Here is a 63,202-nt window from a genome sequence, read left to right as displayed (position 1 = left end):
AGTACCCCTTTTAATACATTGTGTCACACAATAGTGCCCCTTATAACATTATGCTACACAGTAATGCCCCTTACAACATTATGCCACACAGTAATGCCTCTTACACTTTGTGCCCCCCCAGTAACTCAACTCCCCCTGTGTCCCTCCAGCAGTTTCTCGACTCCCCTGTATGCCATCAGCAGGGGTGGATTTGGTGCCGGTCTGCAAATCGCTCATTTCCAGGCACAGGGTGTCCAGCTTCGGAGGGCAGGCTGCTCTTCAGCGGTGAAAACGCCTTATTCAGCATCCGCATACAGGCTGAGACTGCTTGCTCTTGGAGGAGCAGGGAGGCTGCTGCCGGTCTGGGTGCTGCTGGCTGCCCGCTTCCTACGGCTGCTGCAAGTCTCCACATTACCATGTCTGCCAATGCCTGGACCTGATGCCGTCTGCGCAGGGAGAACTGTACGACTATGCCTTCGACTCCTCGCACCAGTGTTTCACCCAGTACACGGCTGAACAACGTGAAGTCATGACGCAGGCATGTCTTACAGAAACTCCGCTTGCTGAGAGAGGAGAATTAAAAAGTAGGCAAGTATGGGCTACGCCCTTTGTCTTGTCATTGTTGAGCTGCCATAAAAAGAGCCCTAACCAGATATTTTCGCGCTAAGCAAAAAAACTTGTGAATCACATGGACCCTTCACTTTTAAAAATTGGGGTCCTACACCACAGTTTTTGGGTCCCAAAGGAAGCAGGCAGCACGAGAAGTATTCTTAATGGTAAACTTTGTCAGGGAACACAGCCCCTTTTTCCTGGCGAAATGGCCTGTGTCCCCTGAAACATAAAGAAATAAAGTTTACCATTAAGACTCTGGAGGAAGGCAATGGAGCACTCTATATATATATTTATATTATATATATATATATATATATATATATATATATATACACACACTATTTCCATTGCCACTTTTTGTGTTCTTCTAAGCTGATAGCAATCGTGACCAGAGGGCATCGGTGTAAAGAACGTGGCTATGGGAGTGCCGGGCTGACCGTATGGTCCTGACGACGGGGTGGCAGCTCCGCACTGTTGATCTTTCTGCAATACAAGCTTTTTTGACTTTATACCATATGTGTAGATATATATATAAATATATGTATATACAGTATGTGTAAATATATGTGTATATATATAATATATATATACACACACTGTATATATGTGTGTGTGTGTATACAGTGATGGTAAAATCGCAAAATACGCGCTATAGGCATTTGGGGACCCGTTTTTTTAAACAGAGCCCTGCAGGATGCGCTATGTGTGCTGTGTCAGAGGCAGTCAATCACCGCCGATAGCATCTCCGCCAGGCCCGGCCCGACATGGAATATTAGCTGACAGAGGCCAGCGCTTTAATTACGCTGGGCACACTGAGGAGCGGGCCGCCGAGGAGAGGGAATCCCGGGAATATCCCCCTCCCACCCTGTCCTTATTTTTGTGATTGGCTGCCGGATGCTGCTACTCAAACATGGGGAACGCTGGAGCGCACGCATGCAATGTTGTAGTAGGAACTCAAGGTCAGGAAGGAAGCTGCTTGGCTGTGCTGTAGTGGTAAGATACAGTAGCGCGGGTGCGGGGGAGCGGACACTGGATGCCCCTTCTGTTATGTGTAAGTAAAAGACAATTTTAACCTAAGATACACTGGTTCAGCCAATGGTGAGATGATATTGACAATGGGTGATATGTGTGTGTGACAATTAGTGACTGTTGTGTTTGAGGCAATGGGTAACTGCTGTGTGTGTGTGTGTGAGACAATGGATGACTGCTGTGTTTATGTATACACCTGCATAGTAGCCATATCTGTCCTCAGTAAAATTGAATAAAAAAGAAAGGTAGCTGCTTTGAGCAAGTGGTGAATCAATGGCGTGCGCATGCGCGCCACATGTATTCACTGGAGAGAGGTACTGGGGGCATAGCCAGCAGCCCCCGGAGTGCTGGGCATGCATCCAGTGTAACAAAAATAGGGTATGGGTCGTGGGTACAGTTTTTCCCATGAGACCAAGCCCCCTTAACTTTTTCAGGCACGCACCTTCAGCGTGCTCAATACGCCCAGGGCGCCAAATCATATATTCCCTTTCCAAGAAAATTGGGCTAGGCCAGAGCCTGGTCTCCCCAACTAATCACTGCCGGCAGTGATTGGTTTGGGAGACGCTGCCGGCAGCAATTGGTTGAGAGTGCGGGCCTGCAGGACGCACTGTGTGTGCTATGTCTGCAGCAACCAATCAGTGCCGGCAGCATCTCTCAACCAATCACCACTGGCAGCATCTAATCCAATTGCCACCAGAGACCACCTCCTTTCCTCACTGACTGCCAGCATACTGCTCTACGTCCTGACTCAGCAGATTCCATTAGCACAGGCGGATCTTCCTTGCTGTGGTGGTGCCGGGCTTCTCTAGCTGCCTGTGCTCTGTCCCCGATGCCTACATCCCAGTTCTCTGCATACAGGGGGCCAGGGAGGAGGACACTGCACGGGCCCGGAAGGAGCGGGGGGCGGACAACAGTTACCCGGCGAGAGGCTCCCACCAAGAGGAAGGAGGTAACCACTGCCCCAACTGCTATCTATGATTAACCCATTCCTCTATCCCCAGTACTTCCCCAGCTGCTATCCTGACCCCCTCCCTACCCCAGCACTACCCCCATGCCCCCAATATTGCCTGCCCCTAGCTCACTGTGTTGGATGTATAGTTTATGTAATAGTGTTAGAGTAATATAAATTATATATATATATATATATATATAAAAATTACACTAACACTATCACATCTAACTATACACCTACCAGCACAAACATGCACCCTAGCACAGTCAGTACACATGGATAATTTCACACTTACTTTTTGAGGGAGCTGAAGCAGCAGGTTGCAGGTGATGGTGGCGGGCACTTTGCACCATTAGGCCCCGCCCCCTTACGGCATACTGCCGCGATTTGCGGGGATCTGTGAAGAGGCAACAGGGGTGAAGCCTTTTCACGGTTGCATGCAGACAGGCGTATATATCAGGTCGCAGGGGGCTTATTGCTACTGCTCTGGCTGGAGCATGAGTGCTCTATGGCTCCGCCCACAATGGGCGGTTCTAAAGGGGGTTTCCTGGCCAACAGCGCAGCTGGATGGATCATCATCTGACTGATAGCCGGGAATAGCCACTCTGATTGTGTTATAAACACAATGGGAGTGACTAGTGAGGGACGAAAGCACTTTTCCCTGCTGGCTGACACCCAGCACTCCAGATCATCGGGCGGCATATTATCTGCTCAGCTGGTCTTCTCCACAGCCGGACCGGCCCATCTGGTCATCGGCCCTTCTGGCATTTGCCAGAACTCCACGATGGCCAGTCCGGCCCTGTCTGCTGGTGTCACCAGTGCTGGGGCCTGTCCCCCCACTCAGACTATTACCTCTCCCTTTCCCCTCATCATATGTAGGGGAGCCAGCCGGTCTCTCCCTCTCCAGTCAATTACCTCACACCAACGGCCAACTCTCCTTGCCTCAGCGGTATTCATAGCTCCTCTTGGATTGCCATGGAACCTGCAGATCACCCCACAGCTAGCCATATAACGGACACTCCCACATTAACCCCCTCACTGCTGCATAATCCCAGCACATGGGGCTACTGGAAATCTGTAAAAGGCTGACAGCTGCTGTCAGTTACATGTATAGTGCTCCTATTAGTTATTAATACTACATTAACAGGAAAAATAAATATTTACATAAATAAGTATTATTTACAGCACTAAATCCACTCATTTTACATATAACAAAGAGAACCACCAGTAAAAGGATGTTACATTTGGTTGTTCTATTTTTTGAGAATATCCTCCAGTGACACCCCATTTATCTTTTCTTGCATACACATCACACGGAGAGAAACTGGGGTGGTGAATCCTGAGGAGGAACTGTGCATAAAGAAGTGTATGAGGACATAACTTCAACCATTAAAGGAACGTTTCAGTTCACCATACACAGTTTAAGTATATTTTTGTAACTAGCGCCTTTTTGTATCTCCTGTGTTGCCTTTATCATTGTTTATAATCAAAACAAATGATCTCCCATTGCATTGGGAGTCACAAATGGAGGGGTACATTTACTAAAGGTCTATTTTAATCAATTTATCCGATTAAAAATCACACATTTACTAACAGACAATTTTTTTATATACAGTTGTAAGTGTTAGTATATGTGTGATTTAGCCCCTGAAACACAACATCGATGTTGATCGATTTTAGATAGAGTTTTATTCGATTAGAAACAACTTTTAGTAGATTTACTCCTGAGTCTTATGAGTGAGTCTTCTCAAAGTAACACGACATCAGTGACTGGGATGGAATAGGACCTCTGTGCTTGTATCAGATTATGCATCTGTCCTGGAGCCAACACTAGGGGGCAGAGTAACCTGCGAAATTAGAAACAGGATCCTTACTATTTGTCCATCGTTTTTTTGCACAAATCCATGAGGGTTATCAGCCAGAGATTTGCCCTTTATTGGACCTTTATTTTACCTACCATCTTGGAATTGAGACTTTGTACCTCACTCAGAGTTGGTCGCGAGCGCCGATGCGCTCGTAACCGACTCGATGGTTAGGCCTGCACACGCACAGCAGCCACACTGCGCGTGCGCAAGCCCCGGAGCGACAGAGAAACTCTGTCGCTCCGGAGCTCGCTACCAAGGGGGCAGCTGTCGATGTTGATCGACAGCTGCCCCCGTTTGGTAGGCGGGCCAGGGGGGTGGTTTCCAAAACGGAGGCATTCCTTTACAAACGCCTACCGTTTTGTGGGCGGCCGCACTGACATCATCAGTGATGTTAGTGGGGAGCTTCCTGCTCCATCAGAGCAGAAAGCTCCCTGGGGCTTATGAGTGCCCAGACCCAACCTTAGGGTCTGGTCGTAAGCCCCGATGGTCGCGATGGTGATCACCATCGCGACCATCAACCTGGTCGGTCGTTAAGCTGTGGGTGGTAACCCATAGCTTAAAGATCAACAAGGAGGCGGCTGTTCAGGATGCAAGCGGCCGCCCTGATTCAGGGCAACCGCTTGCATCTAACGACCGCATCTGAATGAGGTCCTTTGTTCCATCAAACCGGAGGATTACAAGCAAAGCCTTGCCGGAACCCTACCATTTGGGAGCATTCTATCTACAGCCAAGGATCTGCACAAGCTGCAGATTATTCCAACCCTGCTGGATTTCTATCATTGCACCCTATAGGACTGAGCAGGCACCCAGTAATTATATTTCGAGCCCTCACTGACTATTCACAAACTTTTGCAAAATATGGATAAGTCCTTATCTCTGGTGTTTTAAAATACCCATTTTACAGTGTTTCTTCTGAATACTATGTACATAACCGTATAATTGTGTTTGTTATAACATTTGGCTCATGCATATTAAACTTGCTTTTTACATATTTGCATAGGTCGCTCACACAGTATTTATTTATTTGTTTGTTTATTTATTTATTCATTGATATATTTTTTGGTTATACTTTTCCAGTTAATTTACATTGCATTGCATGCGTCGCATTTTCTTAAAATAGTTTGTAGGTTTGTTTCTTTTAAAAAATATCTGTAGTCAAGTTAAAGAGCCAATCACATGCACAAGCAAAAAAATGGGATGTGGTCTATCTGTCACAAGGCCACGCCCCATTATTGTGCGCACTCCTTTGGTATGACATTCGCAGGAGCATGACCTTGTGTCACACCCCCGTTTTTAGTCACACTGGCGGCAAGCCCAGCACATTAAGAATACACATTTTACATAATCTTCCCAATATCATTTTTCACTGCAACATAGAAAACATTGAAATAGCCACGTTCACATAACATACACAGCAACAAGCCAGATCCACATAAAATACACAGAAACAAGCCAGATCCACATAAAATACACAGAAACAAGCCAGATCCACATAAAATAAATTTAAAATACACATCCACCTAAAATACATTTAAAATACACATCCACATAAAATACATTGAGCAAGTCAGTGCCCATTATACTGTGTCCCCTGTAGTTGTGTCACATATGCAGTGCCCCCCTGTAGTTGTGGCCCTTATGCAATGCCCCCTGTAGCTGTGCCCATTATGCTTTGCCCCCTGTAGTTGTGCCACATATGCAGTGCCCCCCTGTAGTTGTGCCCATTGAGCAATGCCCCCAGTAGTTGTGGCCCTTATGCAATGCCCCCTGTAGTTGTGCCCATTATGTAGTGACCCCAGTAGTTGTGGCCCTTATGCAATGCCTCCTGTAGTTGTGCCCATTAAGCAATGCCCGAGTATTTGTGGCACTTATGCAATGCTTCCTGTAGTTGTGCCCATTAAGCAATGCCCACTGTAGCTGTGCCCATTATACTGTGCCCCCTGTAGTTATGCCCATTGAGCAATGCCCCCAGTAGTTGTGGCCCTTATGCAATGCCCCCTATAGCTGTGCCCCCTGTAGTTATGCCCATTGAGCAATGCCCCCAGTAGTTGTGGCCCTTATGCAATGCCCCCTATAGCTGTGCCCATTATACTGTGCCCCCTGTAGTTATGCCCATTGAGCTATGCCCCCAGTAGTTGTGGCCCTTATGCAATGCCCCCTGTAGCTGTGCTCATTATGCTGTGCCCCAGTTGTTGTGCCCCTTCTGCAATGCTCCCCTGTAGTTGTGCCCATTAAGCAATGGCCCCAGTAGTTGTGGCCCTTATGCAATGCACCCTGTAGCTGTGCCCATTATGCAATAAACTCAGTAGTTGTGCCCCTTCTGCAATGCCCCCTGTAGTTGTGCCCATTAAGCAATGCCCCCCAGCAGTGGTGCCCCTTCTGCAATGCTCCCTGTAGTTGTGCCCCCATTACTATCTCCCCCTCCCCGCCCACACCCCTATGAAGAAACTTACCTGTCGTAATGCTGCCACCTCTTCCGCTGCCTGCTGGATCTAACTGAATCCAGCACGCGCGTGGGCTTCTCATATCGTGGGTGACATCCTGCCCGCACCTCACCGCATGCGCTGCCGCCATAGGTGGATTTAGGGGGCAGCACCAAGACACGTGCCCCCCCCCCCGGGCATTTATTTTTGTAAATTGTAATTGCTGCCGGGCAACTCCTGTTTAAGCTGCTGCTACTGACAGCCGGATATGCAGCAGCAGCAGTATGCTTGGAGGCTAGGCTGAGCCTAAGAAGCTCCGCCTCCTTGAGCTCTGCTCTGTGAGATTCCCGGGCTTGGCTGCTCGTTTTGTCATGTTTATGGGAGGCTGAGTGAGCAGTACACACTACAGAGCCAACTCGGATGGAAGACCAGCAATCACCAGCATCAGGTAAGGGAGTTTAAAGGACTGTAAATGCCCCCATATACTGTGCGATATGCGACTTGCGATCCGACATATCGGGCGGTCCGCACACACGGAGCGATCAGGTGGCCGACCGCCAAGTATGTCGGCACCCTCCTGCCCCACTCGCATAGCACTGCATGGGATCATACATCGCATCCCCAGATCAAGTAAACATGCAGTAAGATCTGGAGGAGCGATGTACGACCACCCACACAGTACAATATAGCAGCTATGTCATACCAATCCCTCGTATCAGCTGCTATATTGCAGCTGTAATCCTGATTTGTTGCCTTGCTGTACCCACATCTACATGTCACATCTTTGTTCCAGGATCAGGCTTCCTCTGAGAAGGTTCTTCACTAAGAACAGTCTCATACATCTAAAATGATTGAGAGTGGGAAGAACAGTTAAGAATATTAATAAAGTTTAGTTTTTAATCCCTAAGCCCCGTCATGCAAAATGCCGTGAATAGTGGGGGGATAAAATGTCCCGAATTGCATAATTTTAGTCCCTTCCTACCGGCTATCCCCTGTATTATCTCCCCATCCTGCCCACTTGGCTAGGGAGTGCGTGGAATGCGGGAGAACCGGCCACTGTTCCGGGGGAGGCTCGCACATCTTGCAGGAGTGTAAGCAAGTATGCCCTATTCACTGCTGCTAGTGAGCAGGTGCTGTACACAGCTGCCATGTCACACGTGTCACAGGGAGAAGGGACGGGAGGTAGTCCAGCTCCAGTACACGCACACTCATCCCTATTCCCCAACTTCAAATGTAGGTAGGTATTGATGGGTTGGGTATGATATCCCGGCTGTCGGGATGCCGCTATTCAGAATACAGACAGCGGCATCCCGACGGCCAGGATCTTGACACCCATAGAACCTAACGGTGAGTACTTTTCTATCCACTAACCCACCCTCCTCGGTGCCTAAACTTAACCCCCCCTTCCTAGTACCTAAACCCAATCTCCCCCTCCCCGCACCCTAACACCCCCTTCCGGTGCCCAAACCTAACCTCCCCGCACCCTAATCCTAACCATCCCTCCCTGGTGCCTAACCCCGCTAGCTAACGCTACCCTCGCCCTGCACCCCGATACTTACTGTCGAAGCTGGATTATTGGCTGAGACAAGATCAGTTTAAAATTGAATCGCAGCGACACCATCTTGCGACTGGCCGCAAGACGCCATTTTGCGAATGGCCGCCTAAGTGCCATTTTAGATAAACTCACACTTTAGTACACGTGGCGATAATACTATTAGCATCATGCGATTGCATCTGTGACCATCGCCATAAGTTACGGCGATTCACCAAAAGCCCATTTCATGACTTCACGTAGTTTGGGTGCTCTGGATAAAGTGTAATTATTATAATTCCCCTAAAGGATATATTGCATTAGCTAAACAGAGCAAATGGCCACGTGACAACTAGCCTGTGTAGACAAGCTTCCTGAATATAACGTCTGCTCTCACTCCAGGTGGCCCTGCTCGAATACACACCTTACATTAGCAGGCTTCCTGCAATAAAATACCTTCAAAGCCAAGAGTGTTATCTTAGGTTTGGGTCTTGTAGCTGGGCTAATTAGCATCTACACAAGAGTCTGGGAGAACAAAGGACTTTACTATTGAGAATGGGAAGGGTGGGGGGCTGCTGAGAGAGGGGGGCGTGTGGAGCTATAAGGCTCAGCATTCCACACTGCTAGGTGTTCATTTGGTTTAAGTGAAATCTAAGTGCACCATTTCTCATACACACATTAATACGCACAATTGCGCTGGTAACTAATCGCATATTAGCGAATGCATAAGATCCTATATGAAAACACTGTTCATTAGCTTTATGCGCATGCATCTGCTCCAAGTTAACTAGCGTCTTTACATCAAACCCCGCGTACTTACACATTACATATTCACATATAAGGTTCCATAAGCTTTAAGGTATAAGATTTAAGTTTGTGCATTTAGTATAAATGCTGTGAAATAAAGATTATTTGGTAACTAAGGTTTTATACATGCTAAGTAAGCCGTGATTGGTTTTGTACTGATGCATACTCTTTCAACAGAATTCCGGTATTATCGGTGGGGAGATCACATCATGCATTCTCAACATATGGACCACAGAGATTTCAAGCAACAAAATGTATATTATATGAACAACTGTTAGAATGTTGCATGGGGCGGGAAACCAGAGACCCTCAGTTGTTGGAGGCTGGGCTGTGTCTATTTGAACAAGCCTGTTAAATGCTCTGTAACAGATGCATCCCCCTTGAGGACCAATGGCATCAGCAACAAACTTCTCTATTGTGTTGTCTATTTCTGGGGGGTATAAATATGTGTGCTCCAACCCTGGGTCTTTGTCTTCGTGCTGATTGACAAAGGGTTTCTTGCTGATGCCTAACATCCGGTCCGGAATGCTGCGTATGTATACTGTACTTGGGTCTGTATAATTCCTTTGTGCCGAATTGTGTATGGATCAATAGCGTGTAACTGACTGTACTTTTACTTGAATAATACTTTGTGCTTCGGAACGACACGTTCCAAGTCTGGAGTCTTTATTTTCTGTATAAACTGTGTACGCAAATTAGCGTCATCCTTAAAAGGTATAGGAAGGAGTGTATAGAGGTTCTAATCCAGTATTGTTATTACCTTCGGGATGTCGACGGTCGGGATTCTGGTGCAGGGATCCCGAGCTGTCAGGATTTTGCCGCCGGTATTAAGACCGTTGACATCCCGCACGAAGGGATGCCGACTACACCCCATATCGACAGCAATAATCTGTGCATTCGTGTTATTATGTAAATCATACCTCCCAACTGTCCCGGTTTTGGCGGGACAGTCCCGCTATTTGAGGACTGTACGTCTGTCCCACCCACGGGCCACAGTGTCCCACGGTGGGGGGAAGTTGGGGAGATCTCTTCTTTGCACGGCATCTCTTCACTGCGATGTAACAATGTAACAGCAGTAACCAGCCCTTCCTCTGTGCTCTTTTGTTTTAAATACACTGAATAAAAATCTGCCATTTGGTTACTCCAGAACATGTGTGAGTATGAATCTCTATCATCGAATCACTATCATCACTTTCTCTAATAATAATAATAACAGTGTACTTAAGTCTTATATAACAATTACTTTTCCAAAAACTATTATGAGAGATTGGGTGCTCCACCTTTAGCACACACAGAAACCACAAATGTGACTTACTGCACACACGTCACATTCCTTCAGTTTGTTTGCTCAGGAAGATGAAAGGTGATTGTGTTGTATGGCAGCATTCCTGCCACTGTACAGGTTGTACTTAAACTGCTGCCAACGTCGTGCTGTCATTGAAAACAGACTGTACGTTCCTGATTTTCCAAGTTCTTTCATCCTGCTAGATTTCATTATGTTTAGACTGCAGCTTTGTGATGTCCTTCCTCTGCGGGACCCACTTCAAATCTTCCTTACTGTATTTACCCTATAGAAAAACTAAGGAAGCACTCTTGTGGCTATATATAACTATGCCTAATCATAAGGTTATTTCAGTGACTTAGTAACTCCACATCTCCAGGGTTACCACCCCTTGTCACTATTATTTACAGATAATTATATATATGTACCAGGCAGTATTTATTTTTTTATTTTTAATAAGGCATTGCTATATTATGCCAGAATTTCTCCAAAAGTGAACGTGCCAACAGTATCTTTTAGAACAGTGGTTCTCAAACTCGGTCCTCAGGACCCCAAACAGTGCATGTTTTCCATGTCTCCTCATGAATCACAAGTTAAATAATTATCTCCACCTGTGGATCTTTTAAAATGTATCCGAGTAATGAGTACACCTGTGCACCTGCTGGGTGACCTGTGTGGGGTCCTGAGGACCAAGTTTGAGAACCACTGTTCTAGAACACAGATTCTCAAACTCTGTCCTCAGGACCCCGAACAGTGCATGTTTTCCAGATCTCCTCACAGATTCACAAGTGAAATAATTAACTCCACCTGTGGATCTTTTAAAATGTGTCAGTGAGTGATGACTACACCTGTGCACCTGCTGGGTGACCTGGAAAACATTAACTGTATGAGGTCCTGAGGACTGAGTTTGAGAACTACTGTTCTAGAAGGATGATCAGGCAGGGTGTTTTTTGACAGATCAACTTTATATTTTTTTTTTTTTTTACACATCTGGATAGGACATTGTCATGCATTCCAGTATCTCCATTACAGACATTCATACATGGATACATCCCAACAGAAGTGTTATTCAGGCCATACATTAGCACCTCGATTCCCCAATGCTGGTCTGATCGGCAATTAAAAACTGTCAATCCACAGATATCGATGATTGGTAATCACTTGACAGACTGGGGAACTACAAGGTGTTAAAAATCCTCGACTCCCTGATCCCAATCATTTTTTTTGGTCGGGATCGACGAATTGAGGATTTCCAACATCTTGGATTTCTCTGATTCCCAACCCTGGCAAAGCGGGGAAATGTAGCAATACATCATAGATGTATGGGCCCTATAACTTCATCCCTTTCACCCAGAGGCACGATAGAGGTATCCTCCACTCCCCCACCAACTTTGTAAAACAAATTTAAACCGGATTTAAGATTATGCCAACAACTAACTCTGCCCAGGCTCTGCGGTGCACAGCTAGTCATATATATATATATATATATCTATCTATCTATCTCGCTCATCAAACCTTCAGGAGAGATAAAGTGGAGAAGTTGCCATTTGCAACCAATCAGCTTCTAACTATCATTTATCTAGCACAGTCTTTGAAATGACGGAAGCTGATTGGTTGCCGCTTTCTCTCTTGAAGGCTTAATACATCTCTCCTGGCCGAGGAGAATTAATGAGAGAGGTGCCGATGATCCTGGCCGCATAACAGCTGCTGATTTAAAGGCAGACTGTAAGGTCATGGGTCCCTTATGTGTGTATCTCATGTGACACTATGTGGCTGATCAATTCGTTGCAAGTAGGACAAAAACTGCTTAACGCTGTGAAAATAAATTAATGCAGCCGTGACTTTATGGTATTAATTTGGAAAAGCCTTGTTAATAATGGTGTCAATGGGAGCTTACGCAGATTTTAGTTTGCAGCCCCTGGGTAGGTAAAATGTAGGGAAAAGTGTCTTTATTTTAAAGGTACAAATGTCAGGACCCACTGGCGTACTCCTCCCAATAATTAATCATGCACGCGGAGGCATTTCATCAGCATAATTTTGCCAATAACAACATGTAATTTTTTTCAGGTGTTTTTCTGTAATAAGCTCAAAAATGGGTTTAATTCCCACCCTCTTCCACTACATCACTTTCCACATTTCATTATCTATTGATGGCACAACTATCTCCTCTAGCCCCAAAGTGCGCGGTCTTGGAGTTATCCTAGACTCCTCCCTCTCGTTTAAACCGCACATTCAGCACCTCTCGCAGTCCTGCCGTTTTCACCTAAAAAATATCTCCAGGATTAGACTCTTCCTCACCCAGGATGTCACTAAAACCCTCATCCACTCACTGGTCATATCCAGATTGGACTACTGTAACCTTCTCCTAGCTGGCCTCCCAGTCTCTCACCTCTCTCCACTACAATCGGTTCTTAATGCTGCTGCTCGGCTCATCTTCCTCTCCAGACGTTCTACATCTGCTTCCCCTCTCCTTCAAGCCCTACACTAACTCCCCTTCCCCTTCAGATGCCAATTCAAGGTTCTTACATTCGCCTAGAAAAGCCCTCATCAAATCCTCTCCCGCATACATTTCTGACCTTCTCTCCCTTCACACTCCCGCCCGCCCACTTCGCTCAACTAATGCATGCCGCCTCTCTTGCCAACTGATTACTTCCTCCCACTCCCGCATCCAAGATTTTGCCCGTGCTGCTCCCTACCTTTGGAATGCTCTCCCTCTCCCCATCAGACTCTCCACCTCTCTACAAATCTTCAAACGGGCTCTCAAGACCCACTACTTCATCAAGGCCTTCCAGCACTCATCCTAACCCACCTCATGCTCTTTCCTTCCCATCTTCCCCTTCTGTGTCACGCCTGTCTGTCTGCCCCTCCCCTTAGAATGTAAGCTCTCACGAGCAGGGACCTCTTCCCTCATGTGCTTCTCTTTACATTTTCTTCTACTCTCTACTCCCCATTAGGGCACCTAACACGGGACTGCCAATTCCCGGCAGCTTATTGTGAGTTCTTTAATCACTATTTCAGCAATGTATACAAGTTGTGTCCTTGTCCTGTACTGTAATGTACTGTATGTTACTTGTTTCTTGTTCACCTATTAGTTCTATGTAAGGCGCTGCGGAACACTTGTGGCGCCATATAAATAAAGGATAATAATAATAATTACGTAGGAGATTTGAGTGCTGTATGGATTTTTTTTCTCTAATATTGTTTAAACTTACTTAAAAACTATTAAACATGACTGTACAGATTTCCTTTCTATACTCCAAAATAGAACTGCGGCTTTAATTTGGTGAAAAAAACAAAACCCTTGCTTACTATCATTTTCCACAGTAAACAAAAAAAAAAAGCCATTTGACACCTTTAAATATCCTCAAATACTTTACTTATGGTCACAAATCTACTTCTCTACTGTTAGCCAAAGTTATTTGCCACTTTTTTGTTGTTCAGGACGATTTTCCACTTGTTCATGCAGCCCTCCACAAGTCACGCTCTGTAGAATTACTGCGCCAATGCCACTTTAAGCATTTTTTTTTCAATTTAATAGCAAGGGGTGTAGGAGCAAGCATGGAGAGTATAGGTTGTGATATGCCCGATAAGTCAAGTTCAAATCCTCCCCTATAAGCAGCAGCCCAACACCAGATGTTCCTTCCATGCTGGCAGTTGGAGGAAACCATCCAGAGGCAGGGGGGTGGGGGAAAGTACCCAGGCCCAGGTCTGTTGGAAGACGCTGGGTTGGCTGCTGAGGGGGACAAATTTCACCCTTGCAGCACACCCCATTATTTTAAAGTGATTTTTTGAGGCAGCATGGTCACACCTCCCAGGTTTGGCCAAACACCCTTATTGCCCAGGCCCCGAGGATGTCTTAACAGCACTGCAAACACCCACCTTGTCTCAGGGAGCTAAGCCACTGGACCCCATAAAACTTTGACACTAATTTGGACATGGAAAAAAAGTCAACATGACAAAAGTTACAGTACAGAAGCTCAACAAATACACAAGATCGACACTGAAGTGATCAACACAGAAACAGACGCAATTATCTTCCTAACACTCCCCTTGGTGTCTAACCCTAACCGTCCCTCCTAGTGCCGAACTCTAATCCTCCGGTAAGTGCCTAACAAAAAAAAAAAATAAAAGTTGACCATTTCAATGTCAACCTTTTGTACGGAACCCTTTAAACATCATTTCTGTGTGCATCTATAGACACCTTTCACTGTTCCGGGAGTACAGGCAGCATCCCCTCAGGTTATGCACCAACTACATATATGCCTCCATCTTCCAGATGTAGGAAGATGTGATGACCCATGTGTACAGCAGCTCTGTCCATGCATTCTGCAGACTTGTTACATTATACCTCTCATTGCAAACCATAATGCCCCCTTTTTATATTGAACACCTTCAGGGAATTTTTACATCCTCTACCAGTAATGGAAGCTGGGATAGGACAATATACACTTGAAGCGATTGAGCAGGCAAGGTTGTCTTCTGAATCTCTAGAGCACGGGTCTTCAAACTTGGCCCTCCAGCTGCTGTGGAACTACACATCCCAGCATGCACTGCCACCTTTTTGATATAACAGCATGCTAAAACTATGTGCAGTGCATGCTGGGATGTGTAGTTCCACAGCATCTGGAGGGCCAAGTTTGAAGACCCCTGCTCTAGAGGGTGTAAGCGATAAGAGGAGCCACTCTGAATTTTGAAGTGGTCATCCATATAGGAATGATAAAGATTCATGTCGATCCATCCCATACCACCTCATTCCCTGAGACAGCAGCATCCATCAGCTATACCAGGGGTGCTCACTGGTCTGAATGGCCATTTGGACCTGTAGGTTTTAGCCAGAGTCTCTACGGTTGTTAGTGGACTTATGCAATGTCACATTGGTTCGTATTGTGTAACCACAGCACTGGGGTTGTGAGTTGGAGTACAATCAGGGTTTTATCCAGTGGCGGCTCCAGAGGTGGGGCTGCAGCACAGTCCAAAATTCAAGTAAGGGAACCACACCAACTGCCATTTCAAACGCTGCCAAAAATAGATGGCTGGGACTCACTGACAGTGGGTGTGGCTCCCCTATTTGAATTTTGGACTGTACTGCAGCCCCATCCCTGGAGTCGCCACTGGTCTTATCCATTTGGGGTTTGCAGGTTCTCCCCATATTTGCATGGAAGTGCCTAGGAGGTGCTTGGTTCCTTAAAAAAAAAAAAAAAAAACCCACATACATTGGATGCCAATTTGCCTCAAACAAAATTAGCACTTCTGAGTTTACATGGTAGGGAATTAACACTGTAAGCACCAATGGGTCAAGGCCCCCATACATCAGAGATTTATTGCAAATTTCTGCAATCAATCTCTGATTTATGAGGGCCTTTAGACTGTAGTCTTTACATTAGGAGTCAAGTTTCTTTGTCTGCGAGTAGTTTTGTAGGATAATGTTCTGATACATTTAAAGTTTTGGCACTTTAATAAGCACAGCAGGTTCCATACTGTGCAAAATGCATAAGCCTGTGCCATAAAGCCCCCAATGAGTATTATTGTAGATTTGTGCTCACAAGTACCATGGATTGCTTTGTTAAGAAGTGTGAATATCCACATTTAAAATAAAGCAAGAGTCATCAAACCTACCCCGCCTATATATTGGGGATACAGCAACATGTGTGTGTGTCCATGCAAGCTTCAAGTTTTAATTTTTCCTTCCGCTTGTCTACATTCCTTAGAGTTCATTGCATTTTCTAGATCATTTAGTGTATGTATACACCTCTGTTATGTAGAGGCTTCATGACAAGCTGGTTGAGGAGCTGGAGAGAGGGAACCAGTTTGTACCATTTCAGACGAAGACTGAACCAGAGATCAACTCAGTTCACAAATACCTCCATAGTCAGTTAAAATTTCATTTGGCATTAGCTGCTAGGGACTGCGCGGACAAAGTGCCGTATTCTAACACCCAATGTTATCTCAAGGGAAACCATTAAAAAGGGCTTCTATTAAAAACTCTCCAGCTTATGCACATTAGACCACTAGTCCTATGGTAATACTGGACTTAAATAAAATCACTTTAGATGAGATGACCATGTCAGCTTGCTTTTATTACAACTCCCATAAAGTAATAAAAGTGCAAGTCGAGGGGACATCATCCCGCAGGTTGTGTGCCTATATCTCCTCCAACAGTAAAGGTGGGTACACACCTGAAAGCTATATCTGCAGATATCTTTAGATGATGGGCATTCATACATCTATGCAGCAGCCACGGATCCAGTTGGCAGGGAGGCCAGGTCAGGGCAGTGTATGTGGTCTGCAGACCACCCGTACATACTTGCCGATGGACAGATATGTCTTCAGACATATGTCCATCGGCCGTGTAGCACAGCCAATGCAATATGTCTGAATGACGCGATTCACAGACATATCGTCTGTACATACTGGCAGACGGCAAGCAGATATATTGGCCGATCAGATTATCAGCCAATATATTGGCCAGTGTGTACCCAGCATTAGGCAACACAATTGGAAAGATCTTATCAGAAGGGTTAAGTCAAGCCAGAGCCACCATTAGGCAAATCGAGGTGGTCACCAATGTATAGGTGGCACCCATTTTTCCAGACCCTCAACCAGCCTTAGCACTATCCTACATCGGCACCCTTTAGCTTGGCACACTTTGTATCACCAAACACTAAGCTTAACAATTCTCCATGTAATCAAGTTACAGCCACAAATTAAAAAAATAAATAAAAATAAATGGATTTTTTATTAACATGCAAAATTGACTGTTAGACATATACAATATTAACATTACAGAATTTACATTACATCAGTTACTTACAATACTTTATTACATATAGACTGTGCTCACTCTGTCCCCAAAGAACTGGATGAAGATTTCTGGGTGACTTTTATAGAACTGACCCAGCAGCCGCTTCTTCTCCCTTTGGGAAAGTTTAGTGTTCTCATAAATAGTTTTTAGCAAAGTCCATAATTCAGTCTGTGTAGTCTTCTGTGACGCTGTATTGAATTCTCTTTTGTCCACTCTTTGGCAAAAAGTGTAACCTGGGAACACAAAGTTAGGTTAGGAATATATCCATTTTATCTCTTACAAAGTTCTCCAGGCACGGTTTCTCCTTTTGCATCAGAAGCCTAGGTTAAGAGGAATACAGTAGACTTTAAAAAGGTTGACACATTCTGAATGTCGACAGAAGGTCAACATGGTTGTTAAATGATCGACGTTTGCCATTTAACTTGTCAACACAAAAAGGTCGATTTTTTTTTTTTTTTTAAGGTTTGGCTAAAGACACGTCAACATTTGTTTAGACCTTTTAAATGTACCGACAACTTAACCATGCCGTCCTAAATACATATGGGATCTAATGTAATTACCTGTGTCCTTGTCAGGGTCCCTTCCTTGTTGAATGGCCACTAGCTTATCACTGACCATCTTGTGCAAGGTCCCAGGAATCTTTATATAGAAGATTGGGGAAAAAAATAAATAAATAAATACAGGATTTTAGACATACGCGGCAAAACCCCATACAACAAACCAGAACTAGAGTATTCAGCACCAATTTTAGATTATAGCAATAACTTTGTTGTTCCTCTGAAATGCAATTAGACTACCTTTTCAAAAAAAAATGGCAATTTTAATTAGATGCACAGAGATATAAACTTGTGCTTATTGGAATGCCCCCAAATCCACACATTGCACAACAGGTCAGAGCTCACTCACCACGGTTGAGCTTATTTCCCCTTCATTATAAGGGCCTGGAAGCGATGTTAGGCGAGAACGGAAGTGCGGTTCCATCCCCATAAAGGCCACCAAACGAAAAAGTTTGCCCCATCACAGGTTCTCTTCCCTCACCACAGGTTAATATTCCCCCTCTATGTCCACGTGGATAGTAGGAAAGGACGTTGGACAGTAACTGACAACGTCAGAATCCGCTCCATGAAGGGCATCTAGACACTACCCTCTCACCACATCTATTGTCAACATGCATCTTCCTGAAAGTTAAATCCTGCAAATGTTACTGCCTGAATTAATTTCTCCCAGCTATACAAAAGTCAAACCACAACAAGTTTAGCATTTTCAAGAGGACTGGGACATCCATTAAACTATGCAAGTTTGGCTTTAGCACTGAAGCCTTAATGACCCAACTCCAGATAGCACCCAATCCCCCTCCCCAGAAGTGCCGCAATACTGGCCTGTTTACCTTGAATACATCCTTGTGATGGTCCAACAGAAAAAGCACCAAGAGGTCGGACTTTCCCTTGGACAAATTCTTGTGGTTTACGATGGCTCTGGAGAATTTTCTCTTAACAGTCATCCGGTTATCGCTCTAGAACACAGATTACCAATTTTAAAAAGGTTTTTCCATGACTAGTCCCTCTGGTGCTTTGTGCCTGATTATTACAGTCTGGTTTTGACCTTTTGCAAATGATTAAATATTAAAGGTTGAGATAGATCTCTATATTTTTCATTTTTCTTCTTCCTTCAAGCATGCTTTTCATCGTATGTCATTTGTTTGTAACGGTGAGGTTCTCCTTTTGTTTTTAGATAGAGACTATCCTTTTAAAACTGAATGAATGGAGTTATAAAAATTTATATATACACTACAAAGTAGTTTCCCATATCCAAATACTGAATATTCCGGAATTTTTTTATTTTATTTTTTTAGCTTGACTGAGATAGTGAAACCTTTGTGTACATTGAACTATCAAAAAGCAAGCTTTATATTTTTAATAATTTTGTACATTAAAAAGTATAAAGTTACCTTCAGGCTGTGTGTATAAGGTGTAAATGAAACAGTTTGTGTACATACAATATTTTCCAAATATAATTTTGTGGCTCAAATTAATTTTCATGTATAAATGTACCTGCAGGCTGTGTATAAGGTGTATATTCTAAAAAAAAAAAAAAAGTGCTTTTTTTTTTATTTGGGTCCCATTCCAAAGATATTTAATTATGGTTTGCAAATATTCCAAAATACAGAATATTCAGATATCCAAAATACCCCTGGTCCCAAGCATCTTGGAAATGGGAGACTCGGCTTGAACTACAGAGTTGGTTTATAGGTATACTTTATGGCTAGAAATCAAATATGTTCCACAAGCATCGTACATCAGTGCTTACCTCTTCCTGCAGCCTAAACTCAGACGGTTCTGCAGCAACAGCCATGAAATAGAGAAGTCTTCTGAACTCCTCTCGATTTGGGGAATCTAAGAGCTTCAAGCATAACTGTGTGGCCTCCAGGGCTTGTTCAGTCTTCCCATTCACTAGAAAAGGAGGGGGGGGGGGGGGGGGGTTAAGGTTAACCACTCAGCTACTTTACACAAAGTTGTTTTAGGTATTTCAAATATGGAGATAGCTAACTGGCCTGGACAGGAGCTGCCGGTGGCCTAACTGACAAGACATTGATAGAAAACATTTATGAAGTTATGTGAATTACAAAATACAAGTTGTGTCAAGTATTCTCTGATGACTATCCGGCTGTAGTCCAGGCAAATTCTTTCCGGTGTTATGAAGAGCAGTAAGTCAGTAGGATGTGCTGCAGTTTAAAAATAAAATTGATGCACCACAGTATGGTGACTGCGCTAATTGTAAAGGTTTGTCAGTAATGTACAAGTGTCCATATGTTAAGGCAGCTGATTTTTTTTTTTTTTTTTTTTTAAATTGTTTAATTAATGAATCAATAGCACTTGTTGAAAGGAACACAGAAATTAGAGTGCCTTCCTCGAATGCTTTCCATTGGAAAGTACAGGTATATCAGCAGACATCTTATCCTTCTATCAACATGTTCTGGACGTTTATCAATGCCTGAAGGACCTGAATGCAGCGCATGTGATTTTTGATCTCAGGGAGCTCCATAGACGCATGTGTGGCCGTGTGTTACTCAATAGATTATTATGTTATTTTAAACACCTGTAGGTCAAACCACCGAAAGTAGATGCAAAGCTTCCCATGAGAAAGGGAGTAGGTAACGTGCGGCACTCCAGCTGCTGTGGAACTACATTTTCCAGCATTCCCTGACCGAATTGCATTTAGGGCATGCTGGGATATATAGTACCACAGCAGCAGATGTACCATATGTTGCCTAACCCTGCCCTAGGAGGGAATAATTTAAGAGTTTAACAAGATTACTGCTGAAGACTGGACTTTGATAAAAAAGGCAAAAACAGGTAGTTTTACCCTTTAAATAAAATGTTAGATAAAAACTGAAACTCATACCCTATTGCATTAACCAACCTCCCACCACAATTCCTTGTGAATACTGGTGGGTAGGTTATTCCTCAGACAAGTCAGATATAGCAGAGCTGAACATGCTCCATAGAATGTACTTTAGCTGATCTATAGAGACCATAGCACATTACATTATGAGTCACACAGACAGACTCCGTGACGTAGTATCACAGGAAGCCGGAAAGTGAATGGTCGTCATGAGGCGTGTTAAAACAGCCCAACACAAAAAAGGAAAAAAAAAAAAAAAAGTTTGGTACATTTCTAAAGAAAGAATGCCTGATATATTAGTCATCTATATAGACTAGAAATAGCCATTTTGTGGTCTGGACCAATATTATTTAGCCTAAAAAACCCACCTTATTTACCTCAGCAAAATGGCTACATCTTAATAAATGTGCTGTACCAAATTTAACATAGCCCAAACCTTGTGCTAGCTCCAAAAGATAATGGACTGAAGATTAGTTAAACGAGACCTCTCCCAAGCATATATAGATTAATCATGGCAGTCACTTAGCATTGGATGCAGGCAATGACTATTTGATGTGGTCGTAGATAATGTTAATTCACATTAGGGGGTGGGTGGTTCCAGCACAATTTCTAATTTATTGCCAATGTCCTAATCCTTCCAGCACGTTGTGTGTCGAAACATTCAACCAAAACATGGCCATGTGAGAGATCACTACACGTGTTCTAGTTGCTAGAGGCAGCTGAACTAAAACCTTTTGTTATAGTGAAGGTAATGTTGTATATTTGATTTGGGGTTTGGACATGCTCCTCAAAACCTCCTTGTGAAACATGTGCTGTGGGGGAACCCAAACAAACCACACTTACCCAAAAGCTCAGCGATACCAGTATGGATGTCAAAGAATGGGTTGGTAATCAGCGGAACCCTGGTCTGGTTGTAGTGTTTACTGATCGTCTCAAACAGAAGCAGTTTCCACGATCCATCCTTGTCTTGCTGTTCAGGGAGATTCCTGCTCACGTCTACCACCACCTGGTCAGGGAGGAACTCCAAACAGTCCACGGCTGCAGAAACCCACTCATCAGACCTGCAGGCAAGGCAAGAAGCAGATGTAAGATAGGGGACAGCTACTGATACTTTTAGCACCGATGAAAAAGGCAAGCCACACCCCTGACTAGGTCTGGTCCTAGATAAAACCAGTTTCTTTCAGAGTAATAAAGTTGGAATGCTGGCAGTCGGAATCCCGATAGCGGAAGGCAGACCCAGGACTAAAAGGTAGGTGTCGAAATGCTGACGCCCATCTTTAGCCCCATGCTGAATGAGGTAAGCCGGGGACAGATAGGTTGTAGCCGCGGGGGTAGGGTTTAGGGCTGGGTACCCCCCGGAAGGGTTACGTTTAGGGTGCAGGAAGGGGAGGTTTGATTTAGGCACCACTCTGGGGAGTTTTAGGGTTATGTACCACCAAGGGAGGGTTAGGGGTGGGGGGGGGGGGGAATGTCCTCCCTTCAGGCATCGGTATGAGAACTGGCGGCTATTCAGCTGTCAGTATTTCATACAGATTCCCACCATCTGCCTATATATTAGTCCCATAGATTGCTGCCAAAGTTTAAACACACTAAGGCAGGAATATATATATCACACTAAATCCCATATGATCATTGTGTATTTAGTAATGGTGCATTTTGCTATATTTGCAGATTCTAGGGAGGTCATCTTGCTCATCTAAGGCGGTCACCATTTACAGCAGTCATGTTCTGGGTGTCTCACATAAGAGTGTTTCTACCCGAGACGTCCATGATCTACCCTGTGGTAGCTGCTCTGATCTTGGCAGCATAAACACATTCTATCAGGACTGAACAGAAGCTTTGAGGAGAACCAACTCAGTGGTACCATAAGGATTAGTCACCTGAGCACATTACTCATTCTGGCCTATAGTGATCGGTCAGCTCTGTTCATTGAATCCAGATCATGATTGAATAGCCCTGACGTGCGATAGAAAAAGTAAAAGGCCCCTCCCACTACCAGCATTGTTTACAAAATATTTAAATCCCCTAATAGCCATGCCCAACACCAGCAGATTATAAACACATTAATGTTCCAGGAGATGGCCAGGTCACTTACTGAGAGTCACTAAAGGCTTTGAGGATCTCTCGGTCCAGGTAGTGGGTGGTCATGATTAGCTCCCCACTCTTCGCTTTCAGACCTTTAGGCGATACAGGTGCGGTTTCCAGCAGAGAATCCAAAATGGGTAGGTCCACCAGCTGCAGAAGCCGACGAATAGTTTGCTCCTGCCAGACTTCACGGAGGACTAAAAACAGGAATGAGGAAGAGAAGCGAATTAGGATTGCCAGCTGGAAAGACGCTTATACTGAAGTGACTTGGCGAGAAGAACTATACTTAGCCCTCACGGCTTCAATATAAAGCTCACATGTAGGACATGTGCCCAGTATAAAGGGTGGACGGAAGCATTCAGCAATTATTGAATTATTTGGCTTTTAGGTGGCACTGATCTGTTTATCCAACAGGACAAGCAGTCAAGACAAAGTAATGCAGACCTAAAAAAATAATTTCTCAGAGAGTGCGAGTGTCATCTGCTTCGTAGCCCAAAAAAAAAAAAAAAAAAATTGTTACAATAAGGCCTGAAAAAAAACATTATATTCTATTGGCTATTGTGTTGGTTCTCCTTCAGCCCCATTGCTCTGGTAGAGTGGTTGGAAGTGCAGAGGATGGAAAGGGAGTGCGGCCGATGCCATCGCACAGGGGACCACAGGTCAGGGGGCGCTATTTGGGCCTGTCACATTTCTGTTTATTATCATTCTTGCTTTTAGCTTCCTCTTATTTCATCCCCAGCATCTCCTGGCCTCTCCTATCTCTTCCCTGGCCCTATGGCCCTTTTTTGGGTGCATTATGTCTCTTTGAAAAGTGAGGGGGGCGCCAATGCTCTCTTTCTGGCACAGGGCACCAAACAGTCTAGTTACAGCTCTGGTGAGAGAGAGTCTACAGAATGTAGGGGATAGGCAACAGAAGGAGAAAATATTAAAAAAAAAAAAAAAGACAGAAGGGTCAAATAGTAGTTTAGTGGATTATGGGCACATAGCAGATAAGAAAGGGGAAGAAAAGAAAGAAAAAAAAAAAAAAAAAAAGTTATAGCAGGGTGAGAACGATACCAGGGTGCCATACAAGACCAGAATTGCAGATTGGCAGGAAATGGATTAGGCAGGGGCTGAGATAATCAATGGCAGTAACTGACCAGGCTTGTTCTATATTGGTGCAAATATTTTTAGCCTTATCAATATGCTAAGGCAAGATAAATAAAATGAAAAAATATACAGTGTGCATATGTATTTTTTAAAAATTTACAATACACTTAACCATTTATGGAGACATTCATTTTAGAGTAGTACTGCTAGTTGTGGGATTGCCATCCTTCAGGAGATGGGCTTACAGAGTAGAGAATCCCTTCAACTACTAACAGTTGTTTCCTGCTCCTAGTAATTAGACAGGCCGCATTGTCATATGTCTCAGACTACCAGTGTGTTCTTGTGAAAACTCATTCTAATCCAAACAACTCTCAGCAGTAATCAGCCCCAACACCCTGTCTGGTCGCTGAACTGTACAAATAAGAGCAGTGCTAAAAACAGACGCAGAGGGCCCGGCAAAAATACATACAATGGGCAGTTTTGGACATTTTGCATATTTAAGAGTGCAAACACAAAAACACCCCACAAGAGAGATGTGGATTCAGCAGCCGTTTAAACCCAGTTTACAGACTACAATCAAGGTCATTGTAAGACACGAGAGACCTTTAAAGATTTCCTTTTACAATGTTAAAGCCAAGAGTTGTCAGTCACTAATTGAAGATCCATATAACAAACCCATTCATTGGCTTACCGAGATTGTCATTATACTTTATAATTAATGTGACAACGAGAACTGAACAATGCTGTAAACTGTCCCTTGTTCAATAGAAGTGTTTGTTACCAGTCTGGCAGCAGATTTGCCTAAGGGCAAATATTTAAGGATCTTTAAAAATGCCTTTATTAAAAGGGGTACAGTATTAACTCCTAGGCAGCCATCATTTTCATTCTTACAAGCAAACAGAAAGCACAATCTAAAGGCCAAAGCGGTTTATGAGCACCAATCAGAAGTCTCAAATCTACCCCACAGAGTATTAGTGGGGGCCAAGCATGGAGCAGCAGCTGCAATATCACCTTTTTAAAAAGTCATAGCTTTAGAGTTACAAATACTATATTGCACAATTTTCTTACGCTCCAATTGCCAGTTACACATCTCCCAGCACATTTTATTAGAGGTCCATTGTCTGTAAGAAACTAGAACCGGTTCTTTGCAACTGTGGCCGGGACTTTTGCATTTTCCACTTTGGATCAATGTCTCAATTTGGGGACCTGAATATGGGCTGAGCTTTTAAATAAAGTGAGCTTCCACCCCCAAAAATGCACCTGCAATCTCCAAAACACTTGACCCCTTCTTATTGCACCCCCAGAACCTTATTTCACTAGTTTGCAAAGTTATTCCCACTTTGAACTCGGGGGTGAGAGTGCAAACAAGTTTTTTGGGGTGTTCATAAGTTGTTTTTTTTTGGAATTTGACGCAGTTGTCCATTGGGGGGGCTGTTCCAAGGGTTTTGAGTGGTTTTCCCACCTTAGCACCCCAAAACAAAAATTTTGCACCTCTTTTCTCCGGCTATTCAGGGGGAAATCTTTTTCGCCCATTACATTGCATTGAGTTTCCGCATACACAAAAAGAGTGGATGGAATTGAATACGGCTATACTTTCCAGACAGGCGAAAAGTCGCAATCGGCTATACTTTCCCGCGAATCCTGGCTTTGCTTCGAATTGAATACGGGCCCATATGTGAGAAGCTAACAGACATAAGACCTCAATATACATATTTCACCCAAATCAATCAAGTACTTTCAAGTATTAAAAGCACACATCGGTTTTGCAATCAAGCTACAGTCATCCACTCTGCGGCAATGCATGACAACAGATACTGTGGCCAGTAATACAGGCTTGAATATTAAAATGAGCATTGATGACGGTCAACCAGCTAAAATAGTTCTCAGCAGGTCATCTAATCCACCATACAAGTCCTTTAATGCCAAAGTAAGGGAAGGCAGGCCTGACAATAACGCAAGTGCAATAATGCAACCACTTCCACACTACAAGCAATACCTCAGGTAACCCTGTACATAGTGAAAGGGCCAGGTTGAAATAAGCCGGGTCCAGTGATCGGGCATTTCAACCCTGGTCACGAGAAGGGTTGAACGCGTGTTCAACCCTGCTCGTGATGCAGTGTGAACGTGCAACCCGGGTCCTGTTCTCTGCATAGGAAGAACAGATGTCCAAGCGCCGGCTCACCACGTGATGCCGATGACATAATCGACTCGGCATTAGTGTAGTGTTGGACCGCCTGTCTGTAAGGGGTCTCACCCGGAATGAGTACGTGAACATAATCCCGGGTGGGACTCTGAAGCCAAATAGAATAGGAGGTATTAGTTGCTACCTCTGCTTTGCACCCAAACATCCACTGCTTATTGGTTGTAGGATTATTTTGTAGCAAGAAAAACATGAAACTAAACTCACCACCGGCCGGTAGGTCTATTGGCAGATTCATCTGCGTCGGGTCAGCAGGTGTCAAACTGAGGTTATCCCAAAGTTCTTCCAGGTTCTGCGCCTGGGCAGGCATGGATTGGAATTCTGCCTGTTCGTGCCTGCCAGTGACAGATTACAGATTATTCCACTAACAATGCAATGGTTACACGGTTTATACATACAGGATGGGAGGCAGTCTACAGAAAGGGGGAACGTAAGCTGCAGTAGCTCTAGAAAATCGAACAGTCAACAAGGTTTAACTGCTCCAGAAGTTACATAAATTAGTGCACATACCATAAATGCCAAACCACCTGATCAGTAAGCAATTTTACAGCGCACAAATGCCAAAAGAACAATCATTTTGCTGGCTGGCTGCAGAGCTAAACTAGAGGTTATAGTCAATAGATCTACAGTAAAAAAGATAAACACTGTCTACATAGACAGGGACGAGAGGTCTACATTGAAATGGTAGACCCATTTTTTTTTTTTTTTAACGTTAGGGCTTTAGGTGGGGCAGTTAAGGCCTCTACACACTGCACAATATTGCCAACAATTTGTTAGATTCCAACACATCAGAATGACAAATACTCAATATCGTGCACTACACTGTAGTGCGTGCTCCTGTGGGGTCGTCAACCAGTGTCTGATCTTTTGTACATGCAGGAGATCAGGCGATGTGGCTGACGTTCCCATGCAGAGCTGTGCCGTGGCGGCCGGCATATCGGGCGGCTGAACACCTGATCACCCAGTGTGTACGGACCACCCAACAAGTCAGCCCCGGGATTGGGAGTCGCATCGCTGGGTACACAATTGTTTAGTGTGTACCCAGCTTTAGGGTAAAGACTAGGGTTAGAAAGCACACACACACACACACACACACACAAAACCTTGAAAAGTTCAACAACATTTTGACCCAGTCGACCTTTTGTCCCTGTGACTACCTAGACATTGGGTTTGACATAAAAGATTAGCGATAGGCAAACTAGATAGCAAGACAAAGCCTTTGCAAAAAAGTCTAAGGGTTCAACAATGACTCAACATGGCAATGGGGGAAAATCAAGAACCATTGGGTTTTTCACCCAACAAAAAAAAAAAAAAATATATATAAAAAAAAACCACCCACCACACCCCATTAACATGCACAATTTGAGAACAGTAAACTAATAAGTCAAGAAACACACACCAAAATTCCTCCAAAGTTACGCCAGTCCCCACTGTAACAGTAAAACTAGGGAGCAAGGCATACAATTTATGAAAGTCTATAAATAATCCGTCTGGTGATACATTTACCACCTCTGGAGATGCCCAAATTAGTCTAAACCCTCTCCTCGTTTTCCAGTAACAAAAAAACATTGATGTATTCATTGTTTGGTTTACACAGTACAAAAAGCACAACACTAAATACTAGTCTGTCTACACAAGAATCTGAGCTATTGACAATTGTCCAGTTCTGGAACAAGTTGCCATGTAAAGGTTACCTTCTTAGAATTATCTATTCTAGTTTGTAAACACCAAGCACTAAAACCTGTAGAACTGCCTTAACTGGATGTGTGCACACTCAATGAAGGATCAAGATTTGCGATACTGGTGGGGAGAGACGTAGAGAAACCGGTCCAGATATTCCCAATACACATTGTGATTTTTTTTTTGCCTCCAATAAATTTTATTAAGGACATCAAGCAAGGAACAGGGCATAGATACAATTGGCCAGAGAATGTACACCTACGGAGCAAGACTGCAGACCGGAAGAAAAAGCAAAACCACCACACAAAACATGAGAGCAATATACGATCAAAGAGAATGGGGGGGCAGCTTTGGAGAGGGGCCTAATACAGTGCATAGCAGGGGGAACAGAACTGGACCTCAATTGCTCAGACCTATGAGAGCTGGGGCATAGAGAGACTGGGAGGGATAACTGTGGCAAAGTGTCCAGGTATCCCATACATCACAGGTTCTCAAACTCGGTCTTCAGGACCCCAACCAGTTCATGTTTTCCATGTCTCCTCACAGAATCACAAGTGAGGTTATTAGATCTACCTGTGGATCTTTTAAAATGTGTCACACCTGTGCACCTGCTGGGTGACCTGGAAAATATGAACTGTGTGGGGTCCTGAGGACCGAGGTCGAGAACCACTGCCATGCATTATTGAACATTTGTGAGGTTCCACAGAATATATAAGTTATGAGCTTCATTTCATAAATGTAGCAGGTTTTAGGACTAAGAGGCAGATGTACCAAGCTCTGGAATGTGATAAATTGGAGAGTGATAAACTACTAGCCAATCAGCTCCTGTCATTTTTCAAACACAGCTTGTAACATGACAGTTAGGAACTGAGTGGCTGGCAGTTCATCCCTTTCCAGAGCTTCGTATATCTCCCCCTCAGTGAGAGCAATAATAGATTTGGGGAGAAGGAGGGGGGGGGGGGGATAATTCAGCTTAGCTATTTGAAGAAGGGGAAACACACACACACACACACACACTTTTAATACAATTTAAGAAAAAAAAACCTATGAGAGCCATAATTCAACTTGTCAACCTATGTTGAAAACTCAAGAGACTTTTTTTTTTTAAACACTCACAAAAGGGACATTTCATGGAATGGCCCATTAAGGTGTTTGGGAAAGTCAGCTGGCAGTTTTTACCAACAGGAGGAGGTGGGAAAAGAGATAAGGAAGAATAGATTCCGTGCAGTCTGGTAGGCACTAAGTACCAGCTAAATAAAAGCTTATACACTCTTTAATACAAACACAATTTGGCAGCTCCCAACCAAATAGATGTAGATTGTTAAGTCCCCAGCCAGATTGGACTCCCACCGGAAGTGGTATCAAGGGGGAAGGTAGTGTGACGGATGAGTGGTAAAGGGAAGATACAAGAGCCTTGTGCAGAGTTTCGAATCAGAAGGACTGGAAGTAATGTCAAATTTGCAGAAATTAATGAAGTTAAGAGAGAACTCCAAAAATATACTTTTAGGGTTCATTTGTGTTGGGGTCTGTGTGTTATAGATTGTAAGCTCCACAGCAGCAGGGACTGATATGTATGTCTAAATATTCTCTGTAAAGCGATGTGGAATAGGTGTGCGCTATAGAACTAGATAGAGACGACAGCATTTCTGTTGAAGGGAGGAACAGGGTTTAAAAAGCCCCTTTAACTAATAAGTCGCTCAGAAAGCGAACCAGAGTGGCTCCAATGGGAGAAAGCTGAGGGACAGAGACCAGACGGAAATCTCGGATGTGCCCAAGTGGAATTAGTGGGGAAGGGGATGGAGCCAGGTCATTATAGTATGTGACAACGAGACCAGAGCATGGAGGGAAAAGTCAATGTTTGGATGTGAACAGGCTGCAGGGAGACCAAGCCGAACAAGGGGACAAGATAACGGAAATCGAAGTTGAAGAGAGGGAGGCAGACTGAATATGAGCCCATATTAGGGACTCCGGTGCATAGGATACCTTGCGCCAGTTGGGCAGCATAAAATACTTCTTAAAGTCAGGGTTTCCCAGGCCTCCAGACAAGGCGGGACGTTATAGGTGGACAAGTCTAACTCTTGGTTTCCAGCAGGCTTAAATGAATGCCACAAGTTGGTCATGTAGTGCCTTAAAAAGTGTTTTGGAGGGGGGCAAAGACACAGATAGGGAGAGCCTGAAATAAAAAAGGAAACTGGAAAGTATATCAACGGAGGTAAAACTGTCTATTCAATCAGCAATTTGTTCAAACTATGGAGGCCAGATAAGACAGTACAGAGAATGGGAAATATAGTTAGCCCAATATAGGAGAGTCAAGGTTTTTGTAACTATTTGACTATTTTATGGAGATGCCTGAGAAAATCAAAAATTAGCTGCAAGAAGCCGTTTGAGGGTGGAGTAAGTAAGTCAATCAGGATAAAACTGCCACCTGAGATTATTGATTTTAAAGTTGGAGACCCAGTTACAGATGTGCAGCTCTCTAAAAATATTGGGTAAGTAGGAGAAGGGATTAGTGACAGACTATAGTCTGTGTAAAAAGGGCAAGCTTGCGCTCGCTAGAACAGAACTTCACACTGAAAAAGTCTGGATTTTGGCAAAACATGGCAGCTAATGGCTCAATAGTGAGTGAATGAGGGGAGACAGTAGGCAGCGTTGGCGGGTGCCATTGCAGATCTGAAATGGAAGGGTGTAAGGACAGGAGAGGGAGTGTTTGCGGTACAGTTCATAACCCTGGTGAGAAATTCCCCTTCCAGACCAAATGCCTCCAAGGTCATGAAGGGCCAACCAATGCGATCAAAGGTTCTCTCTGCATCCAAAGCCACAAGTAGAGTAAGGAATCTAGTGGAGTTAGTGTGGTGAAGCCAGTCAACAACCCTCCTGATGTTGTCATGAGCCAGATGACCAGGAATGAAACGGTCAGCTATGGGAGGTAAACATTAACTCTAGCTGCAAGAAGCTTGCCAGAAGTCTCAGTCAACATTCAGGAGAGAGATCAGTTGGTAACTGCCACACAGAAGGGTCACTACCCTCCTTGTGAGCAACAGAGGTAGTAGTTGTGGCGACCCAAACATAAAAAGGTTGCTCATTTGTGAATTGCATTAAACAGCTGAGTTAGTTGAGAGCATACCTGCCTACCCACCCGATTTTAGCGGGAGGCTCCCGATTTTTAATGAATCCTCCCGCCCCCCGCAAAGTATACATCAACTCCCGGATTTTTTTATTATTTTTTTTTATCTAAGGACTGCGCTGGTGCGAGTACTGGAATGCCGGGGGCAGGGCCTGCACAGGACCTCATGACTGGCCGGCCACCACGGGGTTGACAGTCATGAGATCGTCGGGAGCTGTAAACAGCGGCGCTCTGGTCAGAGGCACATGTCACGTGTACACAGTTCAGCAGCAGCAGTGGCCTTTTCTCCTCCCACGGTGGCCTGGCTCAACGTAAGTACAAGTGTTGTTAAATAGAAGTGAATAGTGGCTAGCTGTGCCGAGTGTCACAGGCATTAACTGCACTCCAAAAAGGGCACTCACTGACAGCCATCCATTTAATCATGGATGGCTGTTAGTGAGTGCCTGTTTAGAGTGCAGTTAATGCCTGTGACAAGAATATATCTCTCTATACACACACCCCACTATGCAGTCAGCATCCGTACATGTCCTGCACGGTAGAGGGAGAGGGTCCTACCTTACAATGTGAGGAGTGGTTGGAGGTTCAGGGCAGTAGTTGCTGGGAGGATTGGGTTGCTAGCTGTGAGCAGGCTGCCTCACTCTCCCTCCTATATACTCCAATATATATATATATCTCTATCTCTCAGCAGTGCCAGACATCAGGTTGTTATAGTGTGTATTGACACCTATAGTACAGTCCCTGCTTGTAGGTTAGATGTGTTGTTACATTACTGTAGTTTATAAGGACATAAATCATTATATGCTGCTACACTACAACTCCCAGCTGGTGGAGCTGATAAAGGAAAGCTTGTCTATGTGTTACCGGTCGGATCTCTCTGGCCGCTTCCTAATTAGTTTATTTCTACCAGAGATGTGTTCTGTGGCTTAGGAAAGTGTGACATCAGATATCTAGTAATGTGAATGTGTGTATGTGTAGGGCATCTAGTAATGTGAATGTGTGTGTAGGGCATCTAGGTGGAGCTAGACACGCCCTTTGGGCGGAGCGGGCCATGCCCCCTCAACGGCACACCGTGCTGCTTGCAGCGCATTCTACTCCCATCTGCAATCTCCCTGAAAGTGTTTTTCAAAAGTAGGCAACTATGGTCGAGAGGATACTACATTTTTTGTAGTATAATGCCGAAAAGCCATCAGAGCCTGGAGCAAAGGTAGTTTTCATGGACTTCATAACAGATTGATTATTATATCCCAACTATACCCTTAATCCACTTAATGCCCAACTATTCAAGCCACATGAGGTCAATTTCTGTTCCTAGAGAACAGATAATATGAATCTACCATGTAGGAGACTACTGCAACTTAATGCTCTAGAATTGCAGCAGTGAAATTGGAAGGTCTTTGTACTTCGAGCAATCCATGGGTAGCTTAGTTTTCCTCCCAACAACACGCATCAATTTAAACAAATGCCAATTCTCCTTATTTTAGATTTGAGGAAGCTAGAGCAGGCCCATTTCAAGGCACAACATAGAAAAGATACAACGCATAGAATCCTGATAAAAAAGTCAGACCCAGGGTACCAACATTGCTAACCCACATCAACCACTGTGGTTTGGCATTCTTTTGGTTATCCCAGCTAGGAGAATGATGTGCATGGATGACTTACACATACAAACACCTAATTTGCATAAAATATATGAACCCATAATTTGCAGATTCCGTTAAGGACAATGGATGAGAATTAGAGTAAATAAACACAGTCATGTCTGATGCACCCAGGAGTATTATCACTACTCCCAGGCAAAAGAACATTCAGTGATGACTTAACCTTATTAATAAGAGTTTTCATTTGCAAGCCAGTAATGCGCAGATTTATGGCGTTACAATAAGCTATACACTACACCATCAGTGACCAAGCCGTAATACAGCTGTTGTTTTTTTACTCTAGGGACGAGTCATTGAGACTGAGAAAAGCCAATTAAAAGATGGGAGAATGGAGAGAATGTACCAATCAGCTCCTGTCACTTAACATTGTTTTTGAAAAAAAAAAATGACAGTTGGAGCCAAATGGTTCCTACTTTGCCTCTCTCCACGGCTTAGTACATAGGCCTTACAATCACTGCATTCCATTTGGAAAGCAAGGCAACTGCTTGACAGGAATACATGTGTTACACCGCCGGCCACGCATACCGCTTGACAAACCCACTTATGTGTTATGTTGTGACCCAGATTGTCAGAGGCAGCCGCAATGACTAACACGATAATGTGGTTTCTGCATTATATGCTCAGGCTTTCAAAACTTAATCAATAATCCGTGGTTGAAGCAGAAATGCAGAAGTGGCATTAAGGCAGGTGAACAAAATGTGATTTCACAATCAGAGTAGTAGAAGTGGTGATATGGCACAGTCATACCGGCCCACTGACAAATACAACTTTAAAGCCGACTTAATTGGTCTCAAACGGATATTGACAAGGGAAGCTAGTCTGATCTCCATAGAGCAGATCACAACGCTCAAAGCAAGCTGAGTGCACTAAGCTGGCACTGTACTTTAGTAGCCGTTTTTTCCCCATCACCAAGAAGGTGCAACACAAATTTCTTACCTCCCGGTATATCGCTGTGGTGTGCATCGGCCTTTCTCCATCTGTCCAGCAGGATGACTGGGTGCATTGAGAAACCGGTACAGGGTGCAGCTGCTGTCTTCAAACACTACCCGCTTCTTCTCTTTCCCAAACATACAAGTGGTCAGCACAGATTCAAACACTTTACAGTCCATAAGAGCCTGGCACACACGCACAACTTTGGAGCGGGGGATATCGGCATCTCCAAAATACTTGTGTTGCACCAGATGAGCAAATACAATGTCCACGGCATCAGAGCCAATAAAACAATCCGGGTGAGACTTTAAGTGGTGCCTCCTCTTCTTCACCTCTACCTGAGTGTGAAGGGCATGGATGATGCTACTCCAGATGTAGGTGGCTCGGAATGGCTTGTTATTCAAGTTTGGACCTAGGAGGAGAAGACACAAAAAAGTAGTATAAGTTTGAAAAATCAATTAAAATGTGTACGTGAAGATTACAATGGACAAAAGCTGAGCAAGAACAATGCTCAAGAGCTGGAAATTAAGGGTATAGAGAGCACCATTTATTAGGTGGCAAGGGGCTTTGTATTGCCCAACATTGGGGCCAAGGTTTCCACCAGGGGGTCTATCCATATGGCATTAGCATGTTGTCAGGGGTTTCCTTCCAGTTTAGAAAAAAAAAAAAAAAAAAAACTATTCTAGGCCTTCAGATAAAGTTGACCAGAGAGACCATTAAAAAGGTGTTGAGCTAGACAGTTGGACCCTCCCATTGTATAGGCCAACTATTAAGGAAACTAAGCAATCGTCCAGACTGACAAATGGGATTTTGACTTGTTGAAACCACTTTTATCCTATTCTCACATTACAATTTTATATACCCTATAATAAGCTCCTTTTATTTTACAGGCGATTTTCTATTTACATTAATGGAATTAGCACCAGGCGACTGTTTATTTAGTAACAGTGTCAGATAGTAGATCCTGATTTACAGACTTGGCGTGTTTTCTACTATTGGCTTGTGTGCACTCTTCCTCCTTTGTATAACTAACATTCAAAAAAACATACTACGCAGAGAACAGAAAACATGTCTGACCTTGCAGCTTTAAAAGCTCTTTGCTTACAGAAGCAGGGTACTCAGATTATCAGCAAAGTGCATGGGGAAGAGGGGGGGGGGGGGGGGGTCTGGCATTCGACTAACCCGCTTGGATAACATTGTTTTGCATGTGGCACAAGAGGAGGAGATTTTTAACTTACCACCTCCAAGGCTAGAAGTTGGCTAGGCTAATACCTATGGCCAAGTGATCTGATCAACAAGAACCAGTTTGTTTGTTTTTTTAAAGAGATTAGTGTTTCACTAGGTAGAGTTTGAAATGCATTCATATACAGTATATGCCAAGTCCGCACTAGTTGAATAGTATAAAAGATATAAACTATCAAAAAGCAAACAGTCCATCAATAGGTAAATCCTAGATGACACTAGGTTGGTGGTGCACCAAGAAAATTTGTTTCGTACACAAATACAATTTTACATTGAGTGTCCCAAAAAGTTTTTTTGCCTCTAAGAAATTGATCATAAAAGAATAAAATATAAAATGATAATGTAAATTAAAAAAAAAAAAAAAAAAAAAAAAAACACACACCCCTAACTTTTAATAGAAAACCCAATCTTAAAAGGTGCAATGATCAATGCCCTCTGTGGTTCAAAAATTATCAAAGCAAATGTATTAGATTACATAACTGCTTAAATGCAAATATGGCAGCAAAAATGTCATAATCCCTTATCTCAAATATGTTGGTCACTGACCTACAGGGATATAGTTTGACACCCACTTAGTTTGTCTCAGTTACATAAAAATCACACCCAATATTCTTCTAATATATCTGAGACAGAAAAATAAACTTTTGAATAATTTATAGTGGCTGATACTTATACATATCTTAAATAATTATACCGGAGATAACAAAAAAAGGTTATACTATCAAATGTTAGATATTGGGAAAAAAATAAATAAAAGGCTTACAACACCAAAATCTCCTGTTTTTTCCTATGGTTTAGCGAACACCCAGTTTTATTGCATGATAAAAATGCCTCATAAATACACAATATTAAAACAAACATAGGAAAGAATGAGTTTCATTTACATTGTAATATCTCTAGATTATGCCTATACAGTATATGAAGTAACAGCTTTGTGATGTTACAATCCACATTTCCCAAATTCTGCTCCTACCGCTGCTCCCTAGAAAATATTACCACCTTTATTTTTGGACAGCAGAATGGCATATATTTTCCTGGATGACATTTTTACGGGCATAAATAAAATACTGAAGTTCCCTGTTCTTTGGAGAACAGCAGTGAATTCACAGACAGCAGTAAATCTCCAAGCGATTACCCCAGTGTTACTGGGGAGGCAGGATTTGTGGTCTGTAATGAAGAAAAACCAGACTAGGTGAGCAAGAGAACTGCTATATATATTTCTAGGACCACCATGAAAGAGTCTGTGCCAGATCCCATTGCTGCAGCACACACATCCAAGCAGGTTTGTCACATTGAGAATTCAAGTCCAGGCAACAATCCAGAGAGGGACCTTTCAGTAGATTGTTAAAATATGCTAGCCGCCTCAATGAATAGCAGACTTATGCTGGGTACATAGCGGTCGATATATTGTTCAACCGACGAACGACATGTCGCGAGTGCGTCATATCAAGTCTGCCCCACAGCACAGCCGATATATCTGATATTATATATTGGTGCATCTGCATGCGACCAAATCTATGATCCCAGTCTTGGAACGCCAGTCCGCTTGTGATGTCAGCCCAGACATATCAAAGGGCCGAATGGGCAAGAGTGTATAGATGATCAATCAGCTACTCATCGGTCTGCTGACCGATCCATTGTTGTAGGGTGTACCCAGCATTACAAAGGGAGGGATGCATCAACCAATGTCAAGAGTGTAGAAGTGGACAAGTTGCCCACAGCAACCAATCAGCTGCCTAGTCCAAGATTTAAGACGCGCCCTTATCATCACTCTTGGGGGCGTGCCCTGCACTTACGGACATGACGGGCTGCCCCCATGATTTCCCCTCTCTGTGACTAGGAGCGACAGTGAGCGCTGCTCCGCTATTTTTTCCACCCGTGGGACACTGCTGCCCACGGGTGGGGACGGCACCAGGCAGGTTTTAGCTAGCAGCAGCCTAGCTGCCCATGATTTTATTCAATAAATGGTAGATCGAAGCAGATTGGTTGCTATGGGAAACTTCTCCAGAGCTTGATAAAATATCCCACTTAAAATGTAGTCAACACCATGTGAGTGGTCAGTCAGCAGAAAGAGTGTATCTTGTGCAATACACAGAAAGATGCTTACAGCTCTGTATATGGGGGAATATACACCTTTATTTCCATGGCAGCACACACTCCAAACTTCTGGCCCAATCAGCATAAGGGTCGTTATGAGTGGATCCAAAAGTCAGCCTACAAATTAAGCTGCATACACACAACAATATTGTTACGAACGATTTTATGAACGGTCAGATTTTTTTTAAAGTGTAATGAACGATTTTTGGAACTTCCCTTAATGAAAACCATTCAGTTGGTCAGTCACTGTGAACTACAAACGGGAACGCGCATAAGATATAATCGTTCATCGTTATAACTCAGAAACTGAACGATTTTCTCAACAATTAAACGTTACGTGTGTATGCACCTTCAAGCTCCATTAGTGAAAACACCTAGATGATCTTAACCAATGTTAAGATAAAAGCAAAATAGCCTACCAGTATCTATATTAGAGAAACACAAACTCTTATGACAGACCACTTATAACACTCAAGAGCTATTAGCACTTGTGTAGCAGTCTTCTGCCAAACTGCACTCAGCAAGGTCTTTCAATTGGATTACGGGCATGAAGCCTTTGCACGCGCACGTCACCTCTGAAAAAGCATAGTGAAGCTCCATCTAGTCGCCATCTGCAAGGTCCCTCACCATTGAGCTCACACCCTCAGGGGTGTTGGTGTGAAGTAACATCGGTCCCACAAAGGCATTGGTCATTTGATACAGTTTGTATATGATGTAAGCAATTTGTATGCATTTCTACCATTCTATCAAGAATAAAATATTCTGATATTATACTAATAAGAGGCCAACTGGCCATGTTTTTGAGAGGGTTGAATTCCAGGATGCTCCACTCTATGTGATACCTGCAGCCAAAAGCTCATATTTTTGAGAGAGTCAGAGTAGGGACTGACCACAATGTTCTGAAACTTCCACTCAATCACAATTTTAAATGAAAATTAAAATAAAAGAAAATAGGGAAGTCTGTTGTACAGAGCACTCTGGAGCGACTGTTGCTATTTTTACTGCAAACTATGTTGTGGCAAAAACGAAGTGATAAATATGGAGATCCTGGTCATTTTAGTATAATGTATGTATATAAAATTTAAGAGTGTCTTTGGACAGCCCAGGGAAACAAAGCATGAACAGTAAATCAGCACTCTCTATGCAGTTACTAAGTCATAATAAAGCTGACAGAAAACTGAACATTGGACTCAACGCCAAAGAAGGTCACATTCAGATCATGCAATAAATACCTGCACTCCTGTCCCTCTAACCACACAGCTGTAACCGGCAATCACGCAGCAATTACACTGTATTCACACATTCCAGGATTTGTGAATAACCTTCCCTGGTAACTGCACATCTCACACCCTATGTTTGGACAATGTGTACAGACACAGGTATAACCCTGGAGAATGTACAATGGGTTTAACATGCAGATAAAAAGAAAAACTGTAATCTCTTAGCTCTGCGTCATGGGCTCAATCACAACCAGGATCCTATATGTCAGGAGCTGTATGTACAAACACTTGTTGATGGATTGTGAGGCAACCCCCTGAAAACCATATTCCTGTGGGAAGGAGGCAAGCCCTAAATAGACCAGCTATATAATATATAGCCTATATGATCTATATTTCTCCAACATATGGTGCATGGAAAGAAGATTAAAAAGTAAAAATTACAAGCAAAAAGATTGCATACACTACATTTGTGAGGATTTACTCCCAGTCACCCTAGTAGGAGAGTGGCTCACAGGTTATTCAGTATAGGGACATGTGCCAGATGCAGGGATCACAGGAATCTTTAGGGCATCACAAGAGTAACCTATAGTAGTATTAGCATATGAGGAGCACAGAAAATAAAGTTTAAGATTTATTAACCATTATTTGTATAGCACCGACATAATTTAATCATTCCCAGCTATCCCTGCTGTAGTGGAGTTTACCATCTATGTTCCCTATCACACAGATGTAAAGGTTCATTTTGTCAGAAGCACATAAACCTCTTAGAGATTTGGATTATGCACATACAAACTCCACACAGATAGTACCCTAGTTGCTATTGAACCCAGGACACAGAGCTAGGAGATTAAAGTTGTTTATCTTCATTCACATATAGGGTGGTATTCAATTGTTGAGCCCCCGTACGCAACACAGGAGCTATTTAATTGTTTCTCCTGTCGGGCGCGATCAGCTGCCGGCGCACCATTTCAGCTCGCAGCCCCAGGGGGGGGGGTGCGAGCTGAAATCGGCAAAAAGTGACATGTTTGGGCGCCTAAACATCACTTTTCGCAAATGCGCACAGCAATTTGGTTGGGGGTAGCCGTTTTACACGGCTAAACCCGACCACTTTGGGTGCGATCAGCGCAAAAAACAGCAACAATTGAATAGCGCCCCGCAATCTCCTGTCACTTTAGACGGGAGATCGAGCGATCTATAACTACTGAATACCGCCCATAATCTTCATTGTGTAACTTCAACTTATTTTAAGAGTTTTGCCACAAAGTCTCCCACACCACATCCAAGCTTCATTGTGACACAAATGTGTCCTGACACACTGGCCAGGAGTAACCCTAACATAACTAGCATGAGTGTTGCAGGTTTTAGGGAAGGAAGGCAGTAGCACATGTGGGGTGGAAGCTGGCGTCTCTCTGGAAATCTATTTATGTTCTGCTCATTTTGCAAATATACTTGTGCTGCTGGATGCTGATAGTGGGGCAGATGTACCAAGCTCTGGAAAGTGATTAATTGGAGAGTAAAACTACCAACCAATCAGCTCCAATTTTACAAACACAGCAGGTAGTTTATCACTTTCCAGAGCTTAGTACATCTCCCCCAGTATCTTAACATGTGAGCTTAAGAAACATGGCTTCTGCCAGCTCCATTGTTTTTCCTAGATTTGGGTCTTTAGTGGAGCACCCCAACATTTGGCTATGGATGAGATGTGACATATGGAGAAATATATATAAAATAGCACCAATATTCTAGTCATATTGAAACAGTAACCCAAAACATTGCAGTGGTCTGTCATGAAAAGACAGGTGTCCAAAAGACAGTCCTGATTTCTAATCAAGTCCATTGAGACGTCCCAAGTTATTACAGTGCGATTAAGTGAAACTAAAGGCCCCCATACACCAGCAATTGATTGCAGCAATTGTGCAATTTGCAACCGATTGTGTATAAAAATATCTTTCCCTTTCTCAATCGATTGAAAAAAAAAAAAAAAGGGAAAGATTTTTTTTAGACACAATCGGTTGCAAATTGCTGCAATCAATTGCTGATGTACATGGGGACCTTGAGACAATAAAATATGTATAGTCAGATTCACATCTGAACCAAACAGAGAGCACTGGCTCACACCTGCAGCTGCTATTATACACCTATTGGGGCCAGGTGGCTCAACACGAGAGACCGTTCCTGGTGTAGGATGCGTACAGAGACGGATTGCTCCTCTGTAGTGTATAAGAAGCACTCATATAGCAACCGTACAGGAAGGCGCAGGCAGCAGAGGAAATGAGCAGATACAATTTAAAAAAAAAAAAAATAATAATATCAAAAGAACTGTAACTGGCCCAGTGACATTCCCACAGCTGGAGCATCAGCACATACCTGAGCATGTCACTGCTACCATATGTTATTACACGCACATCGCATGTACACAGGAGACACCTATACTCCAGCTAATGCACTGACTAATGGGACAGCCAGCTGCCCTGGGGGCCTCGTATAATGACATGTGCAGTTGTTTATAAATAAAAAGAATAATAATAAAATGATGTACTCTATACAGACACATTCAGTGAATCCCATTACAGCAAAAGCAGTGATAGTTACTGATACCCCACCCAGTAACTGCGGAGAGCTTGGCCCGGGTGATAGTACCTGGGGGTCTGTGCACCGGGCTGTAGGACGTGCAGAGATTCAGAGCCAGCGCCTTCTCCCGCACTGTGGCCATCCCGCGCACCACTCTCCCCGGTGCCAATGTTGGACTGAGCTGCTGGGACACTGAGCGCCGGCTACTGCTCTTCTACTACAGAGTGGGCGGTACATGTGACGTCGCCAGTGTTTCAGGATTCCTCGTTAGTAGTTGCAAATTGCTGTGCTGTGTGTACGGTGTGCAGGCTCTCTCCTCAGCTGTGATACTGCTGTACAGTACATACAGGGGTGCTGTGTGTGCGTGCTGTGATATTGCTGTACAGTACAGGGGTGCTGTGTGTGCTGTGATATTGCTGTACAGTACAGGGGTGTTGTGTGTGTGTGCTGTGATATTGCTGTACAGTACAGGGGTGTTGTGTGTGTGTGCTGTGATATTGCTGTACAGTACAGGGGTACTATGCTTGTGTGCTGTGATATTGCTGTACAGTACAGGGGTACTATGTTTGTGTGCTGTGATATTGCTGTACAGTACAGGGGTACTATGTTTGTGTGCTGTGATATTGCAGTGCAGGGGTACTATTTTTGTGTGCTGTGATATTGCTGTACAGTACAGGGGTGCTGTGTGTGTGTGCTGTGATATTTCTGTACAGTACAGGGGTACTATGCCTGTGTGCTGTGATATTGCTGTACAGTACAGGGGTGCTATGTTTGTGTGCTGTGATATTGCTGTACAGTACAGGGGTGCTATGTTTGTGTGCTGTGATATTGCTGTACAGTACAGGGGTGCTATGTTTGTGTGCTGTAATATTGCTGTGCAGTACAGGAGTACTATGTTTTTGTGCTGTGATATTGCTGTGCAGTACAGGGGTGATATGTTTGTGTGCTGTGATATTGCTGTACAGTACAGGGGTATTATGAGTGTGACAGCTCTGATATTGCTGTACAGTACACAGGTACTATGTGTGTCAGCTCTGATATTGCTGTCCAGTACATGGGTACTATGTGTGACAGCTCTGATATTGCCGTCCAGTACATGGGTACTATGTGTGACAGGTCTGATATTGCCATCCAGTAAATGGGTACTATGTGTGACAACTCTGATATTGCCGTCCAGTACATGGGTACTATGTGTGAGAGCATTGGACGCCTCCTGCATCTCCTCGCTGGTGGTGGATGGAGCCGTTCAGTATAATTATATATGTTTATGATTAGCCATGTGCGACAAGAGAACATGTCACTGTATGAACCCCTGGCTGGTTAGTGTATTTGGGGCTATATCTATATAGTTTCTGCCGATACTGTATCACTTAGGCTTTGTGTTTTTTTTGGTGAATTTATGATGCATCCGGCTTTTTCTATACATGTAGTGTGGAGCTGGCATGTTCTATATATGTAGTGAGGATCAGGCTTATTTTATACATGTACTGTGTATTCAGATTTTCCTGTGCTTGTAGTGTGGATCTGGCTTTTCCTATATATGCAGTGTGGATCCAACTTTTTCTAGGTATTTATTATGGATCCTGCTTTTTGGGGATTGCGTGAATTTTATATGGATCTGGCTTTTACCCTCTTCAGAGAAGGAATAACTTGTGGATTGCCCACTTTGTTGTGGTCTGGAGGGGCAATGCTGAGACTTGCAGTTCCACAACAGCTGAATATCCCCAGCCTGTCCATATAAACATATAATAAAACAGATGTATCTGCTAACATTTATGACTTGTGATCTGTCCATCAACAATTGTGTCTACACTGACATAACAAACAAGCAATAGGAATGCATCTGTTAGTAGAGCAGCATGCATAGATAATTAGGTGTAGACAATATGATTGTGTCTTAAGTATCTTTTCCGAACAAAGATTATAAAGAAAAACTCTAGGAGATCAAAGAATAGCATTATGGCATCTAGGTATTTTTAGGAATATTAATGTTAATCTGCAGCAGAGACAATGGGGATTATTCAAAAACATGAATGTGGTAATGATGTACTGTAACCCGTAGCAACCAAACAGCCTAATTTTAACATTTAAGTGAACTCTATTTCACTGCTATGGGCTCAAACAGTGGTTCTCAACCTCAACCCTTAACATTTCCCAATGGATCATATTTTCAAGATTTTGGTCTGTGGAAGCATGTGGGATCATTACTGAACTAGACTGTTAGGGTGCATTGAGGACCGAGTTTGGGAACCCCCGATACAGGATCTGTGGCTGATTGAAATCAGGTGAAATGGAGACATGGGGGTATATTTACTAAAGTGTGGGTTTGTAGAAATGGAGTTCCCCCCAAATCCGGCAAGGCTTCCGTGCCCTGTGCCACCCACTACTCCAACCTTCCCTGCTCTGGGCCTCCACCCTACTCCAGCCTCCCCTGCCTTGTGCCTCCCCCCTACTCCAGCCTTCCCTGCCCTGTGCCTTTCCCCTACTCTAGCCTTCCCTGCCCTGTGCCTCTCCCCTACTCCAGCCTTCCCTGCCCCCCCAGAGGGTCCCTGCCTATTTTATCAGTATCGGGCCTCACAATTTCTGGTGGCAGTCCTGTGTATATATAAATACACTGTCATTACTAGTATATTTTAAGTAGGGATGTGCAGGCTCGGATAGGTTCGAGTTTGCACGTGGAGTTCGGATTTTTCCCTCCAAAAAAACGGAACTCAGAACGAGGCAAAACGTCATCTTACATGGACGAACATCATCATTCCTGGTCTTTTGTCCAGGAATGATGATGTTCGTCCATGTAAGATGACGTTTTGCCTCGTTCTGAGTTCCGTTTTTTTGGAGGGAAAAATCCGAACTCCACGTGCAAACTCGAACCTATCCGAGCCTGCACATCCCTAATTTTAAGACAACTTCCTGGACTTGTGTCCTTATGTCACCGAGTTAGTCCATTCCAGCTATTTAATAGACAAGGGAAACACTGAGCTTGCCACAGGTCCTGCAGCAGTGTTCATAGAAAAAAATCTATATAAATATTTATTTAACCATTATGTAGCCATTCATGGCCAGTTTATTTGCATTGTTCAATGGAGCTGTGCTCTTCGTGTAATGGTACTGCAGAAATGAATGGGACATAAATGAATGGGCCATTTACTTGTTTTAAGTTGCTGAGTACTGGTCATTGTTTTCTTCCCCACTTCAGTAAAGTTGAAATCATTATAGATGCATGATCAAAGCAATGGTACCCCAGGACTCCCACTTACTGATAACCAATCACATTGCGGCTAGCCTGGTAAATCACTTGTGATTGGCTGGGCAGTGATTTTTCATTCGTATTGCAGTTGGGCAGTGATTGGAACAGTTTGCTTTTCAATTTTATTTTCAATTGAGAGAAAACGTTCCCATTGGTTACAATTATTTAACAATTCCCCCTGGAATACAAATAGATTTTGGCAAACAAAGATTTCGGGGGTTATTATATTTCAAGAAAACTTTCTATATCATATCTGTGTTATTTATATTTTACCACATATTAACCTTTAAACATTGTACAGGTATTACTTATGCTGGGCATACACTGCCAGATAAAATGTCTGTCAGACCGACAGACATTTTATCTGGCTGCCTGCCAGCCGCAGAGGTCGCCGGCATACACTGTGAGAGAAATCTCACAGTGTATAGCCCGACATCCGCGCTCCGCCCCAGGGGGAGGAGACATTTCCCTGTTCCTTCCGTAGGAAGGAACGCAGGAAATGTCTGTCTGTCGGCCGCGCTGGGCATACACTGCCCGATGCGGCCGACAGTTTCCCGGGTAAATATCGCATCGGACGGGCATGCTGGACAATCCAGCATGCCCGACCGAGCAATATTTAACCCTCGGTCGCCCGCATACACGCTGCAATTATTGCGGCGATCCGCCGATATCGGGCGGATCGTCCCGATAATTGCAGAGTGTATGGCCAGCATTAGGTGTGGCAAAATAATTTAGGATTACAAATATTTTTCATGTCATGTACAGTACCCCCTCGCTAATGGCGTTCATTTTGGGTTTGGCCAATTTGGTCTATAATTTCACCACCTGTGTAGTCTAGTCCTGAGCAATACAGTATACGGTATATACTGACTATTTATCAACTGAGGGATGCACGACGCACCGCATTTTGAAAGTGATGCATCCCGCCACTCATTGCAAGCATAACGCCATCTACTAATACCGTATGCTTGAAGAAAATCACAAAGGGCAGCTCTCCCGGAAAGAGCTGTTCTTTGCAATAGAAGGCATTCCGGATTTAGGACCCAGAAGGCCTTCTACTCATGCGTTGAGTGACGCACGCGCCAGGCTGGGTGCTGAGAAGTATCCGATTGGATCCCTATCAGGGGGAAATGCGATCTAAAGATGGCGTTGCCCAACGGATCCAAAATATTGCATTCCGGAGCTTGGTACATATGTGATAAGCGACCATACGCCATTTTCGGAGGTTTGACCGCAAAACAATACTTTGATGCATCCCGCCCAAAATGTATTTGTGGATCGTATAGGTTTATATCATAATCTGTGTACTATGGTGAAATGTATGTGGTGGTTTATGTATACAAAAAATGTATTAACTTCAGATCTCGCAACTGTTCCGATTTTGATGGGACAGACCCACTTTTCGGGCACTGTCCCCTGCTGCTCTGCAAACACGTCCCTCTGCAAGTAGAGGGACTTGGAGCAGCCCAGCAGCTTGGGAAGCACTGGGCATGCTCCCAGCCTGGCAAAAAACGGGGGTGTGACACACAGCTACGCTCTGTACCGTGAGACCATGCCTCCATACCACAAAGCCATGCCCCTTTTTCTTGCGGCACACACGCAATGCCCCACTCCCCTCCTCCCTAATGTTGGGAGGTATGCATACTTTATAACACAGCTGAAGTGGGAGCCAAATGTCCCTTACACCAACCAAACCAAAATGTACCATACATGTACTGGAATCAGTAGGATTTACCGGCGGACCCATGCCCGACGGTTCAAATCCCGACAATGATGAAAATCCCGATCGTCCCCAGGTAAGTATTCACTAACCTATTCTACCCCCTAACCCTCCCTTAGGGGTGCCTAACCCTAACCTTCCCCCCCAGTGCCTAAACCTAACCCCCCCCTTCCCTGCCGCCTAAACCTAAGTCCCACGGGGGGTGCCTGACCCTAACCTTCCTCCACAGTGCCTAAACCTAACCCCCCCCTTCCCTGCTGCCTAAACCTAAGTACCACGGGGGGGTGTCTAACCCCAAGTCCCCCCCTGGGGGTGCCTAACCCTCCCTCCCCTAGCCTAACCCTAACCTCCCAGGGGGCTGCCTAAACCTGTCCCCTCCCCCCCCGGGAGCCCCTAACCCTCCCCCCCGCGGCTATCCGAGCTCGGCGCCCAGCATCCCTTCGATCGGGATGCCGGGCGCCGGTCTCCCGGCGTTGGTAAAATGACAGGCGTCTAGATTTAGACGCCTGTCATTTAACCCTTTCCGGGATTAAGCAGTCGGGAAGCCAGCTGTCGGGATTAGGTCCACCGGCTTCCCGACTGCATACCCATGTACTGTATCACATTAATTTCACTTGAAAGTATCTACAGAAACAATAAAAAAACAACATAAAAATCATATAAAAAATAAATCTGTGTGGACATACCCCAATGCCACAGTAACATTCATTACTCGCTCTACTCCCAATTTTTGATAAATATAATTCCAAAAAAACGAATCTGAATTAAGTTGCAGCAAGAAAATCAGACCAACAGCGGGACACCTCTGCGCTGCGCTACACGCCAGCTGGCTGACTGACAGATTAACTTCAGTCAATATGTTTAATAACTTCTGTCCTGATTAAGTAATAATGCAAACATTGTATCGCTGCAGTTTACCTTCAAGGACATTAACTATTGACAAGAACAGGTCTCAGAGTTAGGAGCAAATAAAGAAAAGTAGCAATTTGCACCTGGAAGAACAGTGCATGGGGCACTAATTTTATTTTCCATGAGGGGGAAATACTGGCTGCTTCTGCATGTAGCTAAGAAATACTGGCACATACCGCTCTGTATATCTTCTGGTAGTGTTGGCCACTATCCCTGGCTCCTACTATTCCCTCATTGGCTATACTTACCCGGTTCTCCTCTCAGCTGTCAAGTCTCTGTCAGCAGCTGTGGGAGCACAGCCATCCACAATTATTATATAGCTACATCTCTGTACCTATATATATATATATTTTTAACATCAATAAAATGTATTAAAGATTGTTCCAATCCCTGCACATTGTATATCTGTTCTACCTGTAGTGCTTTGCCAAGGCACACATGCTGACTTTATGCCCAGTGTTCTTGTCTGCAACATTAAAGCCTTAAATTGCTGTTTTTGCACATTATTTACATACTGATAGACGGAAGTACAGATCTACATCCCCATTCTTTACAAAGTAAAGGGCCAAGTAACCCTAAGCACAAACTGATACATTTTGAAAAAGAATATTTAGTAAAATTCCTAAATACATTTGTAAAAGTTCCCAACCGCTGTCAGAACTTTATGCTGCCCATCTACTAGAAGACTGCACGATTATGGCATTGTAATCGTGCAGTCGTTTGTCAGTCTGTGATATGAGCGAGCAGTCGTTCAGTGTAGGTACAATCAATCATCTGCAAACATGCTGAACCCGACGTTATCGTCAGGTTGTCTAGCATGTTTGCCCGATGATAGCTGTCTAAACGACCAGCGGGAGTGCACATCGCTGGTCGTTTTAGACATTTTTGCAAACGATTTGCAAACAATTTAACAATATCGTTATCGTTCAATCGCTCGATTTAATCTTCTAGTGGATGGGCACCTTAAGCATATTCCTCTGTATTTAAGTTACATGGAGACAGATTTTCAGTTTTCTTTTTAGTCAGGGGGAAGGGGCGTGGTCATACCCAGTACTGTAACAAGGCAGAATAGCACACTGTGCCAGCCCCGCCCCTGAGCTCGTGACATCATGCACATGGCATCATTACGTCATTCAGAAGGGGGCTCAGTCAGGGAAGTGCAGTGCTGAACGGGCCGGGGTGGGAGACGGTGCCACACACAGAGCCTCTGCACTCTATGCGATGGCACCCATCGCTAATAGCTAGTTACGGCTCTGGCCACACCTTCCAGATTTGGCCACATCCCCAGTACATGAGCCCCCTTCAGCTCTTGACGGCCCTGCATTTCATGCACAAAACAGCTGAGGAAAAGTGCAAAATCGTATTTGGTGAAGCCACACCTCCAATTTTTGCCAAACTGCACCAGCTGATGGAAGGAGTTGGACAGAAAAACGGCGTTCCTTACAGCGTAAGAGGACAAGTGCACCCAGTGTTGCACTAGCAGAGAAAAACATTTCTAGGTGCACTTAGGGCATGATTCAGTAAGGAACGCTGCCGGGAATTTTCACGTACCCGGCCAATGTTTGCAATCTGCGCATGCATGCGCATCTCAGTGTGCAAACTAGCCGCTGTGAACGGGAAGCGATCACAGGGAGCACGCACTCTCCGTACACATTGATTGACTGGAAGTGACCGTTTGTGGGTGGTGACGGGGGGTGGTCAGAGAATTGCAGGCGTGTCAGTGCGGTTGAACACCGTTACAGGGGCATGCATAATTAAGCCAGAGCTCTAGATGCACACAGAGCGTCTAGATGCACACAGGACGCAGCCAGAGCTCTAGATGCACACAGGAAGCGGCCCAAATCCTGAGTGAGGTCAGGTCAACCACTATTATGCTAATGGCTTCGATGGTTCTCGATGTTACCGATGTTTTTTGCTGTATAGCGAGATATCGTGGATGTGAGTAAAGATAACAGGGCGGCATTATGTAGTGGTGGGCGTCTGGTTCTTGTGCTGCGGTATCATTGCGATTGCATTGATTAACATATTTTCGCAGCTGCCGGGTGCGTGCGTATGCAGACTTGCGTTCCGTGCTGAATCAGGCCCTTAGAGCAATGTGGGGTTTATTAACCCACAATTGTCACATATTATTATTGTTATCCTTTTTTTTATATGGCGTCACAAATGTTCTGCAGCGTCTTACAAAGTACGTAAATAAGTGGATAAGATTATACACTTTGCTGCATTAACGACCATAACACTCAAATAAGCAACAGGACGTAAGCAGCCAAGTATTAGGCGCCCAAGTGCGGAGTGAGGAGTAGATGAAGGTATAAGTAAGGGAAGCACAAGAGGGTAGAGGGCCCTGCTCGTGGGAGCTTACAATCTAATGGATATAATGAAAATTCTGCAATATCCCCTCGCTCTAATGATGAATTAGGCCATAGGTGAAGCTGATGAGCTCAGGAGTTTTATATTCTCACTTCTTGCTGATTAGACAGCTGTCACATTCTGGGTTGTTTTCCGCTTCCTCAGGGTCAATGCAATTAGAATGTATGAAGGGTTGAACTAGACTGATTGGGGTTTTTATTTCATCCTTATTATGGATATTACCTACACTGTCAGAGAATCTCACATTCTGACAAAGTATAGGAACTGTTACAGGTAGTATTCTCAGGGGAGTAGCGAGGGTGGTTCCAGTGGAGCATGAGCTCCAGGCACCAAAATGTACAGAGAGCGCCATCCAGGGTTCCAGAATTCATGGGGCGCTGCACAGTATGACGGCCACCTGTTAGTTTTATCTCGGTTTGTTTGCTCTAAATCCTAAATAAGTTATGGATCTGAGATCCGTTTCTGCATTTCATGTACCCTGAAAGCTGCCCAGATTGTCCCCCCTCTGGCCCTCCCTCCTCTGTGATCATTTTCTGTCACCTCCCCTTTCCTGTCACATTGATTACATTCACTTCTCACCTCTTTAATTCCCTCCCCTCTCTACCAGTGATTGGCTCTTTGTCCCTCCCCTCTCCTTTCTTATTGGCTTCTGTCGCCACCCCTCTCTGATCGACTCTTTGTCCCTCCCCTCTCCTTTCTTATTGGCTTCTGTTGCCACCCCTCTCTGATCGACTCTTTGTCCCTCCCCTCTTCCTTCTTATTGGCTTATGTCGCCACCCCTCTCTGATCGACTCTTTGTCCCTCCCCTCTTCTTTCTTATTGGCTTATGTCGCCACCCCTCTCTGATCGACTCTTTGTCCCTCCCCTCTTCTTTCTTATTGGCTTATGTCGCCACCCCTCTCTGATCGACTCTTTGTCCCTCCCCTCTTCTTTCTTATTGGCTTCTGTCGCCACCCCTCTCTGATCGACTCTTTGTACCTCCCTCTCCTTTCTAATTGGCTTCTGTCACCACCCCTCTCCTGTCCTTTTCTTATCGACAGGTATGAGTTTATAAAAAGTCACTGCTTTGCTATGTAAAGTAATGAGGTGTTCCTAGGCATGACCACAAAGTGTTAGTTGAAAGGCCTTTTAAAAATTACTGTTTCATGAGACCTGAAATAATGGTGGTAGACATGACATGGTTAGTAGTACTCCCATTAATATAGGTGCAATGTGTATTTGCTAAGTAGGAGCATAGCTGAGAAGGGAGCTTCCTATAGGTGTTCCCACTCCAGTGACAGCTGCTTGGGGCAGTATTTGCAGTAATAAGCTGTGCACCCTGTGGAATCTCACTCTTGCACATGTATTCTGTCAATTTAAGTTAAATGATCAGAATGTATAATACAATCTGCTCTATTGACTAATAATGATTCAAAGGAGATAAAAGTCAGATCCTAGGTGCTATACATAAATAAAGCAGTGCCAAAGGACCTACCCATTAATGTCAGTGCATCACTGAGGCATTCTATTCCACCAATGGGACCTCAAAGCCCAACGTGATACTGTCACTGTTTGCTGTTTTTCTCTTCATTTCTGTATTCCCCCACAGGCTGGCCATACCCCACTGGCACAGTTGAGTGCAGGGAGGGGGCGCTACGACATGCACTTTCTCCGGGCGCCATGGTTCCACGCTACTCTTCTGAGTATTCTGACAGTTATTAATAGCTCTTTCCCGGGAGGTAACTTGTCCATACTGTGTATATTGGGAGGCAGGCCCTGTGCATTGTACAGTGACTATCCCCACACAGCTCTCATTTAGCAATAATGTGTGAAAGTTACATAAGTGTTGTAGTTGTCTGACTGGGATAATTAGCGCAGGGGTTTGGTCATGCTGGCTTCCAATTGTCTCCCTTGCTAATTTGACCTGAATACCAACATCCAAAGAAATGCAAATGCCCTAGGAATATAACAGCAGTAATTAGTTTATGTACAGACACCAGGACCACAGCCTGTAAACAAAAGGACCAGGGGGCCTATGTATCAAAGCTTGATGAGAGAAAAAGTATTAACCAATCAGCTCCTAAGTGTCATTTTTCAAACACAGCCTATAAAATGTAAGTTAGAAGCTGATTGGTTGTTGATTTATGTCTCCCAATTTTATCTCTCATCAAGCTTTGATACATAGGCCCCCAGGGCATTTGTTCTACTTCTAACCATTGTTAATAGTGGCCGCAACCCTCATAGGTTTCTATGCGGGGGGCGCGATGCTGCCATATCTACCAACTTCCGGAATGCGATGCATCTGAAGATGGCGGTAGCCCGCTGTAGCCTATGGGCTACACATAGCAGATTTAGCCGTCAGATTTAGCTGACGTTGATACTGCCCCACGGTAAAGCTGGACCCACGTCTTAAGAACAGTTGGACTTAGTCTCCCTGCTTGGTTACAACAACATTGTATACTTATATTATGTTTCGTCTTCACAATTTAATTTGCTTGTACAATTTTCAGATGATACCACTGTAGTGGGTTTAATTATGGATGGAGATTAAATAAAGTAAAGGAAGCAAGTTAAAGATCAGAGGATAACCATCTGTCCCTAATTAAGACCTTATTCATGATTTTAGGGGATCAAAACCTGCATCCACGGTCCATAAATACTTCAGAAATGGAGATGGTGAGTGGACTTAAGGTCTCAAATGACCTTACATGGACTTTTCACATTTAGGGCCGTATTCAATTAGAGGCAAAAAGCCGTAACGCGTGATGTCAGTAGTGAACTTCCGGCTCTATTAGAGCAGGAAGTTCACTGTGGCTTGCGGTGGACGAGACCCTACCACAAGGGTCTCGTCGCAAGCCCGATGGTCGTGATAATCACGATAATCGCGGCCCGGCCCCTTGTTATGACACGGCGCACTTGACGCCATGACATCACGCGCGCTGTGTCATAACAAGGCCGGGCTGCTGGAGGGAGAAGATCAGGTGGAGCCGCGGGTCGAGAGGAGCAGCGAGGAAGAGAAGCGGCCAAGGAAACAAGGTAAGTAAGCGGCTGCAGTGGTATGGGCTGGGTGGAGCAAGGCTGAGACACACACCCGGGGGGGAGGGAGAGGCTGAGACACACACCCGCGGGGGGGGAGAGGCTGAGACACACACTGGGGCTGTGGTGGAAGAGGATAACACCCTGGGGGGAGAAAGGGCTGAGACGGGCTTAAGGAGAGAATGAGGCTGACAGGCTGAGGCTGGGGCTGGGGGAGAGAATGAGGCTGACAGGCTGAGGCTGGGGCTGGGGGAGAGAATGAGGCTGACACATTGTGGCTGGGGCTGGGGGAGAGAATGAGGCTGACAGGCTGAGGCTGGGGCTGGGGGAGAGAATGAGGCTGACAGGCTGAGGCTGGGGGAGAGAATGAGGCTGACAGGCTGGGGCTGGGGAAGAGAATGAGGCTGACACGTTGGGGCTGTGGGAGAGAATGAGGCTGACACGCTGGGGCTGGGGGAGAGAATGAGGCTGGGGCTGGGGGAGAGAATGAGGCTGACACGCTGGGGCTGGGGGAGAGAATGAGGCTGACACGCTGAGGCTGGGGGAGAGAATGAGGCTGACACGCTGGGGCTGGGGGGAGAATGAGGCTGACACGCTGGGTCTGGGGGAGAGAATGAGGCTGACACGCTGAGGCTGGGGGAGAGAATGAGGCTGACATGCTGGGGCTGGGGGAGAGAATGAGGCTGACATGCTGGGGCTGGGGGAGAGAATGAGGCTGACAGGCTGGGGCTGGGGAAGAGAATGAGGCTGACACGCTGGGGCTGGGGGAGAGAATGAGGCTGACACGCTGGGGCTGGGGGGGAGAATGAGGCTGACACGCTGAGGCTGGGAGGGAATGAGGCTGACACGCTGGGGGAGAGAATGAGGCTGACACGCTGGGGCTGGGGGAGAGAATGAGGCTGACACGCTGGGGCTGGGGGGAATGAGGCTGACACGCTGGGGATGGGAGGGAATGAGGCTGACACGCTGGGGCTGGGGGAGAGAATGAGGCTGACACGCTGGGGCTGGGGGAGAGAATGAGGCTGACACGCTGGGGCTGGGGGGAATGAGGCTGACACGCTGGGGCTGGGAGGGAATGAGGCTGACACGCTGGGGCTGGGGGAGAGAATGAGGCTGACACGCTGGGGCTGGGGGAGAGAATGAGGCTGACATGCTGGGGCTGGGGGAGAGAATGAGGCTGACACACTGAGGCTCGGGTGGAGATTGAGGCTGACAAGCTGAGGCTGGGGGGGAATGAGGCTGACACGCTGGGGCTGGGGGAGAGAATGAGGCTGACACGCTGAGGCTGGGTGAGAGAATGAGGCTGACACGCTGAGGCTGGGGGAGAGAATGAGGCTGACACGTTGGGGCTGGGGGAGAGAATGAGGCTGACACGCTGGGGCTGGGGGAGAGAATGAGGCTGACACGCTGGGGCTGGGGGAGAGAATGAGGCTGACACGCTGAGGCTGGGGGGGGAGAATGAGGCTGACACGCTGAGGCTGGGGGGGAATGAGGCTGACACGCTGAGGCTGGGGGGGAATGAGGCTGACATGCTGGGGCTGGGGGGGAATGAGGCTGACATGTTGGGGCAGTGAGGTGGTGAAAAAACAAGGCTGGGCAGCAGGACAGACACTGGATTTAATTACTGGGGGGGAGGGGTGGTGAAAAAATGTTGGGGTGCGGGGTGCCAGGAATGGGTGGGGGGGGGCCAAAGCATATTCTTGCACCTGGGCCCACCACTCTCTAGTTCCGCCACTGGAACACAGGTCTATCTGTAGACTTGTCAGGGCATCAGAAAGGGTGATTGGTCAAACTCTGCATCACTTATACCCCTTTACCACCTAAATTCCGGGTCTAACCCGGAGTTGGAACAAAGTTCCTATCCGGATCAGACCCGGAATTTTGCCGGCGCCGACTCGGGATATTCCCGAGTCAGCGCCGCTCACATCGCAGTCGGGTCTGCATAGACCCGGCTTTTGCGGAGTGAAAGTGGTTGCTTGAGCCGGACCAATCGGCCGGCTAGAAGCGCACTCCAGGTCTTCGTGACCCAGAGTGCGCTGTTCTCACAGCAGGGTTTCACGGGCTACGCCCGTGTTAATCCCTGCTAGTTATCTGGGTTGGATTGTCAGGTCACTCAACCCGGCGATCCAACTCTCTCCCCTTTTACACCAGGGAGCTGCCCGGGTTAACCCTTCATAAACCCGGGTTTTAGCTCCGGTGTAAAAGGGGTATAAGAGGATATTTATCTTAAAAGGAGTGTGACCGTGGCGAATAAAACCGTCACAGATTACAGTCATCCTTGCCATAATCTTTCTCCAATGTTACCACTGAAAAGGTGATTTAAGAGCCTTATAACGTGTACAAACAGCTGTTTTCCCGTCTGTGATTCTCAGATTAAACGTGTTTACTCCTGGATTTTTTGTATGACTATATGTGATTTCACTTCATTGCATCTCTATGTTTTAGGAGTGACCATAAATGATTGATCAACGTGTGTCTTCAATCACTTATTTGTGATTTAATTGAACACAATTGGATAGAGACCTACGTGCCTCAGCTGTTTAGTAATGGTATATATATATATATATATATATATATATATATATATAATCACAGGGGCTCTGCACTCACCATAATAACTAACAATAATCATAATAAACAGTGGGGTTTTGGTTCATGAATTGATCAATGCATTTAAGCTTGCAGCCCCGTCACGGGACCCCACTTTACTGCAAGTTCCTACTCTATTGCTCAGAATTATAACATGGACATAGCCATCACATTAGTGTTAAACTCAGGGTATGCTATCAAGGTTTAAAGCTCACAGCAACTTTGCTTTTAAACGTGAGACAGTCACCAAGCACACCTGTTGCTAAGCACCTAGGAAAACAGCTGACACAAGTTAGATAACTAGTTAAAAGGGGTGCATGAGAAAATGTGATCACAAAAATGATTAATTATAAAAATTAATCATAATAAACAAAAAGCACTAATCCACGGCACTCACCATTCCTAGATTTGGTTACTCAGAAGACTCCTAATATTAGGATCCATGACCAATGCTTCGTCTTTGCACACAGATGCTTGGATTTGCGAAGCCGCATTTGGGTATCTCAATACATCTCCTGATGTCTACGTTATTTGCATATTTTCACACATCTGCATACATAGACGCAGAAGCTGCGGCATTAGTGTACAACTCTAATTGAGGTTGTAGAATCGTAAATAAACCTTTAGTACATTCCTGCCTATAAACCTCTAAGATTCACCTGCCTAGAACCTCTAAGACAAAACCTGCCTATACCTTCTAAAACCATAAGGTGTCGCTAATTAGCGCTGTGTTTAATTATACCATTAATAAAACTCTAAGACAGTTGAATAGCGGTCCAACGCGATAAAGATTATTATTCAGGTAAAAGTACAGATGTTACCACGCTATGATCTAACAATGAGCGCAAACTAAATTGTACAAACATTAGGTCATAAGGTACAGTCAATACATATGCGTGCGCTCTGGGACCAGATACTGGCATCAGTAATGAAACCTTCGTCGAAACAGCATAACAGGAACACCGCAGACCGGCATCTCGTTTCAGAGCACTCACATATATACCCGTACTGGGATAAGCAATACAATAGAATACGTTGGCAGGTTCTCATTGGTTCCTCTTCTTGCTTCTTCCGTTACGGTACAATTCATAGGTCAGTGCAAAGAGCAAAGACTCAACCCAGCCTCTAACAGCCTGATTGTGTTCACCTTCCCGCTGCATAATAAATCTAATCTAACTATGGCATACAACATTTCAAGAAGTTATTCTTTCTAACATTCATATTTCATAGCCGCATGTTCTGATCTCCTCACCGATGCCACCGGAACACTGTGGGAACAGAGTAGATCAGTACAGCACCAATCACAGTCCAATTGCCATTTACTAAACCATAGTTACAGAAAACATTCATTTCTTTATATGCTGACATTGCGATTAAACCATGTAATAATCATTCCTTTCACGCTGCGGGACCATTGCTTTTAAATGTGTATGCGGGGAGAAATGACATTAAATTGTGTTGTGCGTTTGAGGGTCTGTGGGGCACTTAGCGACCAGCACTAAGTTGGAAAGGCTTCTGTGTATGTGTGTGAGCATGCCAGTATGGGTTTGGGAAAGGTCAATAAAAAGCTGGCTGTGCGTCTAAATAGCTATTTTGCGTTGTCCTATGTTTAACATGAAGTGCAGGGAAAACACCACTAATTTGCTACTTTTTGCTACATCGAGTATGTGTTAATGTGAATGCAGGGGAAAACACCACTACTTTGCTACTGCTCAAATATGTTTGTGGTGATTTTAATGTGTTGCAAAGTTATTTTATGTCTGCTAAACACCGTCGGTAGGTGTTAGGGGAAGATTGTTAAAAAGCTGTTCGTGCTACTTTTTAGCAACTTTGCGTTGTGAGTAGCAAAATTGCTACTTTTAGCAATTTTGCACTGTGGATTGTGTACTATGTATTTTTGACAAAATGGCGCTTGTGTAAGCTTTCTTTTCTAAAATGGAGTCTTGCTGCCATTCACAAGATGGTGTCGTCGCGATTACATTTTAAACTGAACTTGTCTCAGCCAATTATTCAGCTTCGACAAGGTCCATAGTCATTTGTTCAGAAATTAAAAAAAATTTAGTTGTGCGGCCCACTGAGAGGTGTCCAAAGACCAGTCAATCTTTCTGAGATTAAAGCTGTGTAGACACTGGGCGATTTATCGGCTGTTCAATTGAACGGCCGATATATTGTGAGCGCATCGGCGAGTGTGTACCCCGATATGTCTGTGAACGATGTCGGCTGTGCAGCAAAGTAGATGGCAGAAAAATCTGCCGATATATTGGTGCATTTGCTGGTGTGTACGGGCGACCTGCCGATCACCCGTACACATGCTGCAGGGACCCGGCGGTGAGTGACAGCTCAACTGGGCGGGCAAATTTAAATGCCCGCCCAATTGTGATGTCAGGCATTACACATGGTTCGGATGATTGGTAAGTGTATATGCACTTACCAATCAACATTAGTCATGTGTGTGTGGGCAAGTCTGAGACATAAGAGTGGCCAGATCTGATAGGGGATAATTAGTGCTGCCACTATGACAAATCTCTGTGCGTTGCTACAATCAATATTGAATTTCCACAAGATTAAAGCGTGTAGGGTATTCCCGATGCATACAGTCATAATAATAATCAGAAAAATCAATCGGATCAATATGGGACATGTTAGTAAATTACGTCCTGATAAAACTATTGTTGGCCTTTGTGTGGGGTAATTTACTGCCTGGATAAGATTGGACACTGGTTCTGTCACGTAGCAATTGGGCTGGGCCAATAAGAACCTTAGTTCTAGGGAAGTCATTTCAAGAATTCCTATTTCCTTTAAAGCGCAAACTCTGTTGGTGACAGACTAATCAATGGCAACAATTTCAGCTTCCTTCCTTTTGTCTAATAATATAAAATGTCATGGTACAATCCATAGTGCTGTATGGTCAGGTATAACGATTTGGACCTGTACAATATTATAATTATTATTATTATCAATTTATTTATATGGCGCCACAAGTGTTCCGCAGCACCTTACAAAATATACAAACAATTATGTGACCAAAGACATTACAATACAATACAATAGAATGCTGGACCAGGACATGGATAATTTACATTGCTACATTAGCGACCACAACACCCAGCTAAGCAACAGAGCAAAGCAACCAAGTGTTAGATGCCCTAGTGGGGAGCAAGAAGTAGATGAAAGTAAGGTAAGGAGAAGCACAAGAGGGTAGAGGGCCCTGCTCGTAAGAACTTACATTCTAAAGGTGAATTATAATATCCACAAATGATGCAGACCTGTCACATGCAACAAGCTGGGCTCTTGCTGATGTGGCTCTACAAGCAGGGCCGGACTAAGGTCTGTGGGAACCCCTGGGCAACAAACATGTGGGAGCCCCTATTAAATAGGGATGAAATGGGGGTATGCGCAATGGGGACCATATCGCTCATAAGAGGTACATTGACAAACAGTGATAAACTAAGCTTAGCGCTGCTTTGTGGTTAGCGTTACTGCCTCACAGCACTGAGGTCATGGGTTCGATTCCAACTACGGCCCTAACTGTGTGGAGTTTGTATATTCTCCCTGTGCTTGCGTGGGTTTCCTCCCACACTCCAAAATATACATGTAGGTTAATTGGCTCCCCACAAAATTGACCATAGTGTGTATGTGTGTGCGCAAGTGGTAGGGAATATAGATTGTAAGCTCCACTGGGGCAGGGACTGATATGAATGGTAAGATATTCTCTGTGAATATGTGTGTGCTATATAAATAACTGGTAATAAATAAATAAAATAAATAAATACTGAAAGGAGGACATTTAGCGAGTGACATAACCCCTTTAGCACTGTCTCCCCAGAAAACACAAACTTCATGCACACACAAGAAAAAAAACACAATATACACCCATAGGAACAACACCCACATATAAGCACCCACATGAAATACCAGTTGCACATTACACCGCACATAGGGCCCGATTTAGACCCGCTCGCTAGGATGCGTTCGCATGCAGCCAGCCGATTGTTTGCACGTACGTGAACCAGTGTGAGCAATATGGAAGCGGTCGCTCACCGTGCATAGACAGCCCGGCTGAATGAGTGACGGGGGAAGCCGTTTGTGGGTGGTGACAGGGGCTGGCCACTAGAAAACTAGAAACGGGGCAGTGGAGGTGCGAACGCAGGCGTGCCTGAGCGTCTTAACGCCGTTTCAGAGGCGTGTATAATTAAGAGGCAGCGTCAAAGTACTTGTCACCTGGCTGAATTACACTCTGAAGAGCTTGCACTGCTTGCGGCAGGGTATGGTCACATCCGATGGTACTTGATGTTACCGATGGTTGCATACACTGGAGATGATGTGCGCAAGTGGGCGTCTGCATACACAATGCAATCGCACACTAAGACATAGTGGGCGTGCTAATGCCTCGCCGTGTGAACGCCTGCCGTGCCGAAATTTGCATAAGCATCTAGCAAGCGGGTCTGAATCAGGTCCATAGTTTCTCTGATTCCCATTACACCACATAGTACTAGTGCCCCTTATTCATGTTATGACACACAGTAGAGCTCCTTATACACAATGCCCACAGTAGTAGTGCCCCTAATACACATAATGTCCACAGTAGTAGTGCCTCTTACACAATGGGTCTCATTCAGACCCGCTCGCAATAGGATCGATGTTTGCGAGAAATTCATTTGCTCCGGGGCTCACTACAATGTTGATCGACAGGTCGCCTCGTTTTGTAGGCGGGGTGGGGGGGTGGAACGCCTGCCATTTGTGGGTGGCCCTACTGACATCACCAGTGATGTCAGTAGTGAGCTTCCGGCTCTATTAGAGCCAAAAGCTCACTGGGGCTTGTGGCAGACTAGACCCTACCGCAAGGGTCTCGTTGCAAGCCCAATGGTCGCGACCATCACCTGGCCGCTCGCAATAGCTGTGGGTGGTCACCCACAGCTTAGCGAGCGGCCAGGAGCCCGTCTTTTAAAAAAAATGCGTTCTCATTCAGAGCGAGCGGCTCTGAATGAGGTCCAATGCCCACAGCAGTAGTGCCCCTTATGCAATGCCTCCAGTAGTGGTGTCCCTTATGCAGTGCCACTTATGCAATGCCCACAGTAGTGGTGCCCGTTATGCAGTGCCCCCAGTAGTGGTAGTGCCCCTTATGCAGTTCCCCCAGTAGTGACAGTGCCGCTTATGCAGTACCCACAGTGGTAGTGCCCCTTTTGCAATGCCCCCATTAGCAGTGCCCCCAGTAGTCATGCGCCCTGTAGTAATTCCCCCATTAGTCATGCGCCCTGTAGTAATTCCCCCATTAGTAATGCCCCCAGTAGTTGTGCCCCCTAAGTTTTGCCCCCCGAGTATTGCCCCCAGTAGTAGTGCCCCATATAATTAAGCCGCTTGCACACACACACAAAAAACCTAATACTTACCTTAAGCCCCGCTCCCGCCCGATCCGCCTGGCTGCTCCTCTGAATTATGGGAGAGACCTCATGACGTCTTTCCAATAGTGCACTGTGGAAGCCGGAGCTCATGAATGAGCTCCACCCTCTGGCTGCCGCTGTGGGGAGGGAGCCGAGCACCCGCTGGTAACAAATTCTAAGCAGGCGCTTGGCAAATAGAGCCTCCCTGCAGTGCCGGGGTGAGTTTCCGTCTGCCGTGTCGGCCCACTTTAACCCCAATGGGTGTGGGAGCCCTTAAAGTGTGGGGGCCCAGGGACGACCGTCCCTGTCGCCCCCCCCCCCCCGACCACCCCCCCCCCCCACCCCCCCCCCCCCCCCCCACCACCACCTTAATCCGGCCCTGTCTACTAGCAGGAAAGACACTGATTGCCAAGCTCTGGTCAGCAACACAAGTCAATTTGGACGTTGGCCTGTTTATTTTATGTAAATAAATGAAACAGATTTTAAAATAAAGTGTTTTTGAGGTCTATTATCTATTGTTAAAATATATTGCATTAACTTCTTGTAAGGGGCATGTCCAATTACCTGCGGCACTTCTCCCGCAAGTAATTGATGGGTGAAAGTCCCGCTGCGCGGGGTTAAGCTATTCAATAAAATAACTTTTTCCTCACGTCCAAAAACAGGACTTCCACGAACTGCGGAATCAGTGTGTTATTCATGCTCGCACGAGGCCGAATAAGGCGGCCTCACGCAGATTTTACCCTGCACCTACATGAGGTGCGACGTAAAGCCTGACAGCGGGGACTCGCGCGCGGGGTCTCGGGGACACCCACGCGTGGAGTCCCCGCTAATTGAATTGGATATGCCCCTAAGTGGAAGTTTAGCAACTACAGCCTTAGAGTTCAAAGCAAAACTGCATAAATTCCCTCCCCCCTTAGATAAATATTCAACCACATCTGTCTATAGACGCTAGACATTTAAACTTTGCACCCTGTAGTGCAGCTGGGTTTCATCTTAACAGTAATTGAAGTGCCAAGTGTTTATAGAACAGTAGGAAGCATGGTAATATATTATGGGCAGGGGGGTGGTGGTGGGGGGGGGCACTAGTGCATTAAAGCATCATTTATTTTTAATAAGTTTTATCATTATTATTTGGTTATCAAAATTAGTTGACACGTCTCTAGAGGCACATTAATTATTTGAAAGACATAAGCAGGCCCGGCGACAGGGAAGGGGTACAATTATTCCGGGCCCCGAGGTCCTAGGGGCCACCGCAGTGTATCCGCTGCCTGCGCTGCTGCTGCAGTGATCAGCAGGGTGCAGGCATGTACAGGGCCCCTGCTGATCACTGCAGTAGCACGCAGGCAGCGGTTGTGGGTCCGTACGGCGGGGAGCAGCTGTATTGCACTGGCAGTAGGTGGTGCAATAAAGTTTTTTTTGTTTGTTGCGGCACAGCGGACATGACGTCATGACACCACAGAAAGACACCTAATTAGAGGAGCCGCAGCCGGTTGCAGGCAGATATAGAATAAGGTAAGTGTGGGGGCTTGGAGGGACACTGAGGCCATATAGGGACACACTGGGTGCATGGAGGGGCGCACAGGGGGCTCAGAGGTTCCTCAGAGAAACCACATATAGATAAGGCAGACTCTCAAGCGACTGGCCTGTACTTGCTAGGGTCCTGTGGATGGGTGCCCCTAAAAAACTGGGAGTACCAGGCCCCATGATTTCTGTTGCCAGCCTTGAATACATGTTTACTATTCTGACATTACACATTAAAGTGCTGCGTTGACTTAAGTGAGTTTTGCGAATGGACCATTCATGTTCTGGCTCTTTGTATAATCCAGAACTGAGTATACACATCGACGGGGGATGTGGTCTCATGTGCAACTCTGTAACATCTCCACTTTTGGCTGAAGGGGCATAAATGGGCATTCACGCAAAGTTCAGAGAGGACCTGTCGCTGTCATTGCACGCTATGCAGAGTTGCGTGCACACAGTGATTACGCCTGTTATCAGACTGATCTCTTGCACCATGGATAGTGTCTGTACTGGTGGGCACTACCTAGGAAAACGCAAGGGGGGTTTCCGGTTGCCTGGGAACCCTCCTACCTAGCCCACATCATGATGCCCACAATTGAAATAGCATATAATACAAAAATTGCATGTTTTTAAGATGCCCTCAGTGTCACAAATGAAATTATTTGCTCGACCTGTTGGTCTTTTAAAATGTGTCAGTCAGTAATGAATATACTTGTGCACCAACTAGGAGATCTGGAAAACATGCACTGTTAGGGGTGCACTGATATAGAACATCTATAGGGTCAATTATTAATACTATATAATAATACACTATCCAGTACATAAGGAGACCAATCTGTACATGTATGTCCAGGGCAGTGCTAGGTTCTTTTTCTGCCCCTCCAGATTCCCCAACTTGCTCAAATGATCTGCAATGGAGGCCACATCTGAAATAAAAACATTTAGCTCAGACAGGATGGCCCTACTTTCTTATAGAATGGCTTACTGTTATTGCTGGTCCTGTATATGTCAGAATTATTACATACTGTACACTACTGTAAACTGTACCTCGTATGCCATATATTATAGCTGGTTAAGTGATGATTATGCCCTCTTCATGGATTGGCCACACCTGCTTTAAAAATCAAGCATTTGGAAACCCCTCTCTAGAAATCCTGCGTTTGCCCGAGCACTGATCGTTCTATTATACCAAACACATGCAGTTACATAGATACTCAACATATGAGCAAATATCCACTTTTTTTCCCATGCAGATAATGCAGGTTTAATTGCGGCATTCCAAATAATGGATAATGCAGGTTTAATTGCGGCATTCCAAATTGCGGCCCAATTCAGCAAAGATCGCTGATACAATCATGCACGCAGTTCTGCTGCAAAAGTATGCTAATAATTGCAATCGCAAAGCACTCGCACGGACAACATGCAGACACCCACTTCCCCTCTCGCACATCCGTAATACCTTGCAATCCAGCCAATACATCGGTAACATTGAAATACATCGGAGCCACTCGCACATTTACGGCAGGTCTGTCCTACCACTAAATTGCTAACTTTCCCGCACGCAGGGAGAGCTCATGCTGCGTATGGCATCGTGGTGGCTAATTTATGCACGTCTCTGCAATGGCATTCAAACGCACTGGCATGCTTGTGTTTCCCTGACCACTCCCAAATGGTACTTCCTGTCAATCACTCTACGATGGGTCTGCGCACTGCGATGCATATGCAACTGTCGACCGTCTGCATACGCTTTTGCAGGTGCGATCCTTGTTGAATCAGGCCCAATGTCCTCTTGGCTTTATTTAGTACCATCAGTCTGTTCATTTCTGTGCATAGCATCAGAATCTAGGAGGGAGCGGAACATGCTTGATGG

The 63,202-nt window shown here is 44.9% G+C and overlaps 1 protein-coding gene across 1 annotated transcript; it reads right to left on the bottom strand.

The window, feature by feature from the left end:
- Positions 1-17,197: 17,197 nt before the first annotated feature.
- Positions 17,198-40,780, bottom strand: DEPDC7 (DEP domain containing 7). Its single transcript, XM_088470489.1, has 9 exons — positions 40,650-40,780; positions 33,457-33,862; positions 26,266-26,393; positions 22,780-22,966; positions 21,528-21,745; positions 19,590-19,732; positions 18,670-18,795; positions 17,843-17,921; positions 17,198-17,515 (listed from the first exon to the last, which is right to left on the bottom strand). Exons 1-9 carry the CDS (start codon positions 40,720-40,722, stop codon positions 17,301-17,303), a joined length of 1,575 nt encoding a protein of 524 aa, XP_088326615.1. The 5' UTR covers positions 40,723-40,780; the 3' UTR covers positions 17,198-17,300.
- Positions 40,781-63,202: the final 22,422 nt, after the last annotated feature.

This window comes from Taudactylus pleione, unplaced genomic scaffold (genome assembly GCF_031769625.1).
Source record: "Taudactylus pleione unplaced genomic scaffold, aTauple2 ptg000100l, whole genome shotgun sequence".
Taxonomy (NCBI): domain Eukaryota; kingdom Metazoa; phylum Chordata; class Amphibia; order Anura; family Myobatrachidae; genus Taudactylus; species Taudactylus pleione.
The sequence above is the reverse complement of the archived record's forward strand: the minus strand, read 5'-3'. Positions and strand labels throughout refer to the sequence as shown.

Bases quoted from the DNA above. Each gene is read 5' to 3' on its own strand.
- DEPDC7 (XM_088470489.1), bottom strand. From the start codon at position 40,722: ATGGCCACAGTGCGGGAGAAGGCGCTGGCTCTGAATCTCTGCACGTCC. The intron at 33,863-40,649 runs GTACTATCACCC...TTCTCCTCCTAG, and splicing joins CCCGGTGCACAGACCCCCAG to GTCCAAACTTGAATAACAAG. The intron at 17,516-17,842 runs GTAATTACATTA...TTGTGTTCCCAG, and splicing joins GGACCCTGACAAGGACACAG to GTTACACTTTTTGCCAAAGA.